Source organism: Rhyacophila brunnea, unplaced genomic scaffold, assembly GCF_057557595.1.
Source record: "Rhyacophila brunnea isolate RB1 unplaced genomic scaffold, BYU_Rbru_1.0 scaffold_3, whole genome shotgun sequence".
Taxonomy (NCBI): Eukaryota; Metazoa; Arthropoda; class Insecta; order Trichoptera; family Rhyacophilidae; genus Rhyacophila; species Rhyacophila brunnea.
Genome location: NW_028232965.1, coordinates 8,906,086 through 8,978,174, shown reverse-complemented (window position 1 = coordinate 8,978,174; position 72,089 = coordinate 8,906,086). Strand labels below are relative to the sequence as shown.

General features: G+C 31.2%; 2 protein-coding genes across 2 annotated transcripts; both read left to right on the top strand.

The window, feature by feature from the left end:
- The first annotated feature begins 32,083 nt into the window (after positions 1 to 32,083).
- Positions 32,084 to 38,033, top strand: LOC147067845 (cuticle protein 19-like). The gene is made up of 6 exons (XM_085952480.1): positions 32,084 to 32,098; positions 33,339 to 33,426; positions 33,562 to 33,602; positions 36,148 to 36,244; positions 36,507 to 36,622; positions 37,998 to 38,033. The coding sequence occupies exons 1-6, from the start codon at positions 32,084 to 32,086 to the stop codon at positions 38,031 to 38,033; spliced, it is 393 nt and encodes a 130-aa protein (XP_085808606.1).
- An 8,543-nt stretch (positions 38,034 to 46,576) lies between these two features.
- On the top strand, positions 46,577 to 58,108 carry LOC147067844 (uncharacterized). The gene is made up of 6 exons (XM_085952479.1): positions 46,577 to 46,589; positions 53,571 to 53,623; positions 56,045 to 56,141; positions 57,000 to 57,240; positions 57,556 to 57,885; positions 57,943 to 58,108. Exons 1-6 carry the CDS (start codon positions 46,577 to 46,579, stop codon positions 58,106 to 58,108), a joined length of 900 nt encoding a protein of 299 aa, XP_085808605.1.
- The last annotated feature ends 13,981 nt before the right edge of the window (positions 58,109 to 72,089 follow it).

The following is a 72,089-nucleotide window of genomic DNA, read 5'->3' as shown; positions in this document are numbered from 1 at the left end:
GTATTATATGAGTAAATTATATATCAATAATTAAATAAATTTTGTGAATGTTGAGTTGGTAAATAATTCAAAAAATATAGTAAAATTTGATTTTTTATTAATTCATCATGAGCACTTCTGAATCGATTATAACCGCTGTATGGCAAAGATGAGTTTTGGTCCAGTACAATAATTAAATTACAATTATCATGTGCTACAATATGAGACACAGATGAATCGCGTACGTTTTTATTAACCTAATCCACTGTAATATTAATAGACTCGGGTAACAGCTTATTTTGTTTTGTTACGCCAAAGAAGTATAACTTCTAACGCGCGTACATAAGTACACACACCGATTTTTTACATTAACAATATTATGAAAAAAGGTTTTTAAATACCTACCATTTATTTTATGTAAAATATACAATAGGTACTAACTGTTAGTAAGAATTTATACTGTATTGTAAACCTTCACAAGAATGGCCATCTGGGAATCAATGTTGAAATGTTTTTCAGACAATAGTGAATGTTTTTTATTATATTCTACCTACTATAAATAAATAAAACCATACTTTTAATTACTTTAAGATGACTGCCATCTATGAGAGAGTAGATAAACAAAATTTAAAAATATTCACATATTATTATCTAATATAGCTTATACTATACTTTATTAGATGTCACTAATTTTTCATAAAAAAATAAAAGTCAATTCGATTCCTCAGATCAGATCAGGCAATGATTTTTTTTTCTTGGCAACGGTTTGTTTTGGTCTACGGTCCAATTTATTTTCATATGCTAAAATGGTGTCGATTAGAAAATAGCTAATGAACATACTATATTATTTGAGCGATGAATCCTGAAATTACTGAAAAATGAATTCAGTGAGTACATAAAATAATAATAACATAGGTCACAAGAAGCCTATATTTATAGCGACATATTGTATTTACAACTATTAAATTGTGAAATGATGAAATAAACGAAACTGATGTTTTAGCATAATAAACTATGAAATATATTTTATTGGCTGTCAATAACTGATGGTATGAAAAATATTTAACTTAACTAAATATTTGTGGTTTTTATTACAACACAGTTAAATAACATAACAATGAACTCGTACAAGAAAAACCTACAATCTCGTCGGCACAGATCAAAGCGTGCGTAACTAAATAGATCGAGTTATGTGATATAGTTTTAACTACGATTTTGTCACAGAATATAACTGCTAGTAGAGTAAGATTGCTTCATCTTACTCAAATCGTGATATTTGCTTTTTATCGAATAGGGTTACCAAAACACCTGCCTATATTAAATAATTTAATACATCAAAATCAAGGAAACTATAAATATTTAATTTTTTCTAATTTTTTTTTGAAGGAATATTTTTATGTGATGCATTATGTGACGACTAATAATGGGAACGTTAAACTTAAAATCATATAAATTCAGTCAAAGCAAAATTTAATGCATAGCATCCTAAGTTAGAAGAGACATCTTATTTCATTTATTTATTTTACATATAGTGAACATTCCAAATTATTATTTTAAAACGTCCACAACATGACATTTAGATATAAAGACATATTATTAAAACAGTAATATATAAAAGTTAACAGTATAAAAGTGTAAATATAAAAATATATAAAAATATAAAAAATAAGTGATTTGGTTGAACAGAGTTATTGCCCTCCTAATTGGCATTACAAATGGCAGGTTAGTTCTGCACCTTGGGAGAACAAACAACTGATGCTCCCGATTTCTAAGATAGAGACACACAGGTCAATACTACCAAGAATGGCAGAGTTCTCTCCTTAAACACATATTGATATATGGGTAACTGCTCTTGAGACATTCCCAGTAAAAATGATGCTTCACACCAAACGCAGGGTCCTATGATACGCCCGATTAAAAGAGTAGTGCGGCCAGATATTATTCGGTGAGGCCATTAATTCAATGATGCACTAATACGTACTACTGCTTCTAAGAAGTGTCAGTTGATGTGTATATTGATTTGTATTTATCTATTTAAGATAAATGAGAAAACAAATAGTTTAATATAGGTACCAAAAAATGAATTTACCAGGCACCTAGCGGGAAAATGCGAATTGTTTTTTTCTATTTAAAGTCAAGGAAACTTATAATTTTAAAAAAATCCACATTATTATTTTTATTACATGGTATTTTGTGGTCATATTTATTATTAAAATTTAGTTTATCAAGTACACGTACAAAATAATATTTTTGAGAAATTCATTGTTTAAAGGTTTTTTTTTATATTTATGTTAAAAACACAGATTTTTATGAAAATAAAAATGTGTATAAAATAAAATCCTTTTTATATTCTCTTTACTCTGATTGAAAATTGTTTATCTAGAAACTTCACTAATTAAAGTCATTTAAAATATAAACTGAAATCCACTCTGACTTCGGTCTCAAAGATTGGAGTAAGTGCATTTTTTTACACCATAAATTCTTTTTCAATTTGAATAATAACCATATTATATTACTTTTGGTTGTATTGAGATTCGAGTGTAGTTATTGACATTATCTAAACTTCAGTTTACGTCATGTTGGAGCAGTCAAAAAATATTATCGACACATTTATATTTTTCTGTACAACACTCAGTCATAAATACATTATATATTCTTGCGTGTCATGATTCAAACATTAGTCGCATAAAGTTCTGTTAAAGGTATACCAGAAGAGAATTGGGTATTGATGTAATATTCTATTCTATCTGGTATTGTGTCAAAATACTCAATATAAAGTATAATATATGTCGCAAAGATTTGAACGGTTGAGCCAAGAAAAAGACACATACTAAACCTGAAGTAATGAATGGATCCAAATTACATTTGATTGAATTATATAATATCGTGTTGTTGTAGCTTATTATGTTATATTATGAATGCTTGGAATAGAGATCCCTGGAGAATGGTTGTGCAGTCGGCGATGGTCGATGGTCTGTAGTGGCAACTTTAGTAAGAAAATTCAGCTATTGTAGATTTATTTAGTTTGCACATTTTGAGATACATCTAATTTCATTTTCTGGAATGCAGCCTAATTAGGAATCAGCTAACATAATCCGGCTTTCCATCATAAAAAGGTTCCTTTCCCCAACCTTAAAATGGACACATTTAAAATATTGTGTTGAAGGAAGATTTTGAAAGTGTCATGGTCAGTTAAACGTACAAACAAGTACAATATTGTCAATGAGTATCTCATTTTTTTTCAAATCCCACGGTTTCCCTGTACCCTTTCAAAATGACTTTTCAAGACAACCTGAAAAACTCAATCAAAACATCAGGAACAGGATCCTCAGTCGTAATGCCCGACTATGAATAAAAATGAATACAAATTTAAATAGTATTATAAAAATAATCCAATTTCACTGGCATTGAAAACTTATATATAAATAATAATAGTTACGTATTATAATAGTTTTTCTTTAGCTTAGCCCTGTAGACCGTATCAGTTAAAAGAAAAGTAAAAAACTGCGTTGCAAAAAATCAATGCCACGAGAAAAAGCAGTCAAAACGAATGGAATGAAAAATTCACTCGGAAAAGTTATGTGACACACAAAATACGGAAACCTTGAGACATGGAATTCGTTTTGCACCGTTGACATCAATTGTCTATCACAAGAAAAAATGTAAATAGTTAAATAAAACAAAATTGATTTATAGAAACTAACTTTTAAGAATACTTTTTGTTAATTATTTACGATTAAAAAACTGACACTATGGTAAGATTTAAATAAACAAAGTAGGTATTTTCAATAAACTATTAATTTTGCTTAAGCATATTATGGTCAAGCCATGTCCTTATTAAATTTATGTCACTTTTAATAATATGTTTTTTCAAGGCTCTGTCTTTCGTTTCTTCTCATTGCTTCCGATTTAGTGTCTTCTTTATTTATCTCAATTTGAAGACTCTTTTGATGTTGTTAGTCCCTCTAATCGAAAGTTTTTTTTAATATTTTAATATCTTGTACGATTTTTCAGTTCTAAAATTCTCTACCGCACCGACAATCCTTTCCACTAACATGCACTCAATGGTTTCGAAAAAAAAACAATGACAGTTTTTGACTAAAAATAGATTATATTAGATTAACAAAGCTAATTTTTAACACTTCTAAGACAACTAAGAAGTATTATTTCATATATACATGTTTCACGAGATTATTAATTATAAAACTATTTAAACGCTTGAACGTTATTTTGACAAGTCTTATTGCGATAATATTATATGCGTGTGAAATATGAACCCTCAATATAAAAGAGATTCAAAAATAAAAATGGTAACGAGATATGCAGAGGTAGATGTTGGATATAAAGTGTAAACATAAGTTAACCAATAAGTTAAGTCAATCTACAAGTGTATTCAATGTATCAGAGTTCACCAAAAAATTAATGGAAATCGCTTTGGCTTTTCATTCAAAGGAAAATGGAGAAAGCCAGTCATCCAGTGGTACCCTATAGATATAAAATTTATGACATAATTAAATTTGGTACTTCAAAGACGCTGCGTCTTTTTCTAACTACGGGTAGTACAATACAGTAGTCTACGTCTTCTTACCCTCATTTTCCTCATTATTTTATTGGAGGGGCGCATGGGTAGTTGGGTATCTTCCATCCTTAGAACGTGGCTTGGCCAATAGAATCGCCCCATTTTCACGTGTGAGACGATAGGATGGATCATAATCGAAATCGTATATTTATTTTCGTAGTTGTGCATTCCTTACCACGTACCATCTTCATTGCGTACGATTCCAAAGATCTGTAGCAATATCTTCCTTTCAAAGCTATCTATCATTGCTTTACCTTTTTTAATAAGGCATATTTATTGGAATATACGTTCTTTGACAAAATTATTACGACACTTAAATATACAGAAACACATTTGTAAACTTAAACCGAGTTAAAACCTCCACACTGCAAATTATCTTATTAGGATCGGACATTGTTAAAAAAAATGAGAACATTCTTCATAACAAATATTTTTGAAAAAAGTTGAGAAACACTGGTTAATTATTTATAAAGCAAGACAATTTTCAGAAACTTTATCCAGCAGTGAACTATGATGATTGCTGATAATAATTATATCAGGCATAACTTAGAGCTCTAAAACTTCTTTCATTGAGAACATACGAGATAATAATACAATAGTATAAAAATGGAATAGTTATGAAACAAAGTTTATTTAATTATTTCTACTTTATCTGAGTTATTTTTATTTTGACAACTATTTAGGGCTATAAACCAATCATCAGAACGGTGGTCTATAACTGCAAATGATAATTAGGACGACCTTCTTCGTCTTCCTTCTTTGTTTGTTTAAAAACCATTATAATGGAATTATATCACGTAAATGTCAGTTCATTAATACATCTTTTAATTAAACTGTTTTTTTTTTATTCAACATCTAATTCCCAAGATTTAAAAATGTAACATCCATTATTGAACATACATAATTCGGAAACACATATTTAAAATATTAACAAACATTATGTTCGTGTAGATCCGACGTCTTTCAAACTTATTCGGGTGTTCCCCAAGGATCAAATCTTGGCCCAATTATGTTTCTTATATTCATTAATGACATTGTCAATGTTATAAATGGAATCCAGTTGTTACTCTTTGCAGACGATTTAAAATTATATGCGTCAATTCACAGTGAATTAGATTGTCACATATTACAAAATAATCTCAATTCAATTGAAATTTGGGCGAAAAAAAATAAACTCGAATTTAATACTGATAAATGTGTGTGTATTAGCTTTTCGAAATCAAGATCTCCAATTATTTTCAACTATAATATGTCAAATAGATTACTGAAGCGTCAATCAGAAATTAAAGATCTTGGCATATTGTTTGACTCACGTTTATCATTTTGCTCGCACATCACTTCTACGGCATTGCGTGCGAGCAAGCTTATAGGATTCGTCATGAGACAAACCAAGTCATTCAAAAATCCAACTGTTTTACGTACACTCTATATGTCGTTAGTACGGAGTATTCTTGAGTATGGCTCCATCATCTGGAGTCCTTATGAAGTTTCCTATAAGCTTGTTTTAGAGCGTGTTCAGAAAAAATTTCTTCGTCATCTCTATTTTAAAGTTTATAATTATTTTCCTTTTGACACCTTCTCAAACGAGTCTTTTCCGACTAACTTTCTTCAAGGGATGCTTGCCTTTCATTCTCTTGAAGCTCGTAGGTCACTTCTGCTCTTAAAGCATTTTTCCCTGCTCTCGCGTGGTATCATTTTCTATCCCGATATTCTAGAAAATTTAAATTTTTACGCACCCGTCAATTACATGCGTGGTCGCAGCCATGACCTATTTTGGGTGAAAGCTGTTTCCTCATGTCAGGCTCACCAAGCACCAATGGCGAGGGCTGTGCGGTTGGTCAATGCACTCCCTAGAGATGTAGATATTTTTGGCGATCCATTATATATTCTGTTTTTAAAATTCTATTTTATTGTTTAATTTGTACTTTTTGAATCATTGTTGTTTTTCTTAATTTTATTTCTTTTGTATAAAACTATTTTTGCTTTCTTTTTTTCCTCCACTTTGTTTTTTCTGATTTTACAAACTGATTACTTGTAATTTTTATTCTAAATGTCGTCTTGTGAACGTCCTGAATTAATAATTTATTATGTACTCAACGTGTCTTTTTCAAATAAATAAATAAAAATTATGAAAAAATACACCGAACGTTTGATTCTGTGGTATTTCCGAGTTACGTATGTTCAATACATACTCGTATGTAAATATATACCAAACTCGGAACCCATCAATGAGCAGACCATGTACTACAATACTATATTCTTTAACCATAACGGAGAAACATGTATAACCACAGAACAGATTAATACATATAGGCTATACCCCAATACACTACGTTTCGAAGCAGAGTTTTGAATGTGTGAGGGTCCTACGAAAATTAAACACACATTATAGATGTGCAATAGTGTGTGTTGCAATCCTCAAATATACCAATATTGAATGAGCGTCAGTGCATAAACCGAGAATGTTGTCAGAACGAAGGACAAGCTTAGAATGACATATTCTTGGCACATGTTTAGGTTTATCACATATTCTTCCACACTTGAGGTCGGTTGCCTGTTACTTCACACCCGTTAGGTATTTCAGTTCCCATCAATTCTGTGTTCCATGTGTACAGCAAACCGACTACTGGAATGGTTAGAATTATTAATAACCATGTCCTTGCTTTTTCGTACAAGGTGGTTGTAAGTAATTTTTAACAATCACAAACACCCAGGCTTTGAGAAAATTACATAAATATTGTGTCCTTACCGGGAATCTAACCCAGAACTTTCGGGTGGAAGGCCAGCACCTTACCCACTGCACCACGAGAGCTACCACTGGAATTTTATTACTAAGGATTCCAGCTGGATGGATGGATAAACAGCTGGAACAGCCATAATGTGGAGATTTGCGCGGAATATAAGTGATTGGGTTCAAGTATTCTTGATGGAAGTTACTATAATAATACTGATAATACTAACCAATAACCATATCATGTTTCAACGTTTTTATTTTTAATTTTCAAAATATCAATTAAATCAAAATTAAAAGTAGAATGGTTTGAAAATAATATTATGTCAGTATCAAACTAATTGGTTTCGCGTATCTTATCTCTCATCGACATCATTAATATTTCATAAAATTGTTAACAGATCTATTTTAAGATCTAAAGATTGAAATCTTAAAATTATTTGTCTAAAAATATACGAGTAATAATAAACGTATTTTGATTTTCTATTATTAAGTAATTCATTTCATTATTTCACATTGTACTCGTTATACAAAAACATTTATTAATAGCATTCTTTTCAAATATCAACGTTATTTTCAAAAATATTTATTATAAAATTTGACCTAATAATTTGCCATAATAATATATAATTATACATTTATCCATAATGTTATTTTTTGACAATCGGCGCAGATACTTTATGTCGTGATATTGTAATACTATTGGTATATGTTTTTAGATTCCTACCATTATAAAATCGATAAAAAAAAAAAACTTTAAATATTGTAACTATTTTTAAACGATTAGAAGTAACGTCAGTCACAGAATAATAATTATTATTCCTATCGTATTTTTGACGCGTTGAATAATAAGTTGTCGGCAAAGTAGTTGTTGTTGAACGCTAACCAATCTTAAATCCAGAAATATTATACATGCAACCAATTATTACTGCCTAGGTGCCAAAGAGGAATCTAGTGTGAATTGTATCATTATTAAATGGAAATACAAAAAAAACACACAGACAGAGGAGACGAGTTTTCGCATAGAAAACATTTAATAAAAATACAATACAATATAAATCTTGTGAAGAATGCACCTATAAAAAAATATAAATAAAAGCTAAAAATATATATTTTTTTATTATTTAACTATACTTATTCAAATGTTTAGAAGTTTCTTAAAACCAATATCACACGAAGTATAAAAAGTTTGCATCAAAATTTAGATAAACAATAATGGCATTATGATTCACTTTATTGTAATAATATTTACTAAGTATATTATAGCTGTTTTGTTTCTTGGTTAAATATGACAACAGAATTTTGTCCTTCGCTGATTGATTGCGTAATTACGCAGTTGAAACATGTCCACTAAATTTTTGCACTCTGTGAATCATTGCACGGTTAGTGGACGGTTTAAACTTAAAGAGGCAACTCCTATGTACATAATAGTTTGATAGGACCTCACTTACTTTTAACAATCGTATATACCAGTGGTGAAGGGTGGGGGTAGGCTGTTAAGGTCCGACATAAATAAACTTTGTCAGTCATACGTTTTTGTTTTTGTTGAACTAAAACTACAATTTACAAATGGTGTTGGTAAGTTTTTAAAAATCAATGAAATCCTGCCTAACCTAAACCATAGTATTTTTGGTATGCTATGGGCGATCCGACAAAATAGTGCACACTTTTTCAGTCACACTTATTTGTTTTCATTGAATTAAAAATACATAATATTACGGATGTTGTTAGTTAGTTTTTTAAATTCCCTAAAAGCCCTGCCTATACCAAACTATAATCGGTAAAAAATATTCTTGTATCTATAAAATATCTTGAACTATGTATGGTTTAATGGCATAATTTGAGATATTTTATAGAAAAGTGAATATTTTCTGACGATTATCTACTATGGTTTGGATTTAGCATGGTTTAAATAAATTTAAAAAACCAACAAACTCTATCTACACATTGTAGTCATGCAAACAAATAAATTTGACGTACAAAATTTAGTGTGGACTATTTATGTTGGATCTTAACAGCCTACCTCCACCCTTCGCTTCTGGTATATACTATTTACCTTACGGTTAGGGGTTGCAATACCGAATGAATATATCAATACCAGTATTTCGGTATTTCTTATTGAATACTGGTTTTAATACCGGTATTCGTAAAAACATGTCACACAAAAAGAAGTATCTATTAAAATTTATTTAAAACACTATCTATAGCAACCTAAATTACCTACTTACATTTACTATGTTGACTTTTACCAATATGTAGGTATAGATCATAATATTTTAAAACTGCTAATTTTTACAAATACTATAAGTCGAGATACATGACAATCTCTCTCAAATTCAACGTTATTATCAAGTTGGATCAATAGTAAAGTTATAGAATAATTTAAAAAAAAATTACCACGAATGTTTTCTTCTTCGTTACGTTAATTCATTACGATAATTCTTTAAGTACATATATAATATGAGGGAGTTTGTTTTAATATTATTTAACTTTTGTTGGTTTCAGTCAATATTATATTAACTGTGTTTTGGAGGAATAAAACTTTTCCACTAAATTTAATATACAATAGAGTTAGTAGTAAGTAATGAAAAATAACAATAAATTTATTTTCGTAACCGGTATTTCGGTATCGATTAATAATTGAATACCGGTTTTGAAATACCGGTATTGCAATCCCTACTTACGGTAGAGAAATGCTAGAAATCGTATATAAGTAATGTTTGATTTAAGATCAAGAACGCAATGGGGTGAGCTTTTATACAATTTCACGTTATCTCTCCTCATTAAATTATAATGAAAAGATTTTATTCAATACTTACATACAATACAATACAATTACTCTATTAAATTTGATAAATAATATCATTTAGATGAAAAATGGGGAATTTTATTATTTACTATTCAATAACTTAAATCTGAATATTTATATACTTTTGATGATTTGTTTTATTTAAATATTAAAATTATAAAATATTTAACCATAAATCTTGATATAAGTAATAATTATTAATCCATAATGATATGTTAAAATTGTTTGTAAATTTTAACGTCTCTTTTATACACGATTCCTCTTTATTTGTAGCGACAAGCTTTTTGATTTCTTGAATACATCAATTAACAATTCCATTTTTCCACTTATTCGAAATCACATAATCCAAATCGTGATCATAAAAATTGGTAACGAATATAATTATTTCTACAATCACTGACTGTGAAATCATTTTATGAATAAAAATTCCTACTCAGTTCCATTTATTACGCTAAATGAAAATAATTTTAAGAACCCAATTTTAAATAAATCAATGTACATGATTCATAAATTTATATGCATAAATAAAAAAACTTTGATAATCGTATCGGAGTTAACAGAAATTGGATGTTCATGTATATAAACTAAATAAGTCGGATGTATTAATGGGGTTTTTCTGCCATCACAGGATAGGAAAGCTATCGCAAATGACAGAGGACCTAATACGAAAGCATAATATTATATACCTAAGTAGAATAGTAATAGGTGAACGCTTAATAATTCTTTCCCTAAGTGAATCAATATTTACACTAAAATGTGAAATATATAATATTTTTGAATAGCGCAAAACGGCATTGTATTACACGACTAATACAATAAATACTGAAATCATTATATAGTTGCACCATGAATAGATTGAAGTTAATGGTACCGTCAAACCACACCTGCGTCGTACCATATTCGGTCTTAATAAGGATCACGGGACCCTATATTTGTGTGAAGCACCAGTATTTTTTTATGACTGAAAATGTCTCAGGAGCAGTTACCCAATACTGATGTCGCCACGTACTCAAGTGTGCTTAAACTGAATTTAAATTACTAAGAGTGCCCATGAGAGAGAAGAGCACATAGAAAAAATAACGAAAACTAATGCAAAACTGCCAAGCAATCCAAGTAAAAAGATGTTCACGTTGTTCAGTGATAGAATACTCGCCTGCACTATAGGTACAGCAAACTAGTTTGCAGTTGTATTGGTAGTATTTGCTAGCATTGAAGCAGATATATTGTAGAAAATAATACCAATATAACTGAGAATTGCTTTTTCCATAGTGCCACTGTAGAGTGAGTCCAGTATATTATAATAGTTTAAGTTTGACATACGTAATCAATTATTAAGATATTTTTTTCTTTACATAAATAACTCATATAACTGTAGATAGACGAGGCAATCTAAATCAGTATCAAAATGATATATTAAATGCAATTAGTAATAATCTGACAATGTAATAACTAAGTAAGTATAATATGTTTTTTTTTGATAACATCTTATAAACATTGACTGCATTCAAATCCAATTTCTAAAAAAAAAAAACCTTTTATTTTTCGAATCAAAACTTTTTCTTATGAATAGGATAGTATCATTTTTGGTTTGTGGTCACGCTGAGTGCGTCGGAATATCAGCGTGTAAAAAAATAAGTTTAACACATGAAAAAAAACACTATAATTGAATATTCACGTAACATAAGCACCGTAAAATTAATCCACGTATGTACAATGGCGCTTGGATAACAAACACATTAATAATAAACATGGCGTTTATGAAATCAAGACGCACATTTATATATTTACATTAATTTAAAGTCCCTACTGTGATACAAGAACATACTCGCAGAACTTCAATGCATGTCGTCAGAAATGTCTTTTTAACATATATTAGCATTTCTCACCTTCTCGGTGGAAAGACATTGCATCAATTACAATAAAACAAAATATGAAATAGATAGTTTTAAAAAACTTCAGAAACATATATATATTATTTAAAAAAAAAACAAAGTCGGGTTAGTTACACCATTTATAACTCAAGAATGGCTGGACAGATTTTTATAATCTTTGTTTTGTTGGATTTGTCTCCGCCCGGAATTTGTTGTATACTCCGGTGAATTTTGGAGGAAGTTGTCCTACCTGAATCTTTTTTACTTCTTCGACAGCGTCCAAAAATAAAGCCAAGGATAAAATTACATGATCTCATTGCTGGTATTGCTCATTATTTACCTACCAATTTTAAAATTCATCCTTCGAACTTCATTCGACAATCGATCTACGTGAATAATCGAGCCGATTACCAGCTAGGTGCGCAAATAGCTATTTCGATCGTGATTTTCAAACGGTAAGTTGCCTTCGAAGATGTTCACTTTGTGAGGTTATCAAATTTGTGATTGTGTGTGCATTGATATCTGCTTCGTTATGTAATTTTGAATTATGTGATTAATTTTCCAGTGTTTATCATTTGATGATTCGTCAAAATGCTGACAACTATTTGCTGCGATTTCGTCGATTGCTTAAAATCGAGACGGAGCGCCTCACTTTCATTCGGTTGAACCAAACCAAACTGCGATCGGAGGAGTATATTCATTTACGCGATGCAATCAGCACCGTAGGAGATGCAGCTAATGTTGGTCGATTGACTATTCTATCGGCGATGTACATTGGCAGCCCACGTCATATGCATGAATAAGCGCAAGATGCAATGACATATGTTCGTCATTACGGTCGTCCAGATCTATTCATCACCTTTACATGAAATCCGAAATGAATAGAAATTGTTCAACTGCTACTCCCCGGACAAACATCAAGTGATCGGCACGACATCACCGCACGTGTCTTCAAACAAAAAATCCTGTCGCTGATGAACTACATTGTTAAGCATCGCGTCTTTGGGAAACTCGATGCTGGATGTATTCGATTGAATGACAAAAACGAAGCTTGCCGCATGCACACGTTCTTATTTGATTAGTCGAAAGAATTCGACCAGACCAAAAAGATGACATCATATGTGCCGAGATTCCTGAACCCGAAACCGATCCAGACCTGCATGATGTTGTAATTACTTATATGATTCATAGACAGTGTGACGCCATCAACCCCCAATCACCGTGCATGGTCGACGGCAAGTGTTCCAAGCGTTATCCATGAAGTTTAACGGCGGAGACTATCACTGCCAATGATGGTTATCCACTGTATCGGCGTCGATCACCCAATGATAACGGTAGAACTATCACAACGAAAATTATGTGAAATGATATCGTGGTCGACAACATTTGGATTGTTCCGTATTCGCCACTTTTTTTCCAAAACATTCAAGGCGCATTGCAACGTGGAGTTTTGCAATTCAGTGAAGTTCATCAAATACATCTGCAAATATGTCACCAAAGGCAGCGATATTGTAGTTTTTGGCGTTCAAACTCCCAATACCAACGATGAAATCACGCATTATCAAATTGGTCGATATGTGAGCTGCAATGAAGCAATTTGGCGTATTCTCTCATTCCCCATTCATGAACGTCATCCCACTGCTGTACATTTGGCGGTGCATCTGGAGAATGGTCAACAAGTTTATTTCAACGCATCGAATGTTGTTCAACGTGCTGAAATATCTCCAGCGCCAACATTGACCAGTTTCGATTTGCCACCGAGATCCGTTTGCACGAACGTTGTTCTACTCTAAGATGCCACGTTATTACACTTGGAACGCTTCATCGAAGAAATTTCAACGTCGGAAGCAAGGCGATGCGGTTTCTGATCATCCGGATGTGCATTCTACTGATGCTCTTGGTCGCATTTACACAGTTCATCCGAAGAATGGCGAATGATTCTACTTGCGGTTGTTGCTGATAAATGTTCGTGGGCCGATATCATTTGAATCACTTTGAACTGTCAATGGTGTAGTGTGCCCAACATTTTGTACTGCATGTCAAAAGCTCAATTTGCTTGAAAATGATACTCATTGGGACATGACAATCGCTAAAGCATTTGTTTCTGCATCTCCAAGTCAGATACGCACATTATTTGCTATCATTATTTCGACATGCTTCCCATCGAATCCACCTGAACTGTAGAACAACTACAAGGATGACATGTCAGAAGACATTTTACATCGAACTCGTGTCATTTCAGGGAATCCTGATCTCGAGGTGAATAAGGAGATACATAACCAGGTTTTCCTTTTGATCGAAGACATGTGTTACCTCATGTGCGGCAGTTTGTTAGTCAAGTTAGGAATGCCAATGCCACATCGTGGAGTGAATTACGCTTTCAATCTAGAATTGGAACGTGAACGTGAACGTGAAAATGATTGAGATGCATTGAACTAATTAGTTCGAACGAATGTACCAATGTTGAACCCCCAACAGAAGGTAGTGCACGATACGTTAATGAAGGCAATTGATGATGGAAATGGTGGCTTATTTTTCCTCGATGCACCCAGTGGAACTGGAAAAACATTCCTCATGTCATTGATTTTGGCCACTGTTCGTGTGAGATCCGAAATTGCTGTAGCAGTTGCTTCTTCCGGGATAGCGGCCACGTTGCTAAAAGGATGCCGAACGGCTCATTCAGCGTTGAAATTGCCGTTAAACTTTCAAACGACTGAAAAACCGATATGCAATATTGCGAAACATTCAGCAATGGCCAAAGTTTTGGTAGCAAGTAAAATCATCACCTGGGATGAATGTAGAATGGCGCACAAACGCGCATTGTGAGAGATGTTTTGGAGGCGCAATGATTCTACTATCTGGCGATTTCCGCCAAACACTACCAGTCATTCAAAGATCGACCGCTGCCGATGAAATAAATGCTTGCCTCAAATCATTGACTCTGTGGCGCTATGTGAAGAACCTTCAGCTGGCGACAAACATGCGAGTTACATTGCTAAACGATCCATCTGCCAAAGATTTCTCTAAGCAATTTCTGACTATCGGTAACGGCCGTGTTCCTGTCGACGAATCGAACGGATTGATTTCGTTTCCGCTGAATTTTTGCAATTTCGTGTCAACAATTGGTTGAGTGAACGAGCAATTCTTGCGGCAAAGAACAAAGATGTGGATCACTTAAACTTCACAATTCAAAATCAAATCGTTGGTCTACTGCATTCCTCCAATGCTATCGAATGTGTAAGTGCTCGGCCGTAGTAATTTGGCGGGCGTGGTGCGGCGGCGTCTTGCGAAACTCAAATGTATAGCCATGTGTATTATGCCCGAAAAAAGACACTGTCTACGAACATTTTACACACGGTTATACGTTTGAGTTTCGCAAGATGCCGGCGCGCCACCCCCGCGCGACCACTACGTTCTTGCACTAACAAACGAAGACGAAGCAACCAACTAGCCAACTGATTTTTTTAACTCATTGGATCTTTCTGGATTGCAACCGCACAATTTACAACTGAAGGTTGGCTCGGTAGTCATCATGCTTCGAAATCTGAACCAACCAAAACTATGTAATCCATTTCATTTTGGTTTGATTTTTGCAAATTTATTGAACTTAATTCATTTTGAATATTCATGTTAACTTAATAAAAAAATGAATTTAATTCAGCTAATAAGTTAACACAAGATTATTGATTCTGAGGCGGTACGAAGATCGCCGGGTCAGCTAGTATTAGATAATTTAGATATTAATACATTAAGTAAGCAGGTTAAATTGTAATGGGAGTTTACTGAATTGATAAGAACAATGACAGATGTGACAGCTAAACAGTGCATGGTAATACTCAGTGAGAGATGCTCAGTCCGAGGTACGATGATAGAGAGTGCCTTTCCATCAATTTTGATTAGTTATTTTTATTGAAGTACTCTCAATTCAATAATGCTGAAAACGAATATTCAATAAAATGCGGTAAGCTATCATTGATGTATGTCACATTTAGGTAATGCGCTGACTGTCACGTCACTACAACCCCGCACCATTCGCTGACAAGGCTTGGGGTTGTTGACCCACACATACGTATGTCACACTTGCAAAATGTGCTAACCGTAGATGAAATGATGCGATAATTGGATAATTACCTGACTATCACGTTATTGAAATCTCGCAGCGTATGTTGACACAGTTTGAGGGCATCCGTTTTTTGTTTTGCCAAGGTGCAGAACTAACCTGCCATTAGTAATTCCAATTGGGAGGGCAAAAGCTATGTTTAATCAAATCTCTTCGTATATTGGTATACTTTACTTACGTGAGGATGAATTGAGGTGGACGGTGTTTTATAAGTTTTTAAGATAAGGTATATAAACCTAGTTCACTCTGTGTGCTTCCATGTGGTTTTATTTTTCATATTTTATTTCTTATTTTATTACTTATTGTAGGTACATTGCCCTGTATTTTACACTTATTTTATGTCATGTCGTGAACGTTTTGAACTTATAATTTGTTATGTTTATTATATGTAAAATAAATAAATTTGAATTTGAATTTGACACAGCCTGAGACTGTTGACCCCCACATACCTATCTATTAAATAACAAATAAACAGTGTTATCATATAATCCATAATCGATAAATGTCAGAGAATTAAAATTCCATCAAGTACCTACCCTAGATCCACAGTATTGATAGAATTAAATGATACATTATATTTTGTTACTAGTAGAAATTAACAAAAATATTTTACTCTGCAAAAGAATATTAAAATTATAATTTTTCAAAATTGTCTATAAAATTATGTTTTTTATTCGGAAATCAATTTTTATGATAATGCAGATTTACAGAATTGTTTATTTAAAGAACGATATATGTTTACATACTTTTATTAAGTTCATATTTTCAAACACTATAATATTGTTTAAAATGTCATGATTGCTTTATGTTGACTTAGTTTACAGAAATTGTAGAAAATCGTAACTCAATATTATTTTATGTAATGCAGACTTTTCGTATCATGTTTAAAGTTATTTGCATTCCTCACCTAGTTAGTACTAATTACATAATGGCATTGCATTTTCAACAATTTGCAACGTTTTCAATGGAGAGAGTAAGTATTATAGACGTTGGTGAGAAATAAAGCGTAGAAAGCATATCACAAAACTAGTTTATAAATGCAGTTTTATGATATATTTGAGAATGAGTGGGATTTAAAATAATTTTTATTGATAACATTTACAAATTTAATGTTTATATCCGAGTTCTATTTAATTATTATTTAAATTGTTCATATAAATTAATTACATAATACTTCCTATTTTAAATCAAATCAATCAATAATTTTACAAACGTTGAGTACATACGAATTACTACATTTTAGTTTGACATCTTGAAATTATATGAAAGGTTATGTAAATTGTTTATTATTGATTTTTTTTGTCTGTAACTTTGTCGGCCTAGTTACAAATTCTCCCTGATATGTAAGTGAATAGATAGCTTTACTCATGTAATAATGAATTAGTATGGGATGAAAACTAGTAATTTAAAAATAATTTAATAATATTATATATACCTATTGGTACATATATATATTATATTATTTTTAACACTACAACAGCTGATGATAATAGTGTAGTAAAACAGTAGTGTAGTAAGTAATATAAGTGAGACAAACACACCCAGGTTTTAAGAAAATCTCATAAATAAATTGTGACTTTACCGGGGATCGATCCCAGGGCCCCTGTATAAATAACCAGGGCCTTTTGCACTAGACTGGAGAATGAATTTGTATCATGCGATAATTAATTTTATTGGCCATAATTATCCCATTTAGTTTTTTTAATTAACAGATCTGTAAACACCAGGTAAACTTAAAAATTACCATGGTTGTGGATACGGTAAACGTCAGTTTCAGAGTAAGTAGCTCCGCTGACCGCTCAGTTGCATCGTATTTTGTTGAGTTTAACTCCAACATGTAGATTTGTCCGATTTCATGCCACGGAAGTAAATTCCTCCCACCTCCACATGCAAGGTTTAAATAAAATATTTTCTTGTAATCTATATTTTCTTGTTAATTTTGATATGCTATTGAGCGTAATAGGCCGTCAAATGGTGTATGTTTCTGGTATAAATTAATAGACCAATGCCTTAAATGATTTTCTCCCTTGGTCTTGCAGCGGGATGTATCCTTAAAAGGAAAGCTTATAATATGGGTCTGTAACGTATGACTCAGTATATAGCTTAAGTGTTTATGGGACTTCCGTTAATTTTACCCTTCTAAGTTGCCAAAAAATATTCTAATGATAGTAATAGCAGAGAGTAAATGCTCTACCTGTATAATAAATGCTTGGAATTGTATTATAGTAATATTAAACCATTATTTTTATATAATAATGCGTTACATATAAATTATTGCATTGGATGTAATCAATATTTTGTCTTAACCCAAATACTATGAAACCACATAGCATCACAATAATAAAGTTATTCATGTGTGTAATTAGAATATTTTTTTAAGTATGCAAAAACACATTTTTTCGATGAATCAATCAAAATTCGTTTGAAGTCTGATGTAATAGTTTATTGTTTCGGTATCTGTAGAAAATGACCTAAACTCCGTTTTACGAAATGATTCAGAAAATACGATTCAAACATTTTCTTGGTTAACATACATAATTCTGAAAGCACTCATGAAAAAATCTTTTTCGAAAAAAGTAAGACACCCGGCAGGAATTGAACCTGCGTCTCTTGGGTATCGCGCCCGTGTATTACCACTACGCTACGACTGCCATGCTTAATACACCAACCCGCCATACCAAAATCATCCTGCATCATAACGGAAGAATACCAGAAGAGGGAATGTTACAATATGCACTTGTCACAAAATGTGCACTAGATTATTTTAGTGCTATATCCATTACCTATGATTTAACGATTTTCGCAACAATATTTATTTTTTCATTGTCCGGAGTGAATATTATAATGGTTTTTTGGTGTTTTATGAAGAAATTTACAATATTGTTTGTTATACAAAAACTGTTATCCAAACTATCATTATTACATTGTTATATCAAGTTATCACTATTATACTATTATTACGACTCGTCTCTCAACCCTTAGGTATGGATTCGAATTCGATATCTGGCAAAAGTTACTTGTTTTTTCTATCTGTCTTTTATTCAGAACATTGACTCAATGATTTCGGCAAATGGCCAACAACCATGTCTTATAAAAAGTCCGTTTATACAATTAGTAAATTTAACGTTGAATTATTAATAATAATGTATTATGTGTTGTTAAATTTTATAAGTTTCGATGTCGGATGACCGGAATCTTTAGGCGATGCCGTCTTGACCCAGTGATCGAAACGAAAGTTTTTATGAAGAACAAAATATACGTCCAGTTGAATTCGCGGTCATTAGTTGATGTGAACGCCGTATCCGCTAAATACAATAAAAGTTTTTCTTTTCACTTCACCTTGTTTACAAGCGTTTTTATAACTAATTGTTCAAGGATTGATTTGTGCAATAAGTCAACATGGAAATGCGGATTTAAGCTGATAGTCTTTGTCTTTATTTAAAAACAATCTCATATTATTGACAATTGTATTTGTTCAATTATATGTTTAATAATATAGATAGTCTTGCACTATTCAATAAAATTAATATTAGTTAATCAAATTTAGTATTATTTTCTTTGACAATTTTCATCGCATGATATTATTATGTTTCATACTATTTGAAGATATTATAATTGAAAATCCACCAATTTTATTTTATGACATTTGATATGTATGTGTATTTCAACTTATATACAATTTTTAATAAAGTATCAATTAGAGAAATGGCTAAATTAATATTTTATATATAAGAATCGCATCATATAGATCTAGAGCAGTGGTTCTCATGTGCAGCCCTGGTGGCTGCATGCGGCCACTAGAGGATTTTGCTGCTGCCACCAACATCATTTTCAATATATAATTTAATTAACTGGGCTAACTTTAAATACAATGCGTTATTGGAAATGAGTCATGACGAAGTACTTAAAAACCATTTTAATAATACCAAGGGTGAAAAATTTTGGTCGAAGTAATTTCAAAGAATTGACAACAATTATTGCTTTAATATTGTCGATTTTTTCTACTACTGTATACTGTGAAAGATCATTCAGTGTAATACACTTTATAAAAAAGAAATATCGAAGCCAGTTGACAGATGTAAACTTATAAGCAGCCATGCAGCTCGCATTGGAAAAAAGGAGTATTGAGGAATTTCTATTTGCATTATTTTTTAAATAAATAGGTACTATAATGTTTGAATGTCTTTTATTGAATGGACTTATCTATAAATAATTCATTGATGCATTTTTTAGTAAATAAAATTTAGCTTTAATTATTTCTATCACAACAAAAGTGAAATTTGGTGCGGCCACCAGACGTTTCAATAGAACTGTCAATGTCAATTGTGCGTCCACAGTTAAATTTCACGTGAGAGCCACTGATCTAGAGGCTCTAAGATAAAATTCCATCGATCAGCCAATATTTATTATAAACTTTGTATTCACCAAACAGTATATTTAAATACATTATCTCTTGAGAATAGTCTCTAAAACGATCCCGAAACATTGAAGAAAGAAGGAGGATGAACATAACAATCACAACCCAAAATATAACTCTGAAAGTCTCAAACAATAAAATATAATATACTATATTTGTAATATTATTCTGTTTTCAGCCAATAACATGTATAAATAGAGATATTATGAGTACTATTCTTCGTTTTCTCCCATATATGTATATTGATGTTTTAAATAGAAATTGGATAAATCCAAATCTATACAATATACTCTATCAGTAGGTTGCAGCAATGATAATAAAAATGATCTCATAAAATGGCTAATTCAAGTATGTAGATTTTAGTAAGCCTAAGGGTATCACCAAACTATTGTATTACTAACACAAAATGTGTGTAATTACTGGGAATACAGTATAATGATATTATAATGTTATAATTAAGTTTATTCTTGCATTGAAATAAAAAACTAAAGAAATTTCAACAGAGAATTGAAAAAATAACTTCATGAAATCAATAGGTACTTATGTTATATTTACTCAAATAATGCTCGAGTTTGTGGCACCTAAATACCTTTCATTTGTTTGGTTTTGATTGCTGTTATGCCTTGCAGCAGATAATCAAATTTTGAAACGTCAAAAAGTAAGTAAGTAGGTATCTACTAACATGATTTTGAATGAGAAAATTTGATACCTACCTGTAAAATTTAATTTTATATCCGCTTGTTTCGACATTGTTTGGTTCCGTTCACTCAGCGCACATTAGAGCATCAATTATAAGGTACTTATTACCCAAGTAATGTATTTATATAATAATAATATAATAAACTGATACAATTGAATAATTTTTGGAAAAAACGCTGTGTCTACAATGGAAACTTAATTAAATAATTTGAATAGAGACTAAAAAAGAAAACTTTTTCAATATAAATATATATTTGAATGTACTTACAATGTTGTAATTTTTTTATGGCACGCATATTTGCTTTAAAACACTGTGTATAATATTATAATGTTGCAACTGACATATTGTTTTTGCATATCAAATACACTTCTGTAGATCGGTATTTCTTTGTTGGGATAATTAACATACCATTTTATTTAAAATAAAGTATGAATTTTACATTATTTTAATGTGTGTATACTTATTCAGCGATCTTTGTTTTTATGCATTCTATAAATAATGGAAAGAGGATTGGTGTTATAATAAAACAAAGAAAAAGAAATGGAATAGCGGGAAAAAAATCTTATTTAACCAGGACATTTTCTTCCCTGTCGAATCAATTATCAGCATAACCTCCATATAAATAATTATGTGGCACAATTGATTTAATATAAAAACTAAAACAAAATTAGTTTTATATAGTGTTTTTTATTGGAAATATCTGACAGCGAAAGCAACTGGGAAAAACCGTTTAATTAACCCTAACCTTATATAGATCAAAACGTCTGCAAAAAAAAATTGCCTACCACATCAATGTTCAATTACAGTATTATAATTATATATTGAATAGAGATTAAGATTTTTTTAATGGAAACTCATAATTATTCAATGAGATCAGATTGATAATTTTAAAATATATTTTATATGTGTTGACACATATCAAACGTCGTAAAGTCCACTGAATGTCAAACTGAGAAAGATGCAGTTTTATCATATCTTGTAATACAAATGGTTGTAACATGTGAGATATTGTAAGATAATTGAATCTAATACCCACGATGGCTACAAGGATTTTTCTTCTTAGCTTCGGTGCTCGACCTCTTTCTGGCTTTGTCTGGATCCACAAAATCCACTTCTACATCCATTTTATGTTATAATTGTTTAGAAATTAAGGAAAATGATAGGTGCCATCGTTCACCTTTAGCTTGTGGACTTAAGGTGGTTTGAAAAAATATTGATCTTTCGAAACGTGATTTCATACGTAAACAGTGGACTTTTGGGGGTTTGCAGTATACCATAATGTGCAGATTTGCATACTCTATTAAACGTATATCAAAAGTAATTTTTTTCAATATGTGGACTTTACGGCGTTTGATATCCATCAACACATATATTAAAAAAATAATTCGTAATGATTTACTGCATTTATATTGTAACTTTAATATGATCCAATTATTGTAAGGCACATTACTTACTAATAAATATACTATATATCTCTTAACTGTAACAGAATTACTAAATAATAATCAATAATGAAGAAATGTGTATCATAGATCGAAACGTTGAACTGGTTCCATACAAAATACAAGCGATCACTCCAATGAAATGTGCAGCGGTCAGGTAAAATAATATAATAGGCTCATTGTATGTATAGTGTATACAATATAATGCTGTTACATATTATTATTATTCAAATAGCCCCTGTCACCACATATATAATATGTAAACTAGTACCGTGCATTACGGAAGTGCGGAACTACATACTTTCTTCATTGTTCAAAACCTATTTATGAAAATTCAAAATACTCTCACTTTTGTAGGGCGCCTGTGAGAATACTTCACTTTGATATTGTAACAATAAATTGCTTAACTGCGTACCGAGAGTGAGTTGTGGTCAATCAATAAAATGTTATGTAGTTTGCTTGGGAAATATTCATATTACTTAGGTACTTAAATAATATTACCGTGACATGGCAATGTTTTGTTTTATATGGACATTCAATTTCATCAGTCATAATTAAAACGACATATTATTATAGCGTAATAGGTAACATATTATAATCAATAATATTCATTATATAATTATACAATTCAATATAATTAATTGTATGTAAACTTTCTTTAGCACCCACGGTATCCGAGTTTATAGAGAGGTTGCTTATACAGTCCTAGATTGAGAATCCAATCCGGCGGATTGTCAAAAATGTATTTTTTCCCAATGTTTCTTTAATCAAGTGTAGTGACCCAAAAGGTTAGAAAAATAGCTAATAATAACTCTCGTAAACAAATTATTACTCCACTCCTTGACAAATAAATATTGGTATATCTTTCTCAGTCGTTGACTCTTTATTGATAGTCGTAGCCTTCGTGACCTCACTCGTGTACTCACGATTTCACTCCAGTTATCCATAGACTTAGCTAAACATAATGGCATAACGCTACCAACCATGGCCAATCTCACCAAGACTCCACACCTCGAGTAACGTGGCAAAATAATTGAATATTCTGTTTCAGTCATATTGTTGAGAGTCTGTATGTCAAATGAAGGATTTATTGGTATGTCTATAAATCCACGAGATCCTGACCCTAAACCTTCAGCACCACATCACAAATGCATGGATCGTTTTTCGATCCGCTGCTTTTATGAAAAAAAACGAAAAAATAATATAATATAAATTTATTTCAATTATAACTATATACCTAGTTAGGTAGGTACTATAAAAGAAAACAAATATTTATTTGCCATAAGAAATTAAATACTTTCAGGAGAAAATATAATTTATCATATTATATTACATAATAATTACGCCTACATATTATATTATCTAATGGATGAAGGTTTCTCCGAGCTAATTCCTTTCAGTCATATACGCATACGTTGCCACATATATCCAAAGAACCTAACTATTTCGTCGATACGTCTCAATGGAATTTAAATTTAAATTCTATTAAATATAACTTTTGTACTATTCCATTTGAGTCGTTTTTTGCGACCCGGGTATCGCCTTTCAGCATATTCAGGCACTATCCGCCCTCATCAATTTTTAATACACACTAACTACGAATACAGGTAATTTTAGTACCTGAATAGTGCTTAGAAATGTCGAAAGGTGGATAAAAGTTACTGATTAATATATTTAATAAAACACATTTTTTGTTATTATATTAAATAAAATTGAGTTGATAATATAATTCATTTCCACCATGAATCTACAGTTAACACAATTAAGGGAAAAAAGTTACTGAATTAAACAACATAAGATTTATTTCAGATATGAATAGAACTCGCAAACTCTGGTGCAATGATTAGCGCTCTACCAACTAGTCTACAATCGGACTATACAAAAATTACCCACTAAAATAGTCATGAAACTGCAGTGTGCATAAAACTTAATCATAAAAAATAACCATGTCTATAAAACTTTCATAGTAAATCAGCACTAAACAAAATTGTAGGGAATCAAAAAACGGAATGAAAAAATTAGAGCACTGTGTATTTAGTACCGGCCATAAGATTAAAGCCACTATTACATTGAAACCAATTTCTAAGTACCAAATTAAGTTTAAACTGTATACAATTTCCACTAGATACCTAGTCAATAATCACAAAGAGATATTTATGTCCGAACACAAAACAAATACCATGAATATCATAATGATAATTTCAAGCAAATACGAGTGAAATTATTAGTAGTTGACTTGGCTGCAGTTTCATAACATAAAAAATAGTACAGACGTTGTCCAGACTTGATTGCACTATTAAAATATTGCGGGGGAAATTAAATCTCAATTGCAATATGTTAATAATTCTCATTTAATATGATATATATCAATATAATAAATAAAAGTGTTTCTTTGGTTCATCGAACTATCCAAATTATTTGTTTTTCTTATTGGTAAGAAGTTGAAATGGAGTGCCGCTGGTTTAAAATTATCTTGTTGCTTAATTCCGTATTTATTATTATTATTTACTATTTTAATTATCGTGTTAAATTACATCTCAGAATAAGGGCCTATTGGAGCTCCGCTGGTTTAAAATTATTTTATCGCTTCATTCCGTAATTATTATTATTATTATTATTTACTATTGCTATTTTAATTATCTTGTTAAATTACACACTCAGGAAAAGAGCCGATTATTGGAGCGCCGCTCGTTTAACATAAACCCTTGTGACCGAAATGAATACAATCATAATAATAATTATTTACCAACTCAACATTCACAAAATTTATTTATTTATTGATGTATAATTTTACTCATAAATAATACTTACATAAATATAGCCTCAAATCTTGATACACAATCAATAAAATGAAAAATAAATATACACTCCAATATAAATAAAGTTTTATGAATAACGTTAGGAAAGTTAACAGAAACAAATTTGAATCCCCCTAACACAACGATAAAATATATTTCAAAGTATTACGCAACCCGAATGCAATATAAATTATAAAAATTATGTGTTACATCGCGGCTGGTCACACGCGAAAAATATATTCTGATCTGTTTTTCTAAACGCGCCAATAGAAATATAACTTCAAAAAAAAGCTTAAGAAAACAATATATTTACCTGCATATGTTGTATGAGTGCCTAGACATTTTCTAGTGCCTTTATAGGAATGTAGAGAATATTCTAAAGTAAATAGTATCATGACACCTACTGTTGTATTTTATAAACCATCTACTACCTACACTCTACAGGGATCTTATGAGAACCTAAAACATTCGCCTAGTATGAAAATATCATTATTTAAATTTAGTAAGAATGTGAAAATTCTAAAAGAAATTGCCATGGTAACTATTAAACAATAATCAAAAACAATTTTCTTTAATTGACTATGAAGCAAAATATGTACCTACGTAAGTTTATGAGTGCCTAATACATCTTTTCCAGTGCATCGATCGATAAGAATATACCTAGTGAATATTTGAATAATAGAACATTATGATAATTTTATATTTTTTCACAAACAATCTACCTTATCTATGAGCTTTATTATTATGAGAGCCTAACATATATTTTTTTAAATATGGAAAATCAATATTATTTTTAGCGTAGTAATAAAAAGATGAAAATTGTAGAAGGCATTGTCATTTCTCCATAAACAATCTACCTGCAGGGTTCTATGCGAACCTGATACATTTTTTTAAAAATATGCAATATGAATATTATTTTAATCGTAGTAATAAATAGGTGAAAATTGTAGAAGGCATTGCCATTTTTTATAAACAATCTACCTGCAGGGTTCTATGAAAGCCTGATACATTTTTTTCAAAATATGCTATATGAATATTATTTTAAGCTAGGTTAAAATTCTAGAAGATATTGGCATTTCTTCATGAACAATCTACCTGCAGGGTTCTATGCAAGCCTGATACATTTTTTTTAAACATGCAATATGAATATTATTTTAAGTGTAGTAATAAATAGGTGAAAATTGTAGAAGGCACTGCCATTTTTTATAAAACATACCTGCAGGATCTTATGCGAGCCTAATACATTTTTTTCAAAATATGCGATATGAATATTATTTTAAGCTAGGTGAAAATTCTAGAAGACATTATCATTTCTTCATCAACAATCTACCTGCAGGGTTCTATGCGAGCCTGATACATTTTTTTAAAATATGCAATATGAATATTATTTTAAGCGTAGTAATAAATAGGTATAAATTGTAGAAGGCATTGCCATTTTTCATAAACAATCTACCTGCAGGATCTTATGGGAGCCTAAAAAATTTTTTTCAAAATATGCGATATGAATATTATTTTAAGCTAGGTGAAAATTCTAGAAGACATTGCCACTTTTTCATTAACAATCTACCTGCAGGGTTCTATGCGAGCCTAGCAAGTTTTTTTAAACCATGAATATTATTTAAGCGTTAGTAATAAATAAGTGAATATTGTAGAAGGCATTGCAATTTTTTATAAACAATATTTATTTTAAAACGTTGTAAAAAAACAATTAAAATACCATTAACTTATGTTTTTTTTGTTATTTTTATAGAGGATTATTATTTATAAAATTCATCTCGACTATTAAAGTTTCACATGACTGTGTGAATGTTTTATTAATTATTAATAAATTAAAACAATTTTAATAGGTTATATAACCACTTTAATGGTGAATTGTAAATTCAGTCTTCAATAAACCAATCTTGAATTTTTGAAAAAGAAATATTTTCCAATTCGAGAATTTTCGAATCTCGGAATAACGGAAAAGTCGATCGAATCGTAAGCTGTATTTATTTACGTGCAATATTTTTTTAAACTATTTTGACAGTGGTATAAAAATGCGCACCACGGTGCCCCAGGATATTTATGAAGGATTTTCAAAAAAAATCCAGATAACCTTAATTCAATGCGCAGATGCATAAATACAATGATAGATTCTTTTGCCGTTTCTTTAGGCAATAATTATGTGTTTACTGATGTTCCCTTATTGCTACAGTTGTCATTTGCCTTTCATTTCTAAATATTTTATTTGAAAGTTTGAAAAACAAAATAATATACAAATAATCTAGGAATACATCGACACGGAGAAAAATCCTTTAATATTTGATTGTGTTTTACGATTTTAATATAAATAATAGCTCAGAATAATTAAAAAAAAGGGTCTTTAAATTTGATTCTGATTCAATTAGCTGTTCAAAATGTACGAAAATGGTTTTATTGGTATGCCATTCAAGGCGACTTTTTTTGACAGTAAAAATATTCCAATGATGGTAAAATAATGGGATATTTATTATTTATTATATTTTCTATGGTTTCATCTAATACAACGTTTGATACAATAATTATTAAGAACCAAGCTAGTATTCCATTATTATTAGTTAGATAATATTTAAATTTTATCATGTTGTCTTAATGTGCGTACATATTATATATAATATATTTAAATCTTATTTTTTTAATCATCTTTTATATAACTTTGTACTATTTATGCATTTTTAAATCAACGTACCTAATAAAGATAAAGAAGAAAGAAAACCACTAAATTTTTATTTTTATTTTAAGTGGTTATATTATATTCTGCCCCGCTAAGTAAAAAGACAGTGTTTTTGGTTTTAGTGAAATGATAACCAAAGTTTTAGAGAGATTATGTCAAAACAATCCAATAATTTTACATAATATAAAAGAATGGGTAATTAAAATTAGCCTTCTCGTTTCGCTAAGACCAAAAACACTGTATTTTTGCGTAGCAGGGCTGTATTTCTCTGGTGTATTTTCAATATGTTATAAAGTTAAAAAAAATAATTTATATAGATAATCAATACTAGTAGAGGCATGTTAAATGTATGCAATAATGTTGAATTAATATATGTCGAAGACGTAAAATAGACGTGTAATTATTTAACTACTCAGTCATTAATTAATATTCATAATGTCATGCAAGATGCACTCTAATGTGATGTATCAAATACTAGCGTGCAGACAATAATTTTGCTTTAATATATCAAAAACACACGATTAAAGTAAATTAAATCAATATGTATCACTGATTCTCATTTATACAATAAATTATTTTTCACGAATCATCAATGAATACCACATACGATTTAAGAGTGCAACATTTGAAACAAACATATAAAATAAAATTTTACAAAAACTTGTATCGGATAGGACTTGGACCCGCTTCCACCGTATATAAAATCAGCCATCTCCAACTTCAAGCAAGCTGTGATCTACTATCCAGTATCAAAATTATTGTCAGTGGTCTATCACAGCCTGCTATTATTATTCTTCAATTTAAACAACACTTGTCTCTCATTATTACAAAGAAATACTCAATTTTATAATTCTCGTCTTAAACATTATAAAATTTGGTCTGCTCTCTTTGGGACTCGTTGCACCCATCGTCAAACTAGTATTGCTATACAAAAACCTAACTACGTGACTGTAAAAGGAAACTACGCCTCAGTTTAAAGCGCGGGGATTTACATATTCCTGCGACAGGTTGTAAGCGATGCAATACAAATCAAGTAATACAACGAGGTCCCGTGAGCATGCTCTTGGTTATTTAAAACTCTTCAATTCCGCAATGACATTATACGAGTATCATATTATTATAATTGATTCTATACGTTTTTTTACATTTTGCGATGCATAATCAGTATCTTTAGAATTATTTTGAAATGTGATAATCGTGCCCATTTTTTGAATAATAAAATGACTAATTCTTGTCAAATTTGGGATCACATGGATTATAAATATATTTTTTATCGTAAATATTTCACTATATTAATGCCAACATAAATTTTACTTATGGTTTTATAAATGCGTTTAAAAATTAATAAAACTAAACAATCTAAACACCACTGCACATGAGTGTAAGTACTGAAATATGACTATATTCTAAAACATTAGATCGAGAGGTTTTAAATAATTATATTTTATGTAATAAAAATACTTTATGCAGTCAAATGTTTAATATTAATATAAAAGATGATAAGGCTTCAAAATTATATAAATAGATTATCCACAACGTTTAAGGAATGTCCAGGCTTATGCTCTGAAAATACCATTAAATTTCCATTTTGACCTACGTGGGGCACGTAGGCCCTTAAGTTATGAGTTTAATTGTTTTAAATCAATGAAAAATATTATTAAAAACCCTTAAAAGACCCTTATTTTTCAAATTCCACCCAAGTGAGATATCATATAGCAACATTTGTATAGAAAATTATAATTAAAGATGTAAAATTTTCCTCACCATTATTTTCGGTGGCGCGAAATTATATTACTTGCTCTACTCCATGCTCACGTTTATTTTATAACAATTTTATTTAAAAATTAGACTTAATAATATTACGAGTAACATCAGCTCTATCAAGAAAAACTATTGACCGGTATGATGCATGTCCACGTGGTATTTTTTTTTATAATATTTATAAAAATAGCCAACCACAGATTATCAACACTATCTACCGAGAACACATGAAAGAAAAGGAAAGTATTCAAATATTGTAAAATATACTTTAAATTTCATACAGCTGGTGATAAACGAGGTATATTATAATGCTGTATTGCAATAAAGTAATTTATCAATTCAAAACTCTTAATTGATATAATGAAACACGATAAAATTGCTTTTTATCTACATTTTTACTACCCGCTAGTTAAAAAATGTAAAAATACGGTTTATATGCACTAATTATCATAAAGCGGCATACATTTTGTTAGAAAAAATTTATAGAGATAATAAAAATGACAGCATTTACAATATAATTTATAATATAAATCGTATCGCTGGATTTCCCATAATTTTACCATTTTGTGTAATGTCTGCATGTAAGAAATATAATGTAACTGCAATATTAATTTTAATCAATTTTAAATGACAAGTACTTAGTTATGAGCTTTATCGTTAACTATTTCATATATAATATGAATCAATACCGGAGTATTATTTTAAGGACCGGTTTTGATATTTTTTTTTCCATTTCCTTATAATGTCATTACGTTTTTATGGTCAGTGGTTACTTCCGAATAATGAATTGAAGACCATTGCGAGCCACACGTCAAAAACACCCGCCAACCATTCACAAATTCCGTTTTGCCCGAACGTAAGAATCTTACTCGACAGTGATGACAAACATTCTGTAACACTGTTCACATATTCACCAATGATGACCGCAAAAAACAAAAATAATTTTTATGGAATTCATTTAAGTATTTCAAATAAAATAGGTACCCACCCTTACTCGCGTATGAATAAAATTTATAGTATTTACTAGTTTGATAGCATTTTGTATTTTTTTATTTAACTTGTTTCTATTTTGATATCAAGAGTAGCTTTTGAGATATCGATAATTAAATATTTAAAATAAATTATCTCTAAAAGAAAATCAACGACGCTCATCATTTTATGCGTGTATTCATACATTATCAACCATGACAAATATATTATTGTTAAAGATTTCAGAATTATAGCATCAATAACAAAACATCCCATGTTTAAAACACAAGAACAAAATTAAATTAGTTTTTCTACATTTTTCTCTTTGAGGCACAGTTAAAATGAGAAGGTGATAAAAAATATTAGAAGACTCGATGGTTTAAGACGAAAATTGATTTTATTTCATTATTATATTGATGGCATTTGGCAATATCTGTAATGAAACTATTCTAAACCTGAATTATCCATAGTTTTAAAAGTATTTTTACTCATCAATCATGACTCAATAGGTTAGAATGGGCCTAAAGTCATGTTTTGAGGTTTTTTAATCTATAAATTTTTGAATGAATAATTTTATATTATGGTGTTTGGTAAGGCAACCACGCTACTGCGTGAGAATATACCATGGCTCTCTTTTGGTATGTTCTCATGTCTGGTTTGATAGGGTTTTCTGGTGATTGAATTACCATGATAAAAGCCCTTAAAATTATCGAAATACTAAGGCATATAAGCACAGGCTCATAAGAATACCAGAAAATTTCGATTTCTTACCTTGCTCTTAGGTTTAAATAAAAATTGTTTATGTTATAAAAATTTTGTGAAGAAAATTATTACTATCGATTGAACTTCATGACAAGTCAATAATAAGAATCTTATGTATTTTAGTTTGCAGTAAAAGTCGATAATATTAATAATAAGAATAATGAATGTTTTATTTAATGTAATTTATGGGTAAAAAGGTTTCCAACCTGTGCCCCGGGTAACCACCGTTGCACAAATTAACCACCAATACATGCAACAATAGGCCGAATTACGTACATTTTCTCGATCGGTATGAAGTAACCCAACTCCCGCTCGCGAGTATAAATACCACAAACTTCTTTACCGAAGTCATCAGTTCGACTCCTGTCTTGTGCTCAGCCACTAGAAGAGGAAGAAAGTGAAACTTTTCAGACTTTGTCATAATTTTGAATATAATTCAAACAGCCTAGCAAAATGCGTGCTTTCCAAGTAAGATACTGGCATATACATTTCGTAGTAGAATTAAAATATATCTTAAGTTTTACTTTGAAACAAACATTTTAATCTTCATCTAATACAAGTGTTTTCTTATCAAAACGGAAAAACGGATATTATAAAAAAAAGTTTCCAATGTTTTACTAACATACAAAATACATATAGTTATAATTATTAGGTATATATTTTTTCAATAAAATCTATACGATTAAACAAACTTTTACAATGATTGTATATTGGATATTGAATATTTTTTTAAATTCAATATAAATATTTAAAGAATTCTATCTAAGCTTTCATTAATATAATACGCCTTTCATACACCAAACATTCGTAACTATATTTTTGATAAATTTAAAAAAATATATACGCTTTTTACAATACTAATAATTTCATATCAAATCATTACATTTATATTATATTTTAAAACAATTATAAGATCAAATGAACATGATATAATATAACCCCTTATATTTTTTCTCAGCATTTAAAAATCCCTCTTTGGAATACCGTGCATTTCTCCACTTTTTGTTTTTAATAATGTTGGGTTCATTTCGCCTTTAATAAAAGTGATATTTAATTACCAAGATTTGTGTTAACTAATTTAAAATTTTAATTAGTATAAAAACCATTATACCGACAAAATTGAATCATTGAATACGCACGTCGTCATATTTATGAACGAATTTATTTTAAGGAATTTCTTATGGGGCTAATAATTTTAAATTCGTCAGTAAACAACCGTGTAGTTTTTTTAATATTTGAATATTCACAATTTTTCTTAAATCCGTACCCTGACAGAAAACAATAAGTCAATCGATTATATCTTGGTGGAAAAATAATAGAGTCATAAGACATATTGCAATATAATATTTACTTAGTAATTATAGTAATAAAAGTAATTTTTGGGGTTTTTGTAGATATCAAAACCTCTTATTGTTTCAAGAGAAATAACTAACAGGTAATCATCCAACCCATTAGATCGTTCTTCTGAATCAAGAATCAAGTACATATTGGAAAACACTACATGTACATTTTACCACCCTGGCTTCAGAGGTGAACATTCTGTCACAAGTTTGCAGTGAAACAATTTGTTTATATTATATTGAGACCAAAAAAGCAAAGTTTTGAGCAGATAACTTTAACCTTTGTAATATCACAGCCAGTTTACGAGTGATCTTATTTGCAAATTAATAAATGGTTTTCATTTGTGATGAAAAATAATCTTTTTCAGGTATTGAGCGTTGTTGCCTTGATCGCTGTGGCCCAGGCCGGATACATCGGCGGCGGATATGGTGGTCACGGAGGTGGTGCTGGATTTAGTGGCAACGGAGGCGGACATGGTGGTGGACATGGTGGTGGACATGGTGGACATGACGCTTCCAGCTACGCCAACTCCGTGCTGACCTCTCACCATGGAGGATATGGTGGAGGACATGATGGTGGTTCCCACGGAGGACACGAGCATGGTGGACATGATGAACATGTTGACTACTATGTATGATACAAAATATTTATTTTTACTTTAGTTTTAGTTTAATGAATACACTTTAGGTCAGTTTGGTTGAAATGTTTATTTTTAAGATAGTGATAGGCCAAGAAAATAATTAAAGATATATAAAACAGTTGTAGTAATAGTTTTAAAAAATGAAACTATCAGAAGCAAATCAAGTCCTACCCGCTTTCGTTAAAAGTCCGAAGAACCATCAAATGTAGATTTTCTGCTGTTTTATTTTTTTTCTATACAACTAAGTCATATTTTGGAATGCAACATAACTTTTACTTTTCATAATATTTAGTTGTATTGTAAATAACAATAAAGTCCCGGAGAATGTTTAAAAGTTGAACGCATAACAATCAATCTGAGTAGTTCATTTAGTGATAATTTAATATTAATTTCATAAAAATATACAAATAATTAGTGAGTATCGTAGGAATGTATAGTTTTTTTGTCGTTTCCCACAGTAATTTCCCACAGTTTTCCAACAGTAATTTTTGTAGTTTCATTTCCAATTGTTTCAAATATTAATATGGTGATCAATAAACAATAAATATATTACAAATGAATCATATCTACTGAGAGTATTTGATGATAGTTTCAAATGTTGATGACTTTAATACATTTAAATTAGCTCGGAATAAACATCTAATTTAACAAATTTATCACAAGTCAACACGAATCATCAAATTATTACATTTATCTAAACAATAGACACCTTTCCTTATTCAAAACATCATAGATAATTTATTAACAATACACTTTATAGCTGCATTACAATATAAACGTAAGACAATCGTTTGCAAAATCAAAGTGAAATATATGACAATAATAATTATGATCTGAATTAAATATTATTATTGATAATATTGATAAATAAATTGTAATAATAATTCTTAGTAATATCGGCATTTCTAGTAATGTATTTTGTTTGGGAAACTCATATATTATATTTAAAAATAGTATTGTTTTAATATTTAAATAAAAAAAACGTAAAATGGAATGATAATTCAATGCAATTTGAGACCCACAAAATGTATTGTGAATGGAATTTTACAATCTGCCTGTTATGTAATTGCAATTATGTTGTTTTATTTTTACTTTTAAAGTCTCATTTTTGTCTCATGGCTTGATTTAAAGAATGCTCAAAGTAAAATCACATGATACAATTTTATTATTCCGTTCGAATTTCAAAATAAAATACACTGACCATTGTCGTGTACGGAGATATGATCAAGAATAATTCAGCTTTGTTTATTTTACCGCGTTATCTGATACATTAAATGCAATTCATACTGCAGTCATAATATAATAATCGTCGTGTTTACTTGAAATAAGAAGAATGAATGAAAGTTGTGAAAATTAATTAAAGCTATTATTATAAATACAAGAAAACCAGTTGCGATTTCTATTTATCGAGTCTCGTAGAAACATAATTTATTTCCTTAGAAAGGATAAAGCTCTGATTTTGTCGAGTAGATTTCACTTAGGTATAAACTTTGTAAATTGTTAATAATGTAATATTGAGTAACTGCTTTTTCCGTCAATATAACCTACCAACAATTATTTTATTGCCTACAACTGATCTATGAATAAATTATTATCTTCGTAATGGGCTTCCGTCATATTATTGAGTGGGTAACTACTTATTTGGATTATTAAATGTTTGGCTTTAATTTTTGTAATAGTTATTATATTAAATGAACGTATTTATTTAGAGAGCAGTCAATCCAAATATACACAACGTTAACAGAAAATTAATAGGCACTTTGGTGTTAGATGTAATTATTTAAAAATACATACCAATATACAGCATATTATTAGCTTTTTAATGATAAATACCAGAAATTTATGGGGATATATGGAATATTTTAGTTATTTTAGTGTAGTGTGACTATTTTCAACAAATTGAATGGGGCATCTTCCGTTTATAGTAATGAATCTATAGAGTATTTTTTTTGAGATGAATGAGTACGTTATTTATGCAGAAAGTAGTAAAACATGCACATAAAGTGGGATAACTTATTTTGCCCAAATAATGGACTGGCTGCTTTGTGCATAACAAACTACACTCACTCAATCCAAATTATTTTCATTTTTTTTTGCGCTTATAATACTGATTTGTAGTATAAATAATATGTGATTTAAACATATTAAATATAAAAAAATAACAATTAATACGTTGGTAAGGTAAATACGACCTTTTTAATAATGAACATTTATATTGATATAGTTTTGGGTTCCAGCTTTTCCAGCAGGGAATCAGCTGAGTCATGGTCTACTTAAAATTCCTCTATGGAAAAAAAAAACATAAGATATGTTTGGATAATATAATCTTTCAAATGCGATTTACTTAAAAAGACGATATGCTCACAATCAAAAATTACTACTAGTATTGTTTGTTTTCTAGCAAACCAAGTAACTACATTGTGGCGACATAGACAAATTATAGTACATAATTTTATTCGGAATAAATATTTATAAATATACTGATTTTATTATAAAATATCTAATAACAACATATAAATATATTTTTTATCTTTAGGCCCATCCCAAATACACCTTCGATTACTCCGTGAAGGACCCCCATACCGGAGACAACAAGAACCAATGGGAACATCGCGATGGTGATGTAGTCAAAGGTAAATAAATATCAAACAGTTTTAAAAATTTTCATTACCACTGACACTAAGTAATAAGTTAATTGCAGACACTTTTATAATAAGAATATTCTTTTTAATTATTTTTATATCTCAGAAATTTACCCTTTTTTATGAAAGTAGTTCAACTATTTATACACAGATGTCATAAATAAAATTGAAGTAAATTATTTTTTACATCGTTGTCTTCCTGAACGCAGTAAATAAAATATTATGGTAATTTATATTGTGATTGTTTGCTTAGGATCATACTCCGTCGCTGAAGCCGATGGCACCACCAGAATCGTCGAATACACCGCCGACAAGCACAACGGTTTCAACGCTGTCGTCAAGCGCGTAGGACACGCTTCCCATCCCCAAATCTATGGACATGAGCACGAGGCCCCAGCTCATCACGGAGGACACTACTAAGCAATAAAATTAATATCATTAATATCATACCCTGCCATGTTATCGAAGACGCCAACCCATCTTGTATATAATACTTGGAATAGCCAAAGCATGAAAATATTATGGAAAAAAGCGTTGCACCATCTGTGGAAAATTATTATAAAGTAATTTATATATAAATATTTATTTTATCATCATTCTTAAAATTCATCATCATTGATATATCGTATTTTATTATCATTACTGTTTATCATCATTCTATTTGGAATTCATTCATAAAACATATTGCACGCTTTGTTGACAGTCATAATAATATGTATAATATTTTATATGTATATCATATTATTATCTATCACTTATATTATTATGTATTTATTGTATTCAAATTACTATTATTGTGAGTTGTCAAATGCTTTCTGCTTTGTGAAAAACTGAGAAGTGATTTTTATTTTTTTTATGTTTTTATTGAAATAAATAAAAAATATTGTTATATATGAAAACAGCTTTCTTATTCGATTTTGAAAATTCCGCTCCATTACAATACAATATACACACATCACATCTTATCAGCATTATTTCAGCCCCTCTTGATTTTCTTGAAGGCTTTTTACTATGCTGCTAAATATTGTTTTATAATCAATCCAGTGAGCTTTTGCTTATACTTTACATACATCTGACTGCAGTAGCGCACCTTGGGGGGGGGGGGGGGGCAGGGGGCCTTGCCCCCCCCCAAAATATGAAAATCATCAGAATGATTTTACATATTATTGAAATCGAAAGCCAATAAACTATATCTTGGGCTTAAACAAACAACACGGCAAAAAATGATTTGTAATTCTCCAGCACCCTTTTTAGTAATATTTCTTAGATTTTAATTTCTAATACAAAAATTTCGAAACACTAATGTCAGGTTTTTTTAGAAACCCGTTCCCTAATGAAATTCTCGGTGTCCACCCGAATTCCGGAGTGGTATAGGTCATGGCTGGGGAGGGTTGACAGGCCTAGCCTGGGGGCCCGGGCTGTGGGGGGCCCGGTGTGTCGGGTTGACCAGATAAGTGAGATAAACACATATCATAAATTAGCTTTAATAGTAAATAAAGTCGCCTGCGGCGCTATTATACTTCATGACTATGAACATTTTAATTTATATTAATGTCCAATATATTTTCTGATTATTATGTGTCGACAGCTCCATTATTAAAGTAGATGACGTACCTACTGAAAATCGCCAATAATTCACTGTATAAGTACCCTCAATTCGAACTAAAACACAATTTGAAAAACGTTAATGTAGTGTTTCACACTGCCTTTAATCTAAGCGGTGGATAGAGGGCCCGTCAAATACCCTAGCCCAGTGGTCGGCAAACTCATTAGTCAATAGAGCCAAATATCAACAGTACAACGATTGAGATTTCTTTTGAGAGCCAAATTTCTTAAACTTAAATTATATACGTAGGTAGTTTAGTTAAAGTCCTAATTAAATTATAGGTAGGTACATTGAATAAAACTGAATATCATACGTAATAATGATCTTATTTATTAATAAAAATTAAATTGTAAGTAAGGTATCCATACAATTGAATCATGACAATGACTGACAATTTCAATGTGAATAATGGCCTTGCATCTCCTTGTAAAGTTTGGGTAAGTCAGGTTCGTATGTTGTTGATTTAATTTTAAGCACGATTCCAGGTTCTCATCAATAAATTGATTTCTCAATTTACTCTCGATTTCCTCTCTTGGAAATCTTTTAACTAACCACAAAACTTGCAATATTAACATTGTTGAAAGATTTTATTCAGTACCTAATTAAATACAGAACTATATTTTTCTTGACTCTTCTCCTCAGCTGCTTTCTTCCTTGCATCATCGACAGAATATTTAGCGCAAAATTACTAGTTTTTAGTTGTAGTATCTCTCTAAATTTGAATGCGTCAATTTTTCCCGACACATAAATACAGGTCGGTACATAAATAAACGCGAAGTCTTGGTCTACTCAACATTACATTTACGGTTATCCTCTTCCATTTTCTTTGCTTCTTCTTTGTAGCCATGTAAAATATGACAGAGAGCATCTGTGGCAGAGCTGCACTCAAAGGGCCAAAGAGCCGCAGTTTGCCGACCACTGCCCTAGCCTGAGGGCCCGTTTCAGGATGTGGGGGCCATGGTGTAGGTACACCGAGTGCAATAGACAAAAGACCGATAAACGAGATATAAGGCTGTGTTGTATTGAGTAGGTTGTGTATAATTTAAAGGCAATAATACTTTTTTTGTCCATTTTCAATTAATATGTTGGAACCTAAATATTAAAATACCAAAAATCTGCAACATTCTGCGAAAAGAACGACTACGCCCACTACGGTGGTGGTGTAAATCAAAAGAACATTTTTTTCGGTGGAATTCGGAATAAATATTGTATTGTTGTTTTAATTTAATAAAACGTAATTTTTTTTAGTACTTATTCCACTTTTATTAAATAGATTAAGACCGGTTTCGTCCACCTCAGAGGGACATTTTCAACTAGTTGAAAATGTCCCTATGTATATCGCCATGTATTGTGAAAATATGTAAAAATATTTATATGAAGAAGAAAAAGAGCCTTTGGGACTAATTTACATTCTCCTTCTTGGCCCCCCCCAATAATAATTCCTGGGTGCGCCACTGTCTGACTGCATATTTTTAACCCATAAAGAAGAGCTAAAACAATAATACTAACTTAGAAATGAGACTACATATTACGTTTCACTGTTTAACCCTTTCAACTCTTTATTATAACTTAGATATACGTAAAAGATACTTAAAAAGGAAATATAGAAAGTTTTTGAAGCCTTGTCTGACTTTGGAAAATACGTAGGCTATGGCAGTTATAGTGCATTGATAGGTACTTGTCAATCATACTTAAGGGAATATACTTAAGGGGATACATACATACTTAATCCTTTCTATGCCGCAATTAGTTAATTGATAGTAATTAACATAAGAATTGGTGTAATTAGGGCGTCCAAAGACGCTTTGGCCACTTAACCAGTTAAGGGGATACATACGGGAATTAAGATAGTGATAATAATTACATTATAATACCTATTTGTCTTGTTTTATCTATCTGTCAGATGCACATAAAATTGCATGAGTTTGCGTCTTTGTTGCACGACTGCATACATGTCATATCCATGTTGCATTCCTCTCGTGGGCAGTGGAATTGATGCGTCTCGTATACGAATTTCGCACATGCGCTTACTCACGTAAAATACACCGCCGAATATTGTTGTTGCTGAATATATTATTACTACTATTGTAGATACACATATAATGTCAACCTAAAAGGTGTTAGTTGGTTTTTTAAATTTAATTAAACCTCTATTAATCTATTACTGATTACTTAATTAGGATGATTTTAAATAATTGCTTAGTGAGGTGTCTTCGCCACTGGTATAGATGAAGTCTCAAAATTGATTGAATTGATAGGGTGATGTTAACATCCTTAAACCAGTGGGAAACGATCGAATTATTCTGCTTAACATCAATACCAGAAAATAATTAATAGTACATTGGCCACATTACGAGAAGAAAGAAGTAGGTACAACATTCTTTAGTTTACTATCCAAAGATTGATTAACGGTGTACGTAGCAGGAGACGACTCTGCATTTCTTGGCTAAATAACATCCATGATGCGTGTAGCTTTACATTACTATTTCAGATAGGAGACTTTAAAGATTACCTTGATGGTAATTAATGTCCAAAAGCGAATGGGACAAGAAGTAAAAGAACAGTTCATTAGTCTACCGGAGAGAGTATTATTGTAATGTTCTATTATAATATACTATTACAGCGCAAAAATTCACTATAAATAAAACAAAACTCTGTATAATAATGAATTAGTAAAGTAATATTATTACCTATTTCAACATTAATTTATTAAGTATCCTGCTTCGATACCTTTTACATTATCTATGTAAAATAAAAAATAAACTAGAAATTCCAATCCATTTGACCGCTATAAAGTTTATTACATGGCGATAAAATTAATACTAGACCAAGAAAAATCTAACAACGTGATCTCGGTACCCACCCTTTCTCTCGATTATGTGTACATAGATAGTTGAAACAGGCAATTTCTCCACTAGTTACTTTGTCTCGAAAATAGTACAAAAGTTATCAGCCTTTACTACGATTTCAATAGGAAATAGTGTTACCAAAGTTTGAAGCTTTGTTTGGCAGATAGTTTTACCTACGATGAATGGTCGTAAATTATTTTCCCAACTAATTGTGTATTTAAATATATAGTGGATCAACCATACATTTAGTTACGAATCGTCGCTTCATAGATCGGGTGAATTAAATACCTTCATTTTCTTTGTTAAATAGTTACACCACCATAGAAAAGCGGTAAGCGTGTATCATCTACACTACAGTTGGTGTGTCTGGGAATCCTTTTAAAAATTACTACTCACATCTTGTAAGTTTAAATATTGTTGCCATTTTTTATATTCAATAATAATAGGTTTAAGAATGTTAAAGTCTTTATTATAGAAATAACATACTTTTGCTACATCACGAGTGGCACTCGAACAAACAAATATAATTTTCTGGGTGTGTTTTTTTTTTTTCAGAAAATTAATGACTACCGGTTTACCCTAACATGTGTGGTTTAACAGCGTACGGATCTTGAGTGTAGAGAAATATTACATATTTCAATAGTTACATCTGTATTATAATATGCATTAAAGTTTGTCACGTAAATAAATGCGCATTCAATATTTTGATGACAGTCGGCCCGCTTTGTATTCTTGATTTGTATGGCGTAAATTCTATTTGGTGGTTCCACAAAACCTTGGTTCTTGGCATTGAAGTTAAAGTCCCTCCACCAAACCCGCCCCGTACCACCCTCGGTCTTAATCGAGAGTATCACGGGACCCATCAATTGGTGATGTGAAGCATCTAAGAATTGGCCTGGGAGTGTCCTGGGAGAAGATGCCCAAGACTTAGATTGCTACGCTCAAAGTGAGCTCTGACTGAGTTTACTCTAATGCAAAGTGCCAGGGAGAGAAAAAGCACATGGAAATTACTAAAAAAAAAAAAAAAAAGAAGCTACTTGTTTATTAAATTAAAGAACGAAGCTAATCATACAGGCAGCAAAATTTATGTGAAGAGATCTTCACGCCCGTAGTAAGACGCCGCAAATTTTTTGAAAGCAAGATAGTTGGCCTTAGTAGCAACCAGGTCGGACGGGCCGATGGGTCCAACAGCTGGTTGGACCGACCTGAGCATTTCCTCCCGTTCGGAGCACATACTCAGACACTCCCATAGGATGTGGTTGGCATCCTGTATTTCCCCTCCGCATGGACATGTCGGACGGTTTGCAAGTCCAAGCTCGAAGAGCTTGCCAGCGAATCCACCATGACCAGTCACAAATTGACTGGTGTAATGGTCTGGAGTCAGGTATTTGGTTATCTCCATTCGCCACTGTATATCTGGAAAAAACGTATATGTGTGCCGGCCCTTGGTCGATTCGTTCCACTTTCGCTGCCAGGTCTTAAAGGCCGCATCGAGCGACATGAGTCTAATTCTGCGCCTCAATAATGCTACTCCTTCGCCAGCTAGCCGAGGGGGGGGGGACGAGGTGAAAATCACCAACGTCGGCCTCCTCGCCCTTGAGGAGCAATATTGAAGCGCCGCTGACCTGAATGTGCAGGTCAAGTGGGAGAATGCCGGCCAGGACCGGGAGCGCGTCAGTTGAGGTAGTACGGTAGGCCTTGGTAATGGACAGGAGCGCGATGCGCTGTCCTCTTAAAAGAGAGATTCTAAGTTTGACACTTTTGGGAATGCGCGGGCACCAAGCACTGGCGGCATAAGCCGCGATTCCCATAAAAATGGCGCCATAGGCGATCTTGAGCGCCCTTACTTTTAAGCCCCATCCTTCACCAGCCATACGGCCGATCCTCTGGAAGGCCACCCCAGCCTTGTGGACTTGGGTTTCTGCATGGTGTAGGAAATTCAACATTGTGTCCATTTTGACGCCTAGATAGGTGACGATCTTCGACACTTTCACTCTCGTGTCACCGAATCGGACTGTGGGTAGTCTCGAACAGCTAAGACGTCTCGGTCCTTTGAGGACAATGGCTTCTGTCTTGGAAGGTGCGAATGATAGTCTAGTTAATCTACCCCAAGCCTCAATTGATGCTAAGGCTTCGCCAACGGTGCTCTCAATCTTCGCCCTGCTGTCGGCCTGGACCAGCAGCAGCGCATCGTCTGCGTAAGCGATGACAGTACAGTCGGTTGGAAGCGGAATTCTAAGGAGATCGTCGAAGAGTACGTTCCAGAGAAGGGGCCCGAGGACTGAGCCCTGGGGACATCCCATGCTGGTGTTCCTCTCTATTGTGGTTGATCCAACTCGAAACTCGATCGATCTATTGGTGAAATAACTTTGAATTGACGCGAACAAATTTCCTGGTAGTCTCTTCAGCCGGAGCTTTTGAAGTATAAGAGGCCAGGATGCACTATCAAACGCACCTGCAATGTCCAGGAAAACTCCTAGGACGTATTTACGGCGGGAATTTTCAGCAATGGCAATCACATTCCTTATGGCGTCGACTGTTGATTTGCCTCTTCTGAATCCAAATTGTTTATCGGAAAGCGGCGAATGTGTCTCCAGGTGGGCTTCAATCCTGCGGCACAGTAGCTTCTCCAGCACTTTGCCCAGAGCGGGCAGAAGTGTTAGAGGGCGGTAGGCTTTGGGACTAGATGGTTCTCGGCTGCCAGCTTTGGGGATTACCTTAAGTAAGCCCCTCTTCCAGCAGTCGGGGAACGTGCCGCTCCTGATGCAGTCACTGAAGAGGGCTGTAATCTCTGGCGCGGCGATGGCCCATGTGCGTTTGACAAGTAAATTGTCAATGCAGTCCGGGCCTGGGGCTTTGCCAACAATCAACGTGCGTACGATGTGGTTGATCTCCTGTTCGGAAGGCAACGATGAGTGATCCGTGTCGATGGGAAGAGAAGCCTCGAAGCGGGCCATCCTCATGGCGTCATCATCCCTGGATACATCATCCAGGGGGATGAGAGCCTCGAGTAGGACCGCAGCCGTTTCAGACTCAGTACTGGTGAATCCGCCACCCGGTTTCTCGATACCGCACAAGAGGCTCGTCGGTCTGAGTCCCAGCCTCAATGCGCGGTATGGAGGACCCCAGGGGTCCGAACCTCCCTCGACGGTGACGAAGTTACGCCAGTAGTCTTTCTTGGCTTGAGTGATTGCTTTCTTGTATTCCATTCGGGTGGATTTGGCCATGGTTGCAAGGGGATCGATGGAGGCAGGTGGTTGCTTGCGCAGGCGTGCACGTTGGTGGGCCTTGCGTGCTTTTCTGAAAAGGTCACGCAGGCGCGAAACATGCTGCGTCCACCACGGCGACTGGCTTGGTGGCTTGGGCTTGCAGCGTCCGAGTGAAGCTTCGGCTGATCCGGTGATGTCTGCAGTCAGTCGTGAGGCGGCCGAGTGTAGGTCCGGAAAACGGGTTCTAGATGTCCTGTCAAGCTTTTTGGAAAGCACCTCTTCAAACTTTTCCCAATTCCCGTCACGCGTTCTAAATCGCGTAGGCGGGGGTGGGGATACGTCAGAGACGCCATTGTGCGAGGAGTCAGCGGCCAGCTCAAAAGTGATCAACCGGTGATCACTCATGGAAGCGCTCTCATGGACTCTCCAGCCGCTGATTCGTCTCGCGACGGACTCAGTGGCCAGGGTGATGTCGATGTGGGTGCTTCCGCGGTTTGCGTGCGACACAAAAGTCGGCATGCTGTTGGGGTCGTTGAGGACGACCAGGTTGTGCTGGTGCACCAGCTCCTCGATGACGTCTGCGTCGCACATGGGGATATCCACGGGCGCCCAGAGGGGGGATTGCGAGTTGGCATCCGCACAGATGATGACATCCCTGTCACCAACTGCGCGTAGAATGCCGTCGAGCACTGATGCCACGTGTTCCTTTGTGCTCTTAAAGCTGAAGTAGGCGGAGATAACCACCACGCTGCCTCCTCCGGGAAAGCTTATATCCGCGCACGCGACTAGCTCAGTTGACAGGTGCAAGAGCGACAGCACGCCAAGGCGGGGGTCAAGAGCGAATACACAAGCCTTTGGCTCTGCACATCTGGCACTGACGACAAGGCCCGCGCACCCAAGTCCCTTTTCAGTGACTTTGGGGCCCTTTTCAGAGCCCCAGTGGTACGGTTCCTGGACCAGCGCCAGAGACATGCCCGCGGACTGCATAGTCTCAATCAACTCCGCCGAGCCGGCGTCGCTCAGGTTGACGTTCAACTGAGCGAAGGTTATCATCGCGTGGCAGTGTAGTCCACCGTCGCCCTCTCGCGCAGCTCAGCGTGATTGGATTTCGTATTTCTGTAAACATAAACGTACGCGTGAAGCTCAATAGTTTTGAATATGATTACTATTACTACTAACTACTACGCCGAGCATGAGAACACGATACAAATATATGTACCCTATGCAATTTGTGTGCAGTAGAATAAATTGCATTAAGCGCAATTTCAAGGCTAAGTGTTGATCCACTATATTTTATTAATCTATTCTGTGATTCTTGCTGTTCGAGTTCTATTCGGTTCAACATATTTATTAGGTTTTTTTTATAAGTGTGTTTTTGAGATTTTTGGTTAACTAAGGTTTTTTTATATTATTGCTTTTTGACACAACTATAAACTTTTTCCTAGAGCGGAAACGGTGATATTCGGATTGAAAACCATATTTCTTACTCGTTTTATCATCAAGATAATACATTTCGTGATTTTACTAATAACAGTGTATTTCAACAACTCACATAAAAATTACATAATTAGGATTTCGCAACAGATGAAAATTATGATATTAAAATATTTTGCTTTACATAATAACACATTTTCACATATAATAATAGTCTTCAACAAATATTAGCGACACGTCTGAGATATCCTCACAAAACACTGGTTGAAAATCACTGAATTATATCAATAGTGATGTGTACCTACATTTTTTTCGAATTTATAAATTGTGTCGCTTTCCAGACAAGTTAATGTAAACCATAACGTCACGTGTTACTGATTAGATACCTACATTAACTATGATTAAAGAGATAACTTCTCAAATTCTTTCCAATATAAAAAATGGAGAAAAATAATTTATTAAGCACTTTTACTCACTTAAAAGTCAACGCAAAATGTATGTACACTCCATATGAAGACTAGAAAGTCTAAGAGTAACATCTTGAGAAAAATGCATCTTTCGTTGTAATTGACAGGTGAAGACTGCAATGAAAGTATGAAATAGTAGATTTACTTAAAGTATTTGAGAGAAATGATTGTATTTTATGTATACAATGAAAAATGCACTTTCTTATTGAATCAAATTTAGTTTCAACTACATAGGTGTAATGCAACTTCATGCATTATTAGAATTATTGTTACAGTTAATTTATATTAATCAAAATAAGCCATCGACACCGATACAGAGTAAAGTAACAAGGTATGTACCATTTCTGTGAAAGGCCATTTCAGAAGGTAACTTTTGGAAATTAGCAGAAATAAAATGTTTTGATATACCATATAATGAAAATCTTATAATACATATTAATCTACTGCAACTTAGTTAAGCATAACAAATCCATAGTATGGTAAAAAACGGGTTTCGAAAGTAATAATAATTGAAGACCCAGGTAGGATGCAAAAGGCAAGAGGATTCATAGATCAGCTGGAACAGTAAAGTAAAGGGGGTCGTTGAAGCTGTTATTGCTGTTAAAAATGGAGGAGAATTTAATAACGCAAACATTCGATTTGAGTTGTATCGCAATTGATAAAAGAATATCACCAATCTTTGTGGTCAATCTTTTTTTTTTCAATATAACGTTTTTGGAGTATTAGAACACTGCAGAAGTTGAACGAATCTCGATACAATGGAATTACCAGGTGAATGATAATATGGTCTTCTCTCTAGCATTGATTTCCAGACATACAGAGTGCATAAATAAATATAGTAACGGACCTGCTGCAGTCAGTGTTGTCTCGATCATCAATTACATTTAATTTAATATCTGCATATTATTTGAATGGCATCAAAAATTAATTGATACACGATACCTGCATGATATTTAGGTAGATAAAATATATACATTCCATTCAATTAATAAATCGACATTAACTTATGAATTTGTTTAACACAATTCCACATATTTATTAGTCAATATATAATGTATAAAAATGGTTGATGTAGGCGACATCCACAAGATGCCACCATTATAAAGTCAAAAGAGAGAAAAAATACAATTTCCTGACAGACATTTAACCATCCGTTCTTGAATGGAAAATGATCATCGTCGTTTTAAATAACCGGTGAGTGATACATTATAAAATTGATGTTGACATGTGGTGTAATAAAACAGTACAAGAACGAGATTTCAGTGCTACTACTTGTTCTACAAGCTTCCTATAAATGAGCGTATTAATAATATTTATTAATTATTGTGATTATTTGTAAATATTAAAAAAAAATCATTCCATTTTTCATATTGTGTATTTTAGAATCAGTTGCATACATCCCACCGTCGCAGGTTTAAAATATAATAAGTAAAAATATTTTTATGATAAATTTATTGGGATACCTTACACGTTATTCATTATTCTATATTATATACTTACCTACATAATATGGAAAATTAACGTATATTTATTTTATATTACCTACTTAAATTTTATAAATATACTATATCTACTTTAGATCGATACTTCTGTGAAACAGTAAAGTATTCAAAAACCTATAAACTGTGTAATATAGTATTACAAAACTATACACCGTACATTATAATAAAATTGTAGGTATTCATATTTCACGAAGGCATTTTTTTTAAATTAGAAAAGGATTATTGCTTTTGTTGTTTTTATTATTTTGAAGCAGTCGCTTACCGTGTTTGAGTGTCAGAATGTCTGCTTTTAAAACCGTGGATCGCGAATTCGATCAATGTGAACACTAACTTAATAATATTATGTACAACATAGTTTGTTACTAAAAAAAATAAACAACATTATTTTTATTTTATTTTGACCACCGACCCTATTTTTTTACCATGTCCGATCCTAATAAAATCATATAGGCCTCTAGAGACTAGAGATTTGTATTAAAAGATTTTTGTTTTTACTAGAAATGGATGTTAGCCACTTGTTTAACCTATACTATACTGTCCATTCTCTGACTCCAAACACAATTTGATAATCAATATATTATTGTATATTTGCCAGATCCAGTATTCAAGCATGGGGTCTCACGACATTATAAGCCGATGAATTAGCCATTCGGCTATTGTGGGCGTGTTTTATTGATATTGTTGATATTTTGAGATATTGTTTTAATGAAAAAAAATATATGTATAATTAATTATTACCATTAAACGATTATTGATTAAAAACTACTGTATTATTTTGACACACAGAGTTATTATGCTTAGAATTTAGATAATACAGTAAAGATTTATGACAACCCCTTTAAAAGACGTTATGGGAAAACATTATATTAATTTTAATTAAATAAAATATAAAATATAATATTTCATCATCAACATCAACTGTGTAGGTACTACATATATGTTTTGTTATCATTTAATCGGGAATAATATGCTCTTATAAGTACATATGTCTTGATTGTATCAATATTTTTTTAATAAAATTGGGTAACCAATTTTTAACAGGTGTGCATAATTTATTTTTGTAAAGTAATAAATCTTTCTTTATCTATTAAATCCGCCAAAGGAAAATGTTTTTAAAAACACATTTTTTAAATTAAAATATTATTATGTAATATTAATACTATTATAAGCTGTTACTATCGCTCTCAAATGCCTGGTTCATTAAAATTGTATTATTCATGTTTAATTTTGATTCACATTAATTTTTTGCAATTTATAATTTTGCTAACCATGATTTGCATAAACACGGTAGGTAGACGAAACCACTTTTTCATATGAGTTATATTATATTATCCGGTGCAGATAATATGCGCTGTTAATTACAGGGCTAGATTGAGTTACTTATAAAAGAAATTTGGATAGCCATCAATTAAAAATACCTCTCCTGAGTATGACAATCGTATATAGTTGTTTGCGCTTTCAACTTCAACTAACAAAAGGAGAAATCGAATTCACATGAAAAAAAAATCTCTTTGTTATTAGATTTAGTAATTATATTATATTACTTTAAATTGTATATAATATAGTAATCATGATACTCGTATCATATTATAATGCTTATGTACAGCCACAATATAAGTAGTTTGAATATTTGCATTAATACTAGTTGAATTAAAAACTATTTTCAATTCAATATTACACAAAATTTAAAAATGCGACATTCTTTATTTCATTAAAACAATTTGGAAAAACCTCATAAAAATATGTAGATACTTAGTATACAAAGAATAAAAATACAACAAAATTGTAATTGTGTTAAGATTTTATAGATTTATTAATATTTAAACGCATTCATAAAACCATTAGTAAAATTGTTGTTAACATTATAATATAGTAAATATTATGAAACAACAATTTTACTAATGGTCTTATAAATGCGTTTAAAAATTAATAAATCATAAAAACCTTAACACCACTGCACATGGATGTACTGAAATATGACTATATTCTAAAAAATTAGATCGAGAGGTTTAAAAGAATACTATTTTATGTAATAAAAATATTTTATGCAGTCATCAAATGTTTAAAATAAATATAAAGGATAATAAGGCTTCAAAAATATATAAATAGATTATCTACATTGTTTAAGGAATATCCATGCTTATGCTCTGAAAATAGCATAAAAACTCCATTTTGAACTACGTGGCGCATGTGGGCCCTGAAGATTGAATGACTTTTTCCATCGATGCTCAAAAGCTGATACTTCACCCAGTGTTGTATAAAATCATAAAGATCTGTCATATTTTCGAAAAACTTGTCTTTAAATTAATTCATCATCATTGTAAACATACACGATGGTATAGAATTGTACATGTACTATTTATTTATTTACTCACACAAAAAATATGAGACTACAACTTACACCAACCTGTACATGTATAAGATGTAGTAATATAATATTGAGCATAAATAAAAGGTATACTATCAATACTGTACTACCTTCTATAATTGAAATATGCTCTAGCCAAGGAAGTTTTATAGATGTAATTTACGAACTATGCAAGTGATCAATATTACCCTCAAGCAGACCCTTCCACTCTGACAGCTCCACTTCCAGTGCCCGCAAGTCTTTAAGTAGGGCATTACACTAGTGATGTTGTAGTCTTTGTGATTGATCATCAAGCATACATTTTTTTACCATGTTCGATTCTAAAAAAGACCAATTCGTGACACTCAGTATGCGGGTACACAAAGCGCTTAACGTCAGCGGACAGCAGAGCCAGTCCAAAAAACAAAAAAAAAATCTTTCTTAACTTTCTTCTTTGAGCAATACGGTGCATGGTTGCAGCATTAGTCCCGTGTGGCTCCGTCTCGGGACGGAATGATCACTTAAAATCACTTATTTCAGACACGTTTAAAGCGTCATAGAAAGCGGCCGTGCATATCCACGGCTGTGCATATATGACGGGTGGTGGTGGGAACTTTAACGTAGCTCCTTCGTTTTCGGTACTTGGTACTTCCAGTGCCCGCAAGTCTTTAAGTAGGCCATTGCACTAGTTATGTTGTAGTCTTTGTGATTAACCATCAAGCACACATTTTTTTACCATGTTCGATTCTAAAAAAATCATATGATCCTCCACAGTATAGAGGTTGTATTAACAGATTTTTTGTTTTTTCGAGAAATGGATGTTAGTTACTTATTGAACCTGTTAGGTCCATACGATGGATTTAAATACAAATTGAATAATGTATGATATTATAGACCAACGCATTGTCGTTCGACTACCGTAGGAATTATAGTATAACTTCCATTGGTGATGCCAATTGGGAAGGCAATAGCTCTGTTCAACCAAATCGCTTCAAATGTTGATATATTCCACTTACGTGAGGATGAGTATAGGTGGGCGTTGTTTTATAATTTTTTAAAATAGGGTCCACTTAGCTCACTCGGTGTGCTTCCATGCGTTATAATTTATATTTTTTATATTTTTTGTACCTTTTACTTTACTTTTCATAGGTACTCTTTTTTGTAATACTGCATACTATATTTATTTCTTCTTTACACTGTTTTAATACTACGTATTTGTTTTTAAATGTTATGTTGTGAACGTGTTAATTTTATAATTTTTAATGTTTACAGTATGTAAAAAAAACAAATTTGAATTTGAATTTAAAAGAAAAATATCGTTATCCAATTAAATTACCCAGTCTAAAATATACTGTAAATAAAATAGCAGTGGTAATTATTAATAAATTGCAAAAAATCATTTCTTACAGGAAATACAATATAGATGGTCATAATTATTATATTATGACTATCGATTTATTTATTAAATTGAAATATTGACATAAAAATTTTTTCTACTACCCATTAAAATTATAACAAACACATCATGCACTCTAACAATACTTTAGTAATACGTTACATGATTTACTAATTATTATACATGTATCATGCAATGATATACGTATTTTGGTAGCATTTAGTAAAATCAGTACAATAAAATAATACTTCTTTCATCCTTAGTAAAATATATATTTTTTTAAATACGAGATATAAATAATTTTTAACGGCAAATCCAGCTCTGGTTCTGCGGAGGCAGTGAGTGGTGGAAAAGTGAAATGGAGTAGTGTAAAGATATTGTTTATAAATAAATGTCATGGTCACACACGGTGGACATCATTGTGAATAACCTTGGACATTACACACATTTTTTTTTCTGATATAATTCAATTGTTCGGTTCATTGATCCTTTATTGTAGTAAATAAGTAAACAATACATGTCAAATAAACGTGATAAATTTTTCTGACACCATGTGGATTTTAAAAGTAAGTTTTATACATATAATTAACAGATTAACCTATTATATTTATTTATATCTATTCTGTTTCTATTATGTGATAAAATAAATAAACCGTCTTTAATATAACATTCAGGAAATAATATTTTATTACTAAACTTAACAATAAATAACAATTAGTTACTCATCACACCATATTAACTAATTAACTTTAACCTCTTTTGAAGTTATATTAACGTTAAATTAGTATTTAATTTTCCGTTTGTGAAGTATTTTCGTATTAGTTAATTGCTAGGTACATAAATAAAATATTTTAAAAATACCGTACCTAGGATTAATAAGTCGTACCTAGTTAAATGTAAATGATATAATGTCATTGTAATTATATACTATGTTTGACACAATATTTTAATATTTACATAATAAATAATATATTTTATTATGGCTGAAATAAAAGTATAATAATACTGTTTCGTGTACCTGCCCAGGTATGTTTTTCCAATCAATGATATAGATTATATACATCGCTAAGAAAAGCCGTAAATGACATTTTGACGAAATTTAATTATTTATAGTTTTGTGTTCTTTAAAATATCATAGCCTGCGTCACAAAAGTGCACTTACAAGATTTATTTCATAACGAACTTAAATATTCTTCTTCTTCCGACCATGTCCGATCCTAAAAGGATCATATGGGCCTCCACATGGTGGAGGTTTATATTGACAGATTTTGTTTTTACGAGAAATATATGTCAGCCACTTGCTCAACTTATTAGGTCCATACTCTGACTCATACACAAATTGAAAAACAATATGTGTACTTGCCAAACCCAGGATTCGAATCTGGGACCCACGACGCGAAAGGCCAACACATAAGCCACGCGGCCATCGTGGGTGATGTTAAATATAGAAAACACTATTATTTAATGTTATCTCCTGTAAAGTTTCAAATTACTCCTTAGGCCTTTTTAATTTCTTAACTTCGATAATAACGTAATGCAAAAGCTTTTTATGATTAACAATAACAATAATTAAAAACTATATAATCTTTCATAAATGAATAAGTATGCGGTATTTAAAATCTTTTAAAATAGTGTAAATATAATGCTTGTTCATGTACAATGTTATACGAATAAAATTAATCGTCAAGGGTTACTGAGATTTGGTACGAAGTGCAATATACCTTTATAACTATTAAAATAAAAGCTTAGTATATTATTATTAATTGATCGAGAAAAACATATTACAAATAAATCAATTATTAACTAGTAAATATATACTATGTTAAGATATAATAAAACCAGTGTATTTTGTTTTTTTAACTATTTACATTTAAAATCACTTGGATTTTTAAGAAAAAATCAGACGTTCTGTACTATCATACAACATAATCAATACAAAGGTAAAACTTCTCACCGTGCGGTTCTTGAAAGAATCGTTACAAGTGACAGTTATAGGCTAGCTAGAATTAAGAGAAAATACTGTAGAACTAGAAATGAAAGTCACTCCTAGAACAGCAAGCTTTTACTCACTTCAAACCTATCATTTGATTTTGCAAACAAATCGTAATGTTAGCTTTATCGTTTCGTTTTATACATATTTAACAATGCTTATGAATGCAACGGAACATTCTAATCACGATATTTTGTACACGCTATTATTGTTAATTATTATAGGGATATTGGTAAGTAGTTTCTTATTTTAGTATTTATGTTGTTGGTTACGTTTGATTTGTGGTTTTAACTGCATAGTATGTAAGAGCTATTAATAAATAAGATATACCTACATAAATTTTAAATATATAACTTATAACAACTAATCCTTTATCACATTACTTGCACTCATTGTGACCTTGTTGATTGAACACCTGTCTCTCGAATTATTATCTCAGTATCATATTGATTTAATCATATTAAATTAATACATAATGAAAAACATAATTTAAATTTTCAGTATTCCATATTCACAGCAATCATAGCCTTAACTCAATCACAAGATAGCGACTCGTATGCACCAGATTATGTAAGTTATTATTTTGTTTACATTATTTATAAATAAATTATTGTGATCTCAGTTTTTAAAATATTTCTATTAAATTTATTATTCCCACCGTGGTAAAGAAACTTTTAACATTATTTAACTACTGGTTAAGTTAGAAAAGCTGCCGATCTGGTTTAAAACTCTCTCATTTTGTAAATATATTTAATAAAACTGTTAATGTTCGATTAGTTTTTAGCCACATTATAATATAAATACATGCCACACACCTATAATCATTTAAGCAAATTTAATTTAATATCATATGATTAAAGTATTCATTACATGTTATTATTTAAAATTGATTTACGAGCACTATGAATGATTTAGTTTAATTTTCATTTGAGACGGACACAACTCTCTATAATACTTGTAATATGTAAATATTTCTAAAAAATAAATATTATACAATCGGCTACTTTGTTACAAACATATAAATAATTGTTGGATTGTTTATTGTTAGAATAGTTATAAAATCGTCTATGAACGTGTGTATGAATCCATAATATGGCATTAACACATTGACTAAATTTTGTAGCTGATAACCCACAAGGTAGAAGTGGCAATCAAGCTAAAAGATTAATTACACGCAATTTTCCCATACCTACACACAATATAATATATACAAGAATATTAAATATAATATACATTACGCTAATTTTAGTCGAAGTTATGGGAATAACATAAATGAAATGAAAAATTTATAACTTATATACTTATACACATTTATGTCAAATCCAGCTTCAATGTTATAACCAAAAATAGATATGATAATAGTAACAAATCATCATTCTTAATATTATATTTAATTTTTTTTATAGAATTCAGAAATGCATAGTATTATTTAACTTTTGAGTTAATTGACTTAAATTAGCTACATGTGCATTTACATACATCCGTTTTACTCTCGCCACCTCCGTTGTAAATAGCGATGAAGTCAACATTATGCTCATGTCTCCCAGCTCTTCGATAATACACACATAAATCGATTACTTTTATAGAAAACCATACTTACTTTTAATATGTACCTACATGAAGCCCGGAGGACAACTTGCTATACAGAAATCGCATCAAGTAAATAAACAAACAGGTTTCGATCGCACGCGTTGAACTCTCTTTGATTTTGCCGGATCGGTGCGCTAGCCAGGTTTCGTTTCACGTAAGAAACTTGCAATAAAAAGCTACACTTCTATACAACGAGATCACTTACATAGTATTTTATTATTTAATTAGCTTATATTGAATCACTGTAATGACAGTTGAATGCTATTGCGATGAAAGTTATTACACAAGGCAATTTTAATTGTCAATAATAAGTTTATAATAATTTTAGTATTAGCATATTTATAATACCAAACACCTAATTAAAAATATTGCCGTATTTTTATACTAAAGGATATAAACGGAAATAGTTATAAAAATACAATAAATTAACATGTCCAAGCTATGAGCTTCCTTTGCAATTTTTAACGTGATGCGGAATTAACGTATTATATTTATTATGTGATTTCGAATGTAACTGTTTTAAATATTAATTTATGTTTTAGAATGTTTTGAAATAATTTTTGATAATTTACCTAATCTCATTAAAAATCTTATCTTCAAATCTTGTTTATGGTCGTAGCATAATTTATTATGACGTTATCGTTTTGCGTTTATATTTTGTTTTCACTTTTAAGTCACACACATTTTAAGAAATTGAGATTAATAGCCCATCCAGAGACTGAAACCGTATGCGATTTAGAACCGTGTGACGTACTAAACTTATGATTTCCATTCATAGACATATATGAGTATATTATGAGCATCGTATCCGTTTATACCATACACTTCTTACACTTAAAAACTTAGTGAAAATAAATATTCATGAACAAAAATAATAAGTTTAGTACCTATGGCACACGGATCTAAACCGCATATGGTTTCAATCTATGGATGGCCTCTAATAAAATAAGTTAAATTGAATCAAAGAGTTACGATATTTTTAATAAAATAAACTATGAATAGTATGTTAAATAGTTTTCTTATATTTATGAATTGAATTGAACAAAATTGGTCCTTTTAAGATGTGGTGCTGCATGTAAATGATAAGTTAACCAGGGATGGTAAACTTAATTACCTCTTTAAAATATATTTCCAGGTTTTTTGATGACATAGCCTTAACAAAAAAATAATAGTTTAGAGAGGTTCATCGAAGGTCACTGCGGAAGGTAGAGATCGTCTTCTGAGTAGTCCGACTAAGTGGATGATGAAATATTCAACTAAGTGGATGATAGAATAAATTGATAACTAGAAAGAGATAATAGCAATATTTTAAATGTGTTATGATCATTAATAGCACATACGTAATAAGTAAGCTAAGAAGAACCGAAAATGATAGTTTTATGTTTCTTTTTTAACTTTCAGATTAATCCATCATATTCATTTAGTTATGGCGTCAAAGATTATCATACGGGAGATGTTAAGTCACAATGGGAGTCGAGAGATGGAGATCTGGTCACAGGTAAACATATTATAAAACGATATACTGTACAACAAGATCTTCTTAGCTACGGGTTAAAACTGTGAACTAACAAGCTCTTCCTATTTAGTCGACGACAGCAACTTCCGGCTATTGCCTTAATCTTCTTGTTGGACAGTAGTATCACCTTATAGAAACCCTTAACCCATCGGAATACGTAACGCGAATATTCAACGAATTTAACTTCATTTATCGGGCACATGCATAAAAACCATTTTGACCCCTTGCAAATTGAGACAGTTCATACAATCTGGCTTTATGTGGCGAAAAAGGGTACTTTATTTTAGAAATATTGTTTTTTTAATAATTATGTAGTGGTTCGATTACTACACATAATAATATACCTATGTCCTATACAACCTAAAGACGTTGAATAAAATCTCAAAAACAGTGAAACCATTAATTCCATTACTTATTAAATGTATAAGTATTGCTACTATAATATTCAGTACTTGAGTTTATTGTAAATTGTTAGTGCGTATGTACAATTAAAAAAATATAATGTAACATATTCAATTTTCACCAGAAATATATAATCTATATTAGAGTACAACATTATCTTATAACTTCATGTGGAAGGAAAGACCGCTTCAAGCTCGTATATAGATCGATAGTTAAATACATATATTTTTCTATTATAAGTCAATAATACTTTTTGTCGCTCATGGATAACAAATTGATTTATAATCATTTTTAAATATCTTATTTCAGATACTAAAAGCTAAAACTCTCTATATGTGTAGTCCAACCGCTTTGATATGTACATATTGTAAGAAAAAATAGTGTCATCCTGAAATTATGAAATAATATTGTAAATATCTAATTCTCTTGTTTCTACAGGGCATTACAGCGTGCTGGAACCAGATGGCTCTGTGCGTTCCGTAGACTACACTGCAGATCCTAAGCGAGGTTTTAATGCCGTTGTCAAAACTGAAGGTCCAAACGTACATCCTGTTCCAGAAGAGATTCCAATATCTATAATCAATCAAAAACACATCAGCCAAAGCAGTAAGAAAATCGTACAACTAGATAACACTAAAGCAAAAATTATGTTTTCCAACCCTGACCTCAAAAATCTAATGTATTCCGAACATCCTCAGTTTTCAAAAGAACACGATTATAATTTAGAATCTGAATTAAAATTGATTCCCAATTATCCAAAGTTTAGGGAATCGTCTGTTGTTTTAAAACCGCATAGTTTTGAATACAGTAGTGAACCCAAAAAGATTCCAAAATTAGAAAACCGTCCAATAAAATACACATCTGGATCTAGTAGTTCGCTATCTGATATTTACAATGACGCTAAAAAGTTCGAAAGCGAAAAGCTTAAACTCCCGGAGAGCTTCGATTTAGAAAGCTTTAAATCGTTAAATTATGGCAAATCGGATATAAAAAGTGTTACGCCATATCGTGCGTCACAGAAAAATAAATTCTCAGAGCCGGAACTTATTGAAAGCGGATTTCAACCGCTTACACCGAGCTTCAGTGACAGTTTTATAACAAGTCATAAGCCCATACCAACACAGAGTGCGCATAAGTTTAATTTTGATCATATTAGAAATTCTGAACATCATTCAAAGCCGATTTATGGTACACCAAAAGTAGAACGTCAAAAGAAAAAGCCATTTACTACTCCTGGGCTTTCGCACTATGCTACCTCTGGTTTTAATAAACATTCACACCAATCCCACCAATCCCACCAATCCCACCAATCCCACCAATCACAGCATTCGCATCAGACGCATCATCCACCTCCTAAAGTACATAAACCGGATTATTCTAGTTATTTTGGAAATAGTAAGTCAAGTGGAGGTCCTGTGTTATTTCCTATAGAGACAGACGATTTAACACCTTCGCAAAAGGCTGCTTCGACAAGACTTATTAGACAAATAATTAACCAAGGTGGGTATGGCATGCGGTATACATCTAAACATATTGGATATTTTTGAAAATGATACGTTATGACCAACAGCGTTTTTCCACTGAGCGATCTGAGATAATATGACAGCCGTTTTCATAGACTTAAATACGGAGTGTTGCCATCTTTCTGTCACAAAATTATGGTACACAGTCAGATAAATTATTTTTACAACAATTATTATAGTCTGCGGAGTCTTTGGTTAAAATACGTACTATAGTTTAACAGGCAATTGAACAGGTCATTCAGTAATGCCACATAATCATAATATTTATAATAAAATGAAAATGTGGGTACCTACCAGAAAATTTCTGAATGATCTAAAGACTACTATGTTATTATAAAACATTACATTTGTTATAAATTAATATCAATTTATCTAATTATTTCAATTTGTTTGAAACACAATTCACTCTCAAGAAATAAACTATGTATCTAAATAAACACACGTGCTCAAATGCTCCACGAACAACGAGTCATTTGGTCTAAATACTATACTGTCATCTGTAACCGGTTCAAACCTCATGCAATAATGTATTCGGCGAAATGCATACATACAATTTACATGTAACAATTATTGCATTATTGGCAACACAGTGCTATTATTATAAGTTCAATGCCTATACAATAAAAGTACAAGTAAAATTGCCCCTCATTTATTTGAACTAGTTTTTTAAAACTAAATTTTAGTTTGAATCTTAGATGGGATAATATTTGAGAATTAGAAACAAAAAATATAATAAAAATATATTTTTTTTATTTTCATAAATACATAAACAGCTTGCATAATAAAATTACAAATTCAAATAAAAAAAGCCAATTTTGAATCACCTGTGCATTGTACCACATTTCAGTTGCATATCTATAGCATGGCTCCCACATCCGGAAGTGGGCCCCCAGACTAGAATCTTTGCCCCCTACCTATTCCTAAGGTTAAAGGGAGTGTGGCGCTCTACAGTAGCGTTTTTCAAATGATTTTGAGGTAAAATTAAGGATATCAATGTATTTTTAGCTTTTTTTATATTTCTCAATACAACCAATTAAAAACACTGAGCATCTACACACGATAATTATAAATTTCATCGCCCAACCATTGTAAAACGTCTATATAGCGCCTTTTTTTACTGTTGGAGCAAATTTTTGATATGTGTTTATCTCGCGTCGGGCCGCCACGCGGGGCCCCCTCTAAGCCTGGTCCCCCAGGCTAGAGGTCTGTCAGCCTCCCCCTGTGGGGCCATGATCTATGGTATCTAGTATTTTAGTCTATGGGAATGGCCATCTTTTATATAATAGAATAACATGACTAAGTTGCCAGTAGTCATTAAAAGATGTACGAAAAATCAATAACCCTAGCAGCTAGGGTGGAATTTTAAAATTCACATCCACTTTGGCTTCTCAATTCAAAACTAAGATAATGTTTAAATTTTTATAATACGTACACACATAAGTATTGTATTTATTGAAAGATGTTATATTACTTTATTAAAATATAAATTATAATTTTAATTGTGAAGAAATGGTTATATTTTATTATTATGAATGAGGATTTATGTTTTAATGCGACTTGTTATCTAATTAGTATTGTGATATGACTGTTATGTTTATAAGTGTGAATGCTAATAAAATAATATAACAAATGTTGGTTTTTGTGTTTTAATATATCCTCTGTATACTCCTTGGGAACACAACGTCGGTAGAGTGCCTCGCAAAAGCTTTTTTCAATGTTGATTACTAGAAAGAAGCCGCAGGGAATCGTCTTGGCTGGAGAAATGTGATGGAAGAGGTCAAAGCTCAAGTTGAATTGAAACACCATCAAACGAAGGAGAAGATGTATATTTATTTAATAGCTAATTGCATAGTGCTGCCTTTCAGCAACAAACTTTATTATTATTTATAGTTTTTGTGTCAATGAAATTTTATATAAAATCTTGAAGTTTTCTGCAGTGGACAAACTGTGCTGATGCGAGTATTAACACTGATGTCACTATTAATTTAAAATAATGTTAAGCATTAAATGTTTTCGATTAGAAAAAAAATATGTGTATTAAAGGGCTCCCATCATGAATTTAAAGGTTAACAATTAATAATATTTTCTTGTATATATATTTTTAAGTGACAACAAAATAAAGAAGATTCATATAGATGCATTACTTACCGAAGACCTCAAAATATAAATATATATTAATACTTATATAATCATATAATAATTTATAGACAATTTATTTTTTAAAGATGTGTTTAGTCACTTAGTTTGTTAAACAGGCTATAATTCATTTTTCGTTTTTCCAATAATTAGAGCTTGTGATGTCTCGAGTTTTCTTTTATTCGAGATTCGAGAGAATTAGAGATTGTTTTATTGAATCATTGAGAAATATCTCACTATGGTCCATTTCATTCATGATTTATTTTAGTGCACGAGTTCTTCCAGCCCAAATTTTTGCCGCTGAACAGATTCTATTTGAGAAATAGAAATAATTTTTTGTATTATTTCTCGAGAATTCTCGAGACAAGCATACAAATTTTAATTATAATTTAATTTGATATCTAACATATTATAATAAATGATACTTCATTTTTATAAAAACAACTAGTTTTGGTAAAACGAGTAAATTATGAAATCATTTTTTCAGCTGATGCTACAGCATTCCTACTATAGTAATCTACGTAACAAATTTATGTAACAGGAAACGTGTGGTAACGGATCTTAGACTTTTCCTAAGCTCCAATATTAAAACTTAGTAAAATGAACAAAAAAGGTTTATTCATTGAACTGGTGTTCACAATGATTTTGAAACAAAGCAACGAAGTAAATATATTAGAAGAATCGACAAATAAACTTATTTAAAACGACAACAAATTAATTTAAAAATGAATACATATAGTCAAAGCTTGTTATTTTTCTGTTTTTTTGTATTAATCAATTTTTTACCGTTTAAAAACGTGACTGTATTATTTTATGAAGATGAGTTGCAAAGATTAATTTTTCTAAAAAGGGGACGTAGTGACATAAATTTTTGAAACCACTGCATAATATATTATTGATTCGTAGTTTAAAAAATACATACTTGGCAATACATTAAATTAATTTAATGGTGTCTGAATAATAGATAAATGATAAAATAGTACTTAATAAACATAATGTAGTTTATTTATCAAAAGCTCGCTTTTACCATCGTGTCATTCGTTATTGATAGCAATACCATATTTGACAAAAACATGTGTCCAATAGAAAAGCCGAGGCGAGATTTAGTTCTCCGCGTATTAAATAGATTAGAAAATATGAATGCGTGCGGTAGAGTTGCGAAAATTGTTTTCTTACCTGCCCGAGTGCAAATCAATTAAAAGCAGCTACCTGTTAAATACTGGCTCTACGTTGATTAACTTACTAACGTGGGGCGGCTTTTATTAATCTCTGATATTAATCTATTGCTTGTATTAACGTTTAAATAATAATTGAGTATTATTATACACCATTTTTGTTGTCTTAAACTTCTTACAATGTTACGCGTGTTCTGATATGGATTAAATATTATTATTTAAGCTCATGTATTTCTTAATACTGTATTCTTAATAATGTATTTCTTAATTTGTAAGGATAAAAAATGGTAGATCTAATTAATTCGTGTTTTATAACAAGTAACAATCAATATTATAAAACTTAAAACTTCAAATAGTAATCAGTTTGATGCATAGCTCAATGAAGTGACAATCACTGCATAAATCTAGTTATCTAGTAGGTATTAAATTTTGCAAAAGAACGTATAAATTGTAATACACATAACCACACACGACTAAGATAATTAAAATCATCTTCGAGAGGCATTCACGACTTAAAAGTGGATACATAAATTCAGGCTGTAGCTGATATAAAATAATGTTTCTTTTTTAAACACGATTTTCTTATTTTTCAATATTTTTATAACTTCGTTTAAAATTATATTTATTAATATGAAGGAAACTTACCACATTATAAAAAAATATAAGTTATAAATATGAAAATAAAAATAAATGTAATATTAATAATAAGATTGTAATAAAACGTAAGTTATAACATTTATATTTACATGAAATTATTAAAATAAGTTCAAAGAAGTACACCGAATGGGATAAGTTGGCCATAATATCTTATGAATTTATAAAGTAACGCAATCTAAACTTACAGTCACGCAAGTGTAAATATATTAATACCTGTATCTATTTGACTACACATTTACTTATTATCAAAATATAGAATGAAACTTTCACGATTGGTTACTATAGTATTTAGTTTTCGGATTTTCACTGAGTGTTAATAGTCAGTATCATTTTATTATGACAAGTCCAGCTCAATGTCCTTTCATAGCGTTTCTTCAGCCGAGTCTTTGCACTCCATCGTTAGTCCATTTAAGTTATTTTAATTTGATTTCATTGTTGGTATTGTTCTTAGCAGATGTTTAATTACTTAATAGTTATCACCAATTCCCACAATCGATTAGGTTCATTATCTGAACAGAAAGACAAGAAACACAATTTTTATCAGTATTTCATATTCATCTTCCTAATATTTTCAACATTTGTTATAAAATATGTATGGGTTTGATAGATATAAAAAGATTTTCATTTTTACCGACAGATGGTAACTACGAGAAAATTATTTGAAAATCGAAGAAAATTCTCGAAACAAAAAATATCATTCTGCAGAACTAAATCAGCCAGTATTTTAGTTCTGTTAAACGCAAAGAGATGGCAATATAATGTTGTTGATTTTAAATTGATATTGTATCAACATCATGCATAGTCAGTATTGAGGAAGACCAAAAATGTTCGTAAATACCTTCCAAAATGGTAGGTATTATAATATTAGAGTAAAATAACAAACGTAATTAAATTTTTATATAATGTTGAATATATTAGTCAATCATAATAAATACTGGGTATAAAATATAATTATTCTTTAAACATATTTAATAATTAAACTGGCGTTTACGTGGTAGAACTCCATTATAAAGTTTTGAAAATAAAGTTATTTTTATTTATTATACTTCAATTAAGTATTTATAATGCTTGTATTATTTTACTTTAAGTAGAAATAACTTTGTTTCAAAACCAAAAAAATATTTAATTGCATGGCGCTATAGGTCACTCAAGTCCATGGCTGACTACGTAGTCACAATATCTATATTTCTGAAACTTTCTGCAAAAAATCTTATTCCATAAAATTTCAAAAGCCTGACATAAATTTTATAGATTTTCTCCGTCGAAACCCACAATAATTATTGCGATACACATTTTCCGTCCACCCATATTTCCACGTCCATCACAGACGACATATGGGTCGAATACCTACTTGCTTCAATAATTTTAAACGAATCCCTCGCATGTGATAATGTGACCTGCCTACAAAAATAAAAATAATTAAAAAAAAAAAAAATTTATTAAACACATTATTTTTTATATTTATATTAATCGCACTGTATTTTAATATCGTAGCTTAGTCTTCTTTAAACAATATTTTATTGAGTACGTAAAGTACGTAAAGAGGTAGTTAATACACTTACATAAAATACTAATAAATAACATAACTGTATTTTAATACAATAACATTTACTTCAAATTTATTTTTGAAAACTCCAAAAACAATCATTAAAAAAAAATTAAATCCTGATTCGAATATAAACGAAATGTATCTTTCACTTTCCTAACGAGGGATATATATAATATATTTAACTGACGATTCAACTATCCTTCCTTTTATGAACAAATTCCGTTAATAAATAGCTACCAATTTTGAATTTTTTATAAGGATAATGGTATTATTAACATGATTTATAGTTAGAATCTGGACAAATTAAATTTGTTTCGTCCTTGCACTTGCGATTATTTTTATTACGCAAGGCGTAATAAATATTAGATACCACGCGAAAAATAATTACTTGATAATTATGACGTATTCATTTTTTAAATTATACCGTTCAAATGTTTGTGTCATCGCCAATATTACATTGCATAGTAAGTGCAAACTTGCAACATCTAAAAGAATCTTTTTTCATAATAATGAAATGACAAGAAAATTGATAATAATTGCTATATGAACGCTTTCTTGTAATCGAGTAATAATAAATTCTAGTCTACGCCCAAGACAGTGAAGCTTAACCAGTTTTTATTATAAGATATTTAATATCATATTAAGTACATAATATTATCTTTTTGTATGACATAAAAAGACATCTACAGTTAGAAGTATATTGTAAAGGGTCTAAATATGGAATTTCACTAACAAATTATTTGTTTTTATTGACTATACTAATACTACACAATACATTTTAAAGTATAAAGTATTCTTATTGATAACTTATCTTTAATGCAAACTGACTCAAAAGTAATTCACTACATTTCTTTTTATACTACAACAATGAATGAAATATTTTGGACACATTTTAAAACTATTTCACATATTATTATGTATTCCATGCATTTTACCATAAATATACAAAAACCCGTCTTCGCCTTGTTTTGTTACCGGAAGTTGGTGATGATCTTCGAAGTATTATCCTTCTCTGCAGCTGGATTAAACAGGGATTGAGAGAGGGCATTCTTTTTTCCAGGACGATGCATTCCGTATTTTTTTTTATTAGCGATAAGTTGGATAATGTATAGTAGATTTTTAGTTTTAACTTATTCGGTTATTACCTTGAAATTTTTATTTCAGCCTCACCATGTCATTCTTAATTTTGCCAACTGACATTAAGCATACGTTTGTACACCCACGTTGCTTAAAGTATCAATGAATATTAGAAATATGACTTTATTATAGATCTACCATCATAAATTGGCATTTCAGCGAGGGCGCTAGTATGACATTGAGAATATTACCATAACTAACAAAAAATTGGTAATTTATAATTTTTTATTGGTAGTAGATTTCTGTACAAATATTATGCAATCCATAATTCGAGAAACATGTTGTAAAATTAAATGGCATTTGTAACAAATTTATCCTCGATAGACAATTTTAGTTTCAAATTCGACCGGCTGCCAACTTACGATGGTAGATCTTTAACTGAACTAGGATTATTAATTAGTGTAATTATATTTATGTAACAGATATACATAATTTAAAATACCTCAGAAACACATATAAAACATTAAGATTACAATACAATAAAAAATATGCAAAACAAAACAAAAGCTTATTAGTTTATTTCATGGATTTTTTTCTCTTATATTGCTTAGTTATTATCAATCGAAAATAATTTTATACTTATTCTTCAATCTTATATAGTATTTAAAAATAAATAATTTAATTAATACCATTATCAATGAAGAAATGCATAGTGTAACCGAAGTATCACTTGCGTGCGTGAACTAGATCAGTGGGTAGGGCCAGTTCGGTGCGATATTATCTTGAGGTGAGCGAAACCGAAGTGGATAGTGGTTTTTCAGTCAACCATAAAGACAAGCTTATACGGAGTTTGGCCAACCGGTCAACCAATACCGAGCTATTTAATTCAGATCATAGCATTACTCTTATGCGGTATATGGATAATAAGATATTACACTACCGGGATCGTGGATTAGTGGTAAAAATATTTTTTGGTTGAAGTAGAATTTTATCAGTATTTAATATGTGTATGATACTAATTGTATTAAATTCTATCATGGACATAGTATAAAAAATAACTAAGATTAAGAATCGTAAGTATAATGAATGCTATAGTTATATCCCTTTACTGCATGGTGTCGCAAATTTGCGACATTTCAAACTATTTCGATATAGCCAATGCCATCTGTGTAAATTATCAAATAATATACTTTTTCGATGCCTAGAAAACTGTTTTACCATAAACATCCTACTTTACCGATTTTGTTTGGACATTTCAAGAAATAAAGCATTTCTGCATTATAGTCTCTGCATTTCTGCTTTGACAGTTGACGAATTCGTATGTACGCGAAAATCCGCATTTGTAAATAAATAAATAAAAATATACAGAAGATTGAAATTGGTTGAATAAAAATATCTACACATCAAATAAGGTGTGTACATTAGTTTTTTTATAATTGTTTTCATTTGGTTTTGTATTTTGTCATACTGAAATGTAAGATTTCCAAATGTGTTAAATCTGTGATACCACGCAGTAACATACAAAATTTAATGTAATTTTCGAAAAATATTTTTTTTATTATTTTTCCTTTATTCAGAAGGCATTTTGACACCAAGAAAAAATAAAATTTTTCAAAAAAAAAAAATCATGCAGTAAAGGGTTAAATCATCCAAATTGCTTCGGGTGTTGATATATTCCGCTTACGTGAGGTGAGTTTAGGTGGACGCTATTTTATATATTTTTTAAATAAGGTCTCCTCAGATTTATTCCTCCTTTTTCGTTTTTATTATTTTTCTTCTTTATAATAATGTTTCATGTCACGTTGTGAACGTCTTACACTTATAATTTGTACTTTACATAATATGTTAAATTGAAATTGCTTTACGGTGGATAATCACATTATTATTTAGTCAGTGTTCTATCAATTGACAATGTCTAAAATAAAGCATTCTAATAATGGTTAATAATATTCTAAAAAAAGTATTTATATTTAAATTTTAAAGACTATTCGCTTATAAATTAGAAATCAAAAATATAGTCATATAAAATGTAGTCATTTCAATACCTTTATATAATATTATTTTAGTGTGTAATTTAGTTATTATATAATTTAATAAGTTCAATAAAACCTTTCCGAATGACATAAAGCTTACGCCATTAAAAGGGTTTCAGAGAAACAATGTGACCGACTGAAGAAAGAGAGAAAGAGCTAGGTACAGTCCTACAAACTTATATAAAGAACGGTCAAAATGGAACTACGAACTACCATATGGAAGCCATTTTCAAAACGTCATTCGAATGTTAGATTCTGTCTAGTTGCGAATCTTGTAAGTTAGTTTTCGACAGTGTCTCCCCCATACATTCTTTAGATAAGTTTGTAGGTCTTTACGAAGATTCTTGGATGACATTTATACAAACGATTACGGACCTAAATAGCAGCGGTAACTAACATTATACTTAATGATATAATCATGGCCCTCACATCCTGAAGCGGGCCCTCAGGCTAAGATGTTTGGCGGGGCCCCCTACCTATTGCTAAGGGTAAAGGCAGTGTGTCGCGCTGCAGTAGCGTTTTCTAAATGTTGTACGCGGTAAAATTAAGGTATATTTTTTAGCGATTTTCTGTATTTTATTTCTATATCTGTACATTCATTAAAATACAATTAAAAATTGCATCGTACAACCAAATATTTCTAATTATAAATATCATTGTAGCAAAATAGCGCCGCAAGCGTTTTTTTTATACTGTTAGATAAAATTTGTGATCTATGTTTATCTCACTTATCTGGTCGACTCGTCACGCCGGGTCCTTCCTGAGTCAGGGCCCCCAGGCTAGAGCCCTGTTAGCCCCCCCATTGTGAGGGCCATGGATATAATCATATTCTTACTATCTCCATACTATTCAATTTTATTTAAATAATAAACTCACTGTAGCTCTACTATTCAATTATTCAGTAGGGATTAATTGTAATCACTAAACATAAATTTAATAAAAACTTAATATTTTAGAGATGTCAAAAATGAATAGATATTTTTTTTTGTTGATTTACTAATTAGGTATTTCCTGCTTAAGTATATGATTTAATCTTTACCAAATATATCCTAACAATCTCTGAGAGCTTTCACATAATATTCACCTAAAACCAATTGCGTTATTTACTATCAATATAATTGAAACAGACACTCAAAAATACTTATTTACAAAACTCATGATTATTAATATTATTATGAACCAAATACTTTTCATAATGTTACTGTTAATTTAAATTAATGCCATAAACAATAAATTACAGTAATATTACAAGTATAGTAATGTTTGTTTTAAATTTAAACATACACGTTTAATAATATCTCTCCTTACTTATATTATATACAATGATATAATTTAATATGGCACGTAATGTAGTTCAATAAAACAGTGTAGTAATTTGATACAAAACCTTGGATGTATGATATTCGTAACTCAACAGCTCTTGTATGTTGGTACTTTGTAGGATTGGACAACAGAAATGATTCGATAAATTTCACTCGTGCCTCCAAATCTTTTTGTAAAGTAATAATTTAATTAAAAATAAAAACTGTAGTATGTTTTCAGTAAATATTTGTATTATTAAATTTATTTGACGTAATCATGATTATCAAAATTTATGTTTCAATAAAAAACTTTATTGTAACTTTATACCCCATTTACGATAGGACATATTATCGCTTCTTTACGCCTCGTCTTAAGTAAGCGCATTCGGCGGCGCGTTGAGCGGCGCGCGCAACTCAAACGAATAAACGTATAACCAAAAAAAGACTTTGTCTACGAACATTTTCACACACGGTTATATGTTTGAGTTGCGCGCGCCACCCAACGCTGCGCCGACTTCGCCCACGTAAGATGCCCAGTTACCAAAACAATGCTCGTGTAAACACGTATTATCGTGCAATTTGTAAGATTGCATGCATGGATAAAAAAAATTCGGAAGCTTCTGATATTTCACGCGACAATTGAACTTTGCGATATCTGCGCCTGCGCAGTAGAGACTCATTTTGACGTTAACCGATTTTCACGATCTGTCAAATAGCACGATACAATGACAACATTGCTTACTCTCAAAGAATGGGATTGGCAAGACAGTCAGCACTTTTACGTGTAAACAGATATTATCGCAATAGTTTAAATCGCAATAGTTTACACACTATTGGTGCAAGTAAAACCATGCACGTGTATAGGCGCTATTATTGTAAATTTAATAATTGAGTTATCATTAACGACCTAGACATAATATTTACTTACTGTAATTTTAAAATTAAAAATATTTTTTACTATTGTATTGTGGTAAAACATATAAAATTTTATAGTATGAACATAATTGTATATTAATGTAAATTATTACGGGAATTAACAGTTCTTTAGTTATATTTTGCCATGCATTTAATTTAATTTACGTATTAATTAAAATAACAGTAAAATATTATAAAATACTAATCTCTATATAAATAGGTACATCACTTGGTATTAAAGAAAGGAAAATGGTTATTTATATAAGTGAAATGTGTCATTAATACTTATAAATATAATAAAATGTATGAAATCCTCTACATTGTAGTTTGCTTTGATAATACAAAAAATCGAAAATCGAATTGGTGCTGAATCAAGAATACTGAAGAATTCAACCGGCGGCTAGCAGTCACTATTATATGGTAAGTATATAATATATCATGTTCCATTCATGATACGTTATGATTATGAATTATGATGAATGAATTCGGTAGTGTAGTAAACATACTGACAATTTATTATTATTGTAGTTACAATAATTACAAAAATTCGTGCTCTACTTAGATAAGCTATAAAAAAATTATGATGAATATACATTTTTATTTTTGTTTTCACGCGCGACTTTTTTAGAAACGGCGCTTATGACTACTTTGCCTATGGCGAAACGGTCCGTCGTTTGAACAACTTTTGTGAAATTGTTGGTCTTTTTCCGCTTAGGAGCATAAGCCGCTTAGTGTGGCCATTCATACAATTTTATATATACGGCGCCATAATTACGGATACCACATTTCAATTTCAATTCAATCACATAGTAATAGTATTCTCTACGTACCTATATAGATGTATTCAATGAATCATAGTTCGTAGTCTTGTAAAACGGCGTATATATGAATATTTTATGATCGAACTGTAGGTGGCGATATAGTTTTAGTTAGAGTATTAAAAAGGTCAATAGTTAAAATTTGTCGTAATTAAGTAGGATTCCTTTAGAATAGTGGACTATGTGCGTGGGCGCGATACCCGAGAGATGCAGGTTCGATCATGCGGGGTGTCTTATTTTTTTCAAAAAGATTTTTTCTATTGGTTGTACCTATATTTTCTCAGAAGTGTTTCAAAATTATGTCTATTCAAATAATAATTAAAAAATAAATAAATATCAAATTTTAGTAGTAATTGGTTCAGAATTTATTTAAGGCGAAGTGGAATGCTGCTGTAGTTTTATTAGGGGCGTTTAGCAATATGATCTGGAATTGACCATTAGCAGAAAAAGCGGATATGAAGCAGAAATAAAAGATATACAGATTGAGAAAAAATGCGATGACACGTATTACCACCACATGGCAGAATTCAATTGCCATATAAATTCTTGCAAAAATATTAGTTTTTTTCCATATTTTTGAATGGTCATGGACCGTCAGAATATATTGTTACTGTCGAATGCTTTGTATTTCTTGGACATATCACAGGATGAACCTGTTAATCATCCAGGTACTCCAGATAAAGGAATGGTCATCGATAATAAATACCTAAGACTCATTTTATTGTTTAAAATTTATAAAAATTTGCTTTCCTTGAAAACTTTCATAATTCAATACAATCCAAATTTATTTATTTACATATTGTGAATTTAACAAGATAGAAATTCAACATGATAATATTATAATTATGTACCTACCTAATCATTAATTTTATCGATGATCTTAAATTTGATAAAATTTTAAATTTCTCTCAATTATGACAATGATTTTTTTTATTAAGGCTATACCTCAGTTGAGGTATGGTCTAAAAAGATCCTGGATAGGCGATGCGCGAATTGCGGGGGACCGAAATATAATTTGTCATATAAATTCAACATGCGTCCATTTAATGTTCTATTTATTGTTCTATTAGTAACAATAATAATATATTCATTGACATGTTTTCTTTTTCAAGTAAATGGGTAACGTTTTTAGTCATCTTTACACGATTTAAGAATTAATACCCCCGTCGACATCACGAAACAAATTGGTGTATTCCCAACTGAACGTTCTCTCTCCGAATGCCCAAAAAAATGTCTAAAATTTCCTCGCGCCTATAGTGATTTTAAATCAAAAAAAAAATTAAACCATGATTTTTTTAAATTAAATTTCATAGAACTTAAGTGTGTAACTAGTAATAATTATTTTTATTTATATCAAATCAAGCTTTGATATGGCCACAAAAGCACGCAGCTAGATAATAAAGGTAGGTATAATATAATTGATGTTATAATTGATGCCCATTATGCGGCCTATAACTTTGTGGATCCCAAGTTCAAATCCTGGGTCTGGCAAATACACATATTATTTGTCAATTTTTGCATGAGTCAGAGTATAGACTTAATAGGTTGAGCAAGTGCCGTATATCTATTTCTCGTAAAAAGAAAAAGTCTGTTAATACAAAACCTCTACCCCGTGGACGCCTATAATATGATCTTATTAGGATCGGACATGGTAAACAAAATTTTTAAAAATTATGTATTTTAGACCTTTGGTTACCCGAGTACACAGTTCAGTCTTTGCATGTTATTGTAATTATTTTATTACGATTATAGATCGTCAATATCGAAATGACAAAGAGAATGAAAAGAAAACTTGCAGTGAAGTTGCGTAATCTCGATCGATTATAATTTTGAATAGATCACGTTTCTTCTGGGTCTTATCACGCCTATATTGAGAAACATAATAAGCGTAATCGAACTGTAATAATTTCAATTATGGTGAATAACTTACTATGTAATATGTTATTTAACTACCGACTTGAGAAGGAACCAATAGGAATGTTTTGCAAATACTAAAGGTATAAGCAAAAACCTGAATTTAGATTATTGTATTTTATTATTAATGCATGCACAAGTAATTTATTTTTAATATAAGTACCTATTAGGATAGTTAGTTGATTTATTATGATTACTATTGTGTAAATATAAAATGAATAATAATATTTAGTTCCGTTATAATTATACCATTTGTTTACCTATTTTCGACCCTGTCCGATCCTAATAAGATCATATGAGTCTCCACAGAGTGGAGGTTTGTACATATTAAAAGATTATGTTTTCACAAGAAATGGATGTCAGCCACTTGCTACTCATACACAAACTGAAAACAATATGTGTACTTGCCAGACCTAAGATTCAAACCTGG

Bases quoted from the DNA above. Each gene is read 5' to 3' on its own strand.
- LOC147067845 (XM_085952480.1), top strand. The intron at 33,603-36,147 runs GTATGATACAAA...TTTTATCTTTAG, and splicing joins ATGAACATGTTGACTACTAT to GCCCATCCCAAATACACCTT. The intron at 36,245-36,506 runs GTAAATAAATAT...TTGTTTGCTTAG, and splicing joins CGATGGTGATGTAGTCAAAG to GATCATACTCCGTCGCTGAA.
- LOC147067844 (XM_085952479.1), top strand. The intron at 53,624-56,044 runs GTAAGTTATTAT...TTTAACTTTCAG, and splicing joins ACTCGTATGCACCAGATTAT to ATTAATCCATCATATTCATT. The intron at 57,241-57,555 runs GTATTCCGAACA...GGATATAAAAAG, and splicing joins CCTGACCTCAAAAATCTAAT to TGTTACGCCATATCGTGCGT.